Source organism: Telopea speciosissima, chromosome 3 (assembly GCF_018873765.1).
Source record: "Telopea speciosissima isolate NSW1024214 ecotype Mountain lineage chromosome 3, Tspe_v1, whole genome shotgun sequence".
In the NCBI taxonomy this organism is placed as follows: Eukaryota; Viridiplantae; Streptophyta; class Magnoliopsida; order Proteales; family Proteaceae; genus Telopea; species Telopea speciosissima.
This window is the reverse complement of record NC_057918.1, coordinates 65,728,667-65,781,617: the sequence shown is the minus strand read 5'-3', so window position 1 is coordinate 65,781,617 and position 52,951 is coordinate 65,728,667. Positions and strand designations below refer to the sequence as shown.

The window sequence follows — 52,951 nt, the reverse complement described above, 5'->3', positions numbered from 1 at the left end:
TGCAGTCAGTATTTGAGGACTAAGTGTTTGTCAAAATGCCCCAACGAAGGTAGATTTCCAATTCGCACTATTGGTGGGGTTTATATGAGTTCAGCAACCTTGCTAACATGGCAGTTGATTGGCTAGAGTTGTGGAGAGGTGGCAAGGCACTTGGCCAGCCAGCCTGCATGCAGACCTTGTGGCCGCGCCCGCACACCATGTGCATGTCGCGCGTGCAGCCCGTATGAGCTGGGCCCCTGGGCATAGGGTGGCCAGTCGTATCCGATAAGTTAAAAAAAAAAAGTATTTGAATGCCTGCATTATGTTTGACCTTTTATTTGAATGTAGACCAAAATCACAATGCTCTTGATAGGTCATTGTGTGTCTCAGGGGTTTTAATTCAGAAGTTGTGAAAATGTCGAGATCCACATGCAAGGTGATGTCATGTCCCATTTATTCAAATGGGACAGTCAAGATTAAAGTACGTGAAAGGCACGAATGTCAGTCAAAGGGATTTCATCAAGAGGCTGTGTATTGGTCAGATGCAGAGGGCAAAGTGCGCCGAGGAGTACCGTATCTATCCCAGTGCCTAAACACACATGCATTTAAATGTGTTTTATGATTCTCTCTTCTCTCATCTTGACTGTCCATCATCAATTTAAATCTGACGGTGCCAATTGAAGATTCGTCTATTGTCCAATCACAGGCCGAAACATCATCAGCTATTTTCATGGTGATGTGTTGCCATTCACGTTGGATGCTGATCAAATGGCATCTAGCAATCGTGTGATCAGCTATATAAGATGACAAGCATGACTTCGATTGTATGGCTCTGATTTTACCCACAATTTAGTGATTCGCATCAGATGGCCACATCCCAAGCCACCTATTCCATGTATCAAATGTGCAAGAATCAAGCTCGAGAAAATCCATTTCCTATCTCCTGGTTGGCCCAACTTCCAAGGGGCATATCTCAGTCATTTTGGCTCCAAATGAGCTAGTTCAAAGTGCAACTTGCTTCTCTTTGCATCTTTGTGATAAAAAACTTGATGAAGGCTTGAGTTGCATTAATCACCTTCAAACTCCATTCTTATGTTGTTTAATGGCCATTAAAGAAGATAGAAGAATGGTTGAGCATCATTGATAGTTTTAGTGTACCAGAGAAGAGAGAGAAGCTATAAAAGGGTCCCATTTGCCAAATCACTTGAAGATTCAAGTTCCCCCATTCCCAAGGGCCAATTAAAGATTCCAATGATCATTTGGAGACCACAGGAGAGCATCAATACCCAAGGGAAGTTTATCACTCAGTTACAAGTTCATTTTTGTTTGACTTAGGTTGTACATTTGTTGGAAACTTAAGGCATTGTACTAAAAGGGTGGGATTTGTATTTATCTTGATATACATATTGTAACCTGTTAAGTAGGGACTTGGCAGAAGTTAGGGTAATAACCCGGTCTAAGTTGTATTTTGGACTGAAGCAGGTGTTGTAGCACTTGGACTGTTGTAGTAGTCAAAACTGAGTTGATTATTGGGTAATATACGAGACCCTAAGTAGGACATTGCTCCGAGGATATAGGCAAGCTATCGAACCATGTATATTGTGTATAATGTATATGTGATTGTAAGCTGTGGACATAGAAGTGTTGTGGATGTGTGCAAGATGGGTATGCCTTGTCCGATAGACTTGCCACTCGATGGTAGTAAGGTAGACAAGCATATGATTGTGTATGGGTACTGGTAAAATTGGGATTGCCCCAACCAATCTGAGTGAAACAATAGGGAGTACAAGCAAAGACAGGGTCATTGATTAGAAAAATTTATTTGGAGACACTATTCATCCCCCCCCCCTCTCAATGTCTACATGAGAACTTCAAGTCGTATTAGAGCCTAGTGCCCTAAGGAGGAAGACTAATAGCTTCAGGTTAGAACTGATATTGAGGACGATTTTGGATGGCATCCAATGAAGGCAGTCACATGCAGAGTAAGGTTTCTTCATATCTTTTGTATTCTTATTGTTCTTCTTATCATTATCTTTTTCAGAATTTACGACCACAATGAAGGTAACAGAGAAATGTGATGTATACAGTTTTTGAGTGGTTGTGTTAGAAGTAGTAATGAGAAAGCACCCTGGTGAACTCCTTACATCCTTACAATAGTCTGAAGTTGATGATTACTATATGTAAGTACAATATTAGACCAGCGGCTACCACCACCTCCTGCTAGTATAATAGCACAAGAACTAGTTTTGGCAGTGATCCTTGCGTTGGCATGCACACGCTCAGATCCCAGTTCTCGACCCATCATGCATTAAGTATTAGATCTGGACTACGTGCATAACAATATAAAAGAATAAGCAACAGTGCGAAAATATAAATGTAAATATCCAAATAAATATATGTACTTGTAACTCACAGAATATAGCCAACGAACATAGAAGGTTGGATCGAGTCGTATCTAGATGACACTCTCCTTAAGGTCTTTAATCACCCCTTATGAGTGCAGACCGGGTACAGTGCGCTTATACCTCCAAGATGAAACGATCCACTGATCACTAAAGGCAGCACTTCCAAAAAATGATTACAGAAGGGGTCCGAAAGTTATACTCAACACTCCTCTTTCCAGAGACAGAAAAAACAAAGACAGACAGAAGCAGAGAAGGAACTCTCTCCGATAGAAACAGAGAAGCAAACACTCTCCATAAGTTGCAGTAAACGGGTACAGAAGAAGTGAACAATACCCCTGCCAATACCCTTGTATTTATACATTACCCACACCCACACCCGGACCCAGACTCGGACTCAGCCACGACCATGGCCGGGCCTGGCCTAGTTCGGTGCGCGTGATTTAAAAGCACCGCGGACCAACCCCCACACAAGTGAGAGGACACACTTCTCTCTAAAGAATGTCCCTTAAGGACTCATGAATACTTATAAGCAAACTCACATTCTTGAAGCTAACCAATGTGGGACTAAACATCATTGGTTCTTTTACAAATCCAACTCAAAAAATGGAGGAAAATGAAAACTCAAATTTGAATAAAAGTGGACAATGAAAATGACCTTTTAGACAAGTGATAAAGACCTTTTGAATCTTCTTTTAGAATATATTGAATTTTTTAAAATACAAATACAATCCAACATTAAGTCTCTGAGAATTTGTCATCGAGCTCATGTCTTACTATCTCTGAGCCTTACCACATGCTTCCAATACAATACTTGATGGGATTTTCATAACATCCCTCGAGATGTAAGTAATTTGTCTCCCCCCCTTTTTTTTCTCTTATAACACCCCTCTCTATTTAGTGAGGATAAAATACTATCCTTTATGTCAACAAAAATGGAATTTCTTATTGACATCCCTTAAAGTGTCAAATAATTTGTAATCTAATTTTTTTTGTTCTCTTAGTTTAACATGATTTCTTTTCTTTCCGTGAGAGTAAAATATGTCATTTGACATGTGCACTCAAAAAATGTGTGACTATTGGGGTCCGAATCTGGAGGAACCAGTTTTCGCTTGGTCCTTTGGTGACAAGGAGTTTGTTGATGTGGGAGTTAAAGATGTCAATTTGGGACCAAAACCGACCGTATAAAATCGTACCAAACTATACCGATTTAATATTATACCCAAACAGTAAAAACGTAAAACAAACTATAAACTAAAAAGTGAAAACCTTAAGACCTAATCTCCCTTTCTAGTTTCGGCCTTTCTTAAAACTCGACTTCTAAGTTCGCTCAAGTTCTCTGCGGCTGACGGTGTGCTTTTGGTTCTGGCCTTCAGTAAATATGGTTAATCCATTCATCGGTTTCATCTGAATCTTCTCCATGTTTCTTCTTCTTCTTCTTCTTCTTCTCTCTCTCTCTCTCTCTCCTCGGTTGAAGTTGCATCTCATAATAGAGACAAAGGCATGTAAATTGGTTAAATAGATACCCATTGCACCATGGATTACCTGATCCAACTAGGGGAAAAGGAAATACATGTTATCAATATGTACTTTCCTCTCACTGTGTTTCTCTCCTCTCTCCCCTTATGGCAGGCCCCTCAAAGCAGCTTCTGTAGATCATTTGCAGTCTGGCTCATCTTCTTCATTTGTCTTGAGAAGTAGTGAAAGAGCAGAAAAACGAAAGGAGGCATCCATCAAACCCAATTCTCTTTCTTATTTAATTCTATCTCAACAAAAGATAATTTTAACTACATTTCTTAATGTTTTTCTTTCATATGTGTTTCAATTCTTTAAGAAGCTAGAGGAGAAGTCTAATGCTAAGGAGGTGGAGAAGAAGCAATACCATTTTTAATGTCGTTTTAAAACCGTTTTCTAATATCAATTCAATACCATTTTTATACCAGATTCATTCCGTTTTTCATACAAAATATATACTGTACCAAAATCGTATTGATTCGGTACAATATCGGTATTAGGAAAGTGCATCTTATTCGGTATGGTACGATATCGGTATCTGATATCTAGTTTATGTACCGTATCGGATTATCGATACCGTACCGATTGACACCCTTAATGGAGGTTGGGATCATACTTCATAATTCATATATCAAAATTAATGGAGTTACCACCTAGGATTTGGGTATAGAACCCAATGGATGTAGCCCCATCCGCAGTGAGCGAAAAGGGCTATGTGATTCCATATAGTATGGTCAAAGATTTTGTGTAAGTGGTCAGGTTACGAGCGTGGAAAGGTATTAGCACCCCATCTCACCTGGTTAAACCGGTCTTTCTTTCTACTAGATTATGATACATCAAACATAAGAAAGAAAAACATAAAAAATTATTTACTATGTATAGTAAAGTAAACTACTTTAATGGTCTATATTGTATTTAAAGTAAAGGAAAAAATAGAAATGTAAATCTGCGAACAAAATTAATCAAAGTAAAGAAAATGCAAACGATATGAAATACGAGGTGTCTCACGGTTTAGGTGGAGATGGACGATAGGCTTGCCTCCCACTGATCAGATGGAGTAATGATTATGTAAAAGGAATTTCACTACTCAAACTTCGGGCAGAATAACGGTTAGAAATTAGGCTTTCGATTTTAAGACTTCGGGCAGAATAACGACTGAAAATGAGACTTTTATTACTTATACTTGGACAGACAACAGTTGTAAACGAGATTTTTGCTACTTGTCCTTGGACATAGTAACGGCTATATATGAGACTAAATGTAGATACGAAATGTGAAAAATGGGGTTTTAGATGATTCAACTATCAGATGGAGTAACTGGAGTCTAATTCATGGATGCGAATAGATGAAACTTGAAAACGAATCCAAGAGGCTGGATAAGGGGCTCAAAAGGATAGAAAATGGAGAAAATGGCGCATGGGGTCATGGTTGGGCTCCTCCCTATATTGATTAGGGCAAATGACATTTGGGGTAACCAAGTTTAGAGATATTTTATGTCGGGTACCCAACGTTTGTTAAATTATATTTAAGGTATTTATTTTTATTTTTCCAATTATACCCTCAATCATAATTTATGTTGTCGCTGCTTCCACCACCACCATTACCACTACCGCCATCATTGGCGCTACAGTCACCGCCATCGCCACCGTCATTGCCACGTACATCACCAGTGTCGGCCAATCCTCACCCCACACCATCTATACAGGAAGGGTTTGCTACCCATCGGCTTTTGCCTCCACCCTCTCACACCCCCTCTTTTGTTGATTCCCTCTCTCTCCCTTGTTAGAATTTTAGTTCTAATAAAATTCTATATGGACATAATTAAATCCCTAAACCAGGCTAATTAGGGTTTTGGTCTAATAAAGTGGGGTCATTAAGTTATATTAGAAGTCTAATGTGGACTGGCTTAGTGTGGGCCAGATAGATTCCTATTGGGACTGTGATGAGTCAGACCCTATAGGGATTACTATATAAGGAGAGCTAGGTCCCCCCCTCTACCCATCACAACTTATTATTCTCAATTACTATTGAGGAGTGCATTCTTGAAAGAGAGGGAGATATTCAGTGTTCGTCGTCCCTGTGCATTCGGTATTCTCATCAGGCCAGTTACTTTGGGAATAGAGGGGAAGCACCTAGATCTTTGTTCTTTATTTTCCGCTGCAATCATCATCACTATGGATGCGAAACAAGGTCAGTGGTTCTATCCCTATTTTCTATTATTTATTTGATTGTGTTCTTGAACGCCCTATGGAGATCCTGGCTTTTGGGATTTTGTCCCTATTCGGATCACTTTAATCTAACATCCCTCTCCCCCTCTTTCTTCCCTCCCCCACCCTCTGCTTCCTCGGCCTTCCCTTCCTCCTCCCAAAAATTGAAGAGAGGGTAGAGATGGGTGTGTGGATCGTTAGTGATGAGCAAAGGGTGCACTTCGAAGATGTGGGATTTTGGTGCTACAAGTGGAAGTGGTGGTGGGCGTGCAGGGAAGAGGAGGGGGGCACGGGGACAGGGAAAAAGATGGTGGGGAAAGGGGCATAATGGGGTCGCAGAATGAGGTGCTGGGTACGACAAGAATGGTGGGGACAGTAGTTGCAGCAGTAGGGACTGGGGTCGAGGTTGGTTGTAAAAGGGGGGAGTCTAGGGCTAGGGATGGCGAGGAAAGAGGATTTCAATGGTGGGGTGGGAAGGGATTGTGAATTTTTGACAGGGTGGGGGTTGGGTGAGGAAGAACAAAGGTAATGTCATCATCATTGCTGCAAACTCACATCCACCTCACGCTACTGCAAGAGCTCCACCTCCCGTCGCTAGAAAGCTTAGTCACCTACTGTTGCAATGCTCTACCTCCCGCTGCTAGAAAACTTAGTCTCTCCGCCTCCAACCGTCTTTGCTCTCCTTCATCGTCCCTGCTTCAACCCTTCATCTTCTTCTTAGATCGATCCAACCCTGCTTCCCTACTTCCTTGTTCTCCCCATCTCCCTCACTGTGGTAAACTTGCAATAGCCCTCCTCTCTAGTCCGTTCTCCCACTCCCTCCCCTGCTTTCTTTCCCTATTCATTTCCATCAGCAAAGCAAACATCAAGGATAAAATTGGAAATATAAAAATAAAGAACCGCAACTGTACCAGCAGGGAAACCTGAGGTACCTCATACTTCATATTATGAAACATGAGTTCCCCCAAATAATAAGATTCCAAAAGTTGGGCACCTTAGGTGTAATTTACACAAAACATTGGGAACCTCACATGCCAATTACCCAAGGTTTTAAAACTCGGAATCGGGATCCGAATAGGTCAAAGAGGATTCCGTTCCTAATTGGATTTGAATCAATCTGAGAATCGACTTATGAATCAATCCAATTCAAGTAGGGGTGTAACTGAATAGCTGAAATCCGTTTTCGTATCCATTTAGCATTATTCGAATCCGTCCGAAAACTAAATAGATGCAGATACGAATAGGCTATAGCTATCCAAAAAGCTATATTTACATGTAAACAGATAAAATATCTGATCCATATCCATTTAGCACTATCCGAATCCGTTCGATAGCTAATCGAATGCGGATGCAGATATAGCACTATCCGAGCCGAGTCCGATCCGTTTACAGCCCTAACTTTCGTTATAATCTTAGGGCTGTAAATGGATCGGATTCGGCTTGGATAGTGCTATAACCGCATCCGCATTTGATTAGCTATCAGACGGATTCGCATAATGCTAAACGGATATGGACACGGATAAGAATCAAATATTTTATCTGTTTACATGTAAATAGAGCTTTTCAAATAGCTATAGCTTATCCATATCCGCATCCGTTTAACTTTCGGATGGATTTGGATAATGCTAAACGGATACGAACACAGATACGAAAACGGATTTTGACTATTCATTTACACCCTTAACGAAAATGACTACGAATCGGATCATCTGATTCAAATTCAAGAAGCAATGATTTGGAGCGGTGGAAATCAGGATTGGTGTCAACCAATTTCGATCCAAATTCGCCGATTCGATTCCCCATTTTTTCCATAGTCCATGGTTGTAAATGTCCCCCCCCCCTCTCGCATAAAACAAAAAAATCTTCTTTCAACTTGTATCATTCTCAAAAAAAAAAAAAAAAAAAAAAAAAAAAAAAAAAAATTCTTCTTTCAACTTCTATCATTCTCAGATAAATGAAACTTCAAACGCAGTTCTGCAGGATTTTACACCGAATTATGAAAGGGTAACACTCCAAGAACTATTATCTGCTATGGATTTTGAATCTCTATTAGGAAGAATTAGATAAGAATTCTTCGTTCTCTTTTCCACCAGCAGCGGAAAAGAAGGAAGCAGAGCAGGAAAATGGGATCATTAGCAACACATTTCTTTGCATTTCTCTTCTTCGTCCCAGTTGGAATTCGTCGCCTCCTCTGCTCATTCTCTTTATATCTCAAGAACCCATGCGCCTACAGATCAAAGATATGGTATATGTCAGAACCCAGATGGAAAAACATTGATTTATACGTCCTCCTTATCGCCCTCCCCATTGCCTCATTCTCCGAGATTTTCTTCTTCTTATCGTTCTCTGGTCATGCAACGTACCGATTCGCTTTCTTTCAGCAAGCAGCAGTGGGAAGTCTCTTCTGGATCCTCGTCATTTTGGTGATTCTCCGAGAAAATATCGACCCTTTTCTCATGCACGAAAGTCTTGTCTTTGTGTTCGCTGGAATTGCGTTTCTCATAGAGTATTCACTGATCGGAAAGGAAATTACAGGGCTCGGTAGCCGTGTTTACGAATTGTTAGGTGGGCTCACGCTTTTATGTGCTGCTGCTTGCTTTTACCTTTCGTTTCTGCCTACCGCTTTTTTCGCAGAAGTGGCACTCTCTTCAAGTCTTATTTTCAAGGGGACTTGGGTGTTGCAGGCTGGGTTGTCCTTGTATTCTGACACCTTCTCTTTGAAGGGTTGTCGTAAGATCTCATTTTCTCCGGCTCAATCGACCACTGACGTTCAGTGCGATCTGGAAGAGGATAGGTTGAGAGGTGTAGCTCTGATAAATCTGTTGTTTGTGTTACATTTGATTGGAATCTTGCTCATGAGTTTTAGTTTATTTGGGGCTTTGTCTTGCAATCGCAACTTGAGATGTGGGGAGGGTGCTGGTCCCTCATTGGCAGAGTTTGAGTCGGAAAGTATGTTGATGCGCCCACTTCCTGAATTTGAGTTGGAGTGAGACTTGTTGGGTCTTCTTTTTCTTGTATTTGGATACAGAAAAGTAAGTTTTGAATAGAATTTATTAGTTTTAGTGAAATATTTCCTCATTTTCTACAAATATGCAGTTTCAATTTCTGTTCCATTTCTTGTAGTTTTACACAGAATTTTACTCCTGTAGATCATAATCTAGTCCTAAATTCGTCCCCTTCACCTTTCAGAATTATGGAGTTAAATGGTCACTCAAATCAAGAATCTTGTAGAGCCTGTTCAAGTGCAGGAACTAATATTGCAATTCTTGTATACTAATTGATGGACTTTACTAGTAGTGTGAGATGTTTACAAACATGCTGCAAAAGCCATTAATTACATGCCCGACCTTTTTCTATTGAGACTCTTCAGTGATTAAACTTTGTTTCTCTTGCTGTTTTTTGCTCCACTAGTTCCATTAACATCTAAAAAGCTGCTTCAGGAAACAGATATGACATAGTTTTATTGTATAAATAGCCAAAGGATGAATGATCTAGATGTCTGGTTCATAATAAACTCAAAAGCATTGTCTTTATTACATAGGTGTCTACAAACTTTGGTGTGACCACATCCTCCATCAAAGGGGACGTGCATCTTTCCTGAGACTGGATACTTTTTGTGGGCCTATTGCTTTTTTCGGCTTTTCAAAGTTCAAAGATGAAAATGGTCAGATGATCAATGAAAAATTTGTCATAATATAACTCAGCTAGACATAATTCTATAGTCTGAATTTAACACTCATCGTGCTTAGTTCATTGCTGTTACAATAAGCAAATTAGTTACATGCATCCCTTACTGTTACAATAAGCAAATTAGTTACATACATAATTTGGAACTTCACTTGAATTAATCCAACTTGCTCTATCTCTTCAAGGAATAAAACTTTGGAATTTTTAACCATTGCCGACGGAGTCGATTGAATGCATGAATTTTAAGCAGGGAATTGATTCTCTTGATCTTCTTGCTAAAAGGGCAACACTTCCCTCTGAAGATTTTTTATTTTGAGGAGATTACCACTTTTGTCATGTACTTGCAACCTGCATCAAACCACACAGTTTTTTATAGCAGTAAAATCAACTACCATAACAAAATTAATGTCACCAGTTAATTGTTGGCAGTTCTGCTAAGATTACCCCATTGCAGCAGAACTTTGGTCTGGAGGAAGAGAGAAGAACCATAGAACCTGATCCTTCTTCTGAGTAAAAGCTTAAAGTTGAAGCAATTCTGTATTACTGGACTGGGTTAGTGATGTCACCAGCTGTGTGCTATGTTACCCACATATGGCAAGGGCATTGTCATTTTCAAGTATCTGACGAAGTTTATAAAAATATACCTATCCACACAATATGGCATACCGTTTGAGGTATCTGAGTAACATAGGTTGTTTACGGTCTTGGGATATTTTAAATGGAAACATTCAAATAAATATAATTTAGTTGTATATATTCACCTTGGACTTCCTTGTTCTGTTCGTCTTCTCTTATCCCTGATTTCTGCAGGACCTGCAAGTTGAGTTGTGAGAGAGGGTTGAAAATTTAGTAAGACATACATAGAAAGAGAGGTCATTTCAGTTTGAGGCCCATCACCTGTGCCAGACTTTCCAAATGCCTCCTCATCCTTCTTTGTATAAAGCCTCTAGAACACTGTTGAATCATATATTGTCAGCCTAAATATCAACAGAGGTAGTTCACAGAGACTTAAAAAAACCCAAGAGTTGAAGGGGAGAGGTGGGGGGGTTAGGTTTCTACCTATACATGATACTGCACATAAGCGTAGAAGTTCAATAGACTCCATACCGTCCTGTCAAGGTTTCCCCTTCAACATGACATGAAAAAAAAATCTGTAAACATGTGATATGGAAATGTTTTGGAGTCATTCTATCCAGCAGTACACCATTACAAAATGAAAAAATCTACTGTAAATACACTCTAGGAAAAAGCATTTTGCATGTATGAAATTTTATTTTGTTTCCATATATGAAGGAAAATCATTTTCTAAATATTTAATGGCATCACTTATTTCAGGTACTAGTGAATCTAAGTTGTATTGCATGGTGGTATTACATGCATACATTTGTGAGATCCCTTTCATTTCATAACTGAAGTACTCCTGATGATTGGGTACCACTGTCCTTAAGGGATTTGTTCAGTGGCCAAAATCGCCATTGTCTATTATCCGCTCTTTTTACACCAGAAGGTTGAATTGGTTTCTGCCCAGAACTAGGAATTGAAAATGTTTACCAAGGGAGACATATCCTCCATTTGCGTGCAGATCTTCAAAAATCTCTCCTCTTAACTCTGGCAGAGGAATGGGTGACCAGTTGCAAGGAGGTGCTTTAGCCCATTCTTCTGAACATCCCACATCCATGAGTTCTTGTTTTTTTATGGTAAGTAGGTTGATGATGACAGCTTTACTTGAATGTTATTGATACTCAGAAAAAATATGACATACTTGTAAATTATATTAGCCAACAATCTGAAAGAAGGATGTCACAATAATCACATCTGAGTTGTCTTTAAAATACATGGGAAATACTGCTGTGATCTTCATTGGCTGTGAAACGCATGGAAGGACTTTCATAGTCAATGTGTAGTTGCATAACCAAGCACATAGTGTTACTATGTATGTCAGAATCCGAATTGAGCAGAACTCTCCTGCTTTGTTTTTGCTAACAGGAGAGTGATTCTGTGGCATTAACTTCCACTTCAATTTTAGTAATTGAAAAGGAATTGACAGTCATAGACAAACTCAATTTAGATGTACCTCACAGAAATTTATTTCTAAACTGGGAAAAATGCCCATGCATTGGTCGGGAACGGGTGCATGCTGTTTCTCAAAAAAACAGCGGACACTCCCAATTCAGTATCCATTGGAGAAAGGAAAAAACAGAAAAGAACAGGACAGCATAAATATGGTTGAAACTTTGGAGGGACCTATTGAATGGTCCATACAACACACTCTTCTATAAACACAATTACTTCATATGAAAAAATCTCATTTGATGTATTCTTTAGAATACAATGGTTCTCATTAATCAGATGGATCTAAGGACTGTTAGTACAAGCTTACGCAGTAGGTCAGTGTACTTTTGTTAGGTTTTAATGGTTTGATACCTTTTATGTTTAAAATGGAAATTCAGGTTATCCTGAAAATTGGTTGTTCCTCCTAGCTTTGAATAAGTATGATGTCCTGTTTATTCAGTAGATGGAAATTTTGGATGCAAGAAAGACAAAGAGCCTACCCTTCTGATAATAAAGAAAGGTTCTCTTGGATGATAAACAAGTTTAGTGGGCTTGTACGTCACTAGAGAGATATCCTGGGAACCAAGATTGCACGACATTTCTTTCAGCTGTGAACTCAATATCATTGGTTGCACCGAGGAGATGTGTGTGATCACCTTTACACTCTCTGAGGGGAAAACAAGAGGGGGGAAATGATGAAAAAGTCAAATCCTTATTGAGATAGTTATAATTTATATTCTTTGAACAGTAATAAACTGAGAGATAATTTCATCATATAATGAGCTATTTATCTTCGTAATTCCAAGACACTGCATCTGGGAGATTTGTGAGTATGTAAACCAACGGAATTGTATGAGTAAAATTGTTACTGTTACTGTTCTACCATTAAGAAAAACAGAAAAAACAAGACAGAATCAAATAAGGGAATGGAAAGGGTTTGAGCATATCTTGACTGGTGTAGCATAATAGGGGAGATATCAAGACCATGATGATCAGAGAAGTGGCAAGGATAGCTTCATTGGTATGAAGCATAGTTGCTATAGTTGCAAGACAATCGGAGATGAAGCCAAGCTGCCATATTGTATAGGCAACGCCTGGCAGAGTCCAAGGCGCTCAAGGCGACAGCCATATTCCAGGTATAATTTCCATATTGCATGTATCTTTGCTATATCCAAGTATGTTCTTCTGGGCATCAAGGCTTTCTGATACAATGCAACTAATTAGCTTGCATTGATTTTAGTGTGTTCAAGCATTGGCTTAGTGAACTTCTCGGCAGCAGCTTCCTGAACATGTGCCTCCAATCACTCTATGTAAGGCAATGAGCACTTGTCTTTCCTCATGACTCAAATCAAAGTTATTTCCTGCCTCTCCCCCCCACCCCCCATCCTCTTAATGTTTCTAATTTTGCAAAAAGATAGTTCTTCTCGCTAGTGCATTTGTTGGACTTACATGCATGGTTGGATCGTCTGAAATGCACTCATTATGGATTCATAGTTAAGTGGTTGTGCATTTGACTGCAGATCAACAGGTCATCGGTTCATACCTGTCTGGGTGCTCAGTTGGAACATCTCTAAGATTAGCTTTTGGCTCCCTATTGATAAGCTCCTTAGTTAGGTACATATCCATTTTTATTGGTAATGATTTAGTTGCCATGGTCCTAACTCCTTAGGTATACATTGTCGAGTATCATAGCAAAAAGGTTTGAGCAATGTAGAAAGTGCTTTCTCAGTCTCAAGGAAAAAAAAAAAGAATAGAATACTTTTCATTTACTTTTAGACCCTGTTGCTGGCTGCTATTCTTATGGATTTCTTGTAAAATAATGGACTGACCCTAAGTGAATTCCGTAGAAAGCAGAAAAGTAAAAAAAAAATTTAATTATTATGTTATTAAATTGATGTTCATTGGTGCTGCTAATTTTCTCCTACCAAACAGACAGTGTTCTGCTTAATGCATCACAATTGTTTTGGAGACATAATAGATTCTTTAAGATTCTAGTTCTTTAAGGTGGTGAAATGATTCTAGATCCACAGTTGAGTTTCCAAGATGGAAGTGATATAATCTGCTTCTAGCATTCCTAATTCTGTTGGTCTTATCAAAACTATGCTCTTCATAAATTGGCGTGTCAATCTAAAGAATAAAAAGGGGGGAGGGAGAACTACAAGAAAAAGGATGAGATGACAATAATGCAGTACAAGTCCATAGATTTGACTCCTAGGCAGGCCCATATTTGTGCTCAGGTGTTGGGTATATTTCAGCCCATTGGACCAGCTTTGTTCTGCCCCAAAATGGCCATCGACCAGCAATATTTGAAAGATATTTTGAAATTTATGGTGGGCCCCATGGACAGCTTGCACGGAGAAGAATATTTTTAATATTTACCAGATTGTATGGCACCCATACTGCCCATAGCGGGGGAGATATTTCAGTAAATAATTGCAGCCTTGTGTGGGGATAATTTTACGAAGATCTTGTGGGGCCCATTGGATATATCAAGTGGAGAAAGATTCTATCCTAATGCTTCCATAATCTAGTTTCTTTTTGATAAGTTTCTAATTCCTTGTAACTGTTAGTTATTAGCAAGTTTCTAATTTCCTTCTCCCTATTTCATGTAATAGCAATAGGGAGATTTAGTTTCTATTTTCCACCAAGAGGCCTCCATGCATGGAGAGTTTTACTTTGTAATTGTTTACTTTATTTTATAAATAGAAAAAAGGGAGGACACCACTATCAGTTTTGTATGTTGAAAGAATGGGCTTTGCCTTGTGTGCTGAGTGAGTCAGTTGCTGTGTGAGACTGTATGGGTGAGAGGCCCTTCCCTATCCCTCCTTTGTATCTTTTCATTTCCTTTCTTTCTTTTTTTTTTTTTTGTCTGTTTGTTATTCAACTGCTACTCTGTCCAGTAAACTCCAGCAACCATCCCTCACTTTCGTGGGCTGCTAATCTGGTAATATCAATATCTCCTAAATGTTTGATTGATTCACTGATGCTGTTCAAGTTCTGATAATTTCCAGTCCAGTTTTGGTGCCTGCGATTGGATATTTAACAACATATTAGTCTAATTTTTTACCATAGATTTCTGTGAATCAAACCATCACGTCAGGAGAATCTCAGCTAAATGGGGTCGACTCCATGGATCATGCCCTCCAATAGGCTCTATTCGAAGTCATACTTGGGACAAGACGTAGACTATGCATGTCCTTCCTCACTACTTCTTCTATAGTCAGTTTAGGCCTGCCCCTAGTTCGTTTAGTTCCTTAAATCAGGATCAGATCGCTCCTCCTTACTGGGGCATCCCTAGGCCTCCGCTGAACATGGCCATACCCCCTTGGACGACTTTCTCAGAGCTTGTCATTCGGGGCAACTCTCAAATCAGCTCTAATACGTTCATTCCTCACTTTATCCTTCTGAGTTTTGCCACACATCCATCTCAACATCCTCATCTCAACCACACATAGCTTCTCTATATGACACTTCTTAACTGCCCAATATTCTGCCCCATACATCATAGCCGGTCAGACAATAGTCCTATAGAACTTTCCTTTAAGCTTTAAAGGGATACGTCGGTCACACAACACTCTGGTCGCACCTCTGCACTTCATCCATCCCGCTTTAATTCTCTGTGAAACATCATTCTCTATGTCACCTTCGTTGTTTATAATTGACCCCAAATATCTAAAACAGTCACTTTGCAGTATCTCTCTCTTCTCAATTTTCACCACTTCATTATTTGTCATTGTGTGACTAAAGTTACACATCAAATACTCTAATTTGATCTACTAATCTTAAAGCCTCTTGTTTCCAAGGTAGACCTCCAAAGCTCTAGCTTATCGTTAATCCATGTTTTTGTCTCATCCACCAAAACAATATCATCGGCGAAGAGCATACACCACAAGATCTCATCTTGGATGCTCTTGGTTAAATAATCCATGATGAGCGCAAGCAAATAAGGGCTTAAGGCTGATCCCTGATGTAACTCAATCGTAATTGAGAATTCCTTGCCTTGACCTTCCACAGATCTCACACTAGTTACCACGCCTGTGTACATACCTTTAATTATCTCCACATATCTACTCGACATCCCTCTCTTCACAAGAACATGCTAGATTAAATCTCTAGAGACTCTGTCATAGGCTTGTTCCAGGTCGATAAAGACCATATGGAGATCTTTCTTGCTAGCTCTATAACCTTCCATGAGCCTCCTCAGTAGGTAGATAGCTTCTGCCGTGGATCTACCCGGCATAAAGCCAAATTGGTTCTCCGAGATATGAGTCTCCCTTCTCAAATGGGCTTCAATAATCTTCTCCCATAGTTTCATTGTATGACTCATTAGTTTTATGCATCTATAGTTATCACATCTCTTGATATCCCCTTTATTCTTGTAGATCGGAACTACAATGCTTTTCCTCCATTCATCTGGCATTTTCTTTGTGGTCATAATCATGTTAAACAGTATGGTTAACCAATATACCCCACAATCTCCTAAGGTTTTCCACACTTCTATTGGGATCTCATCTGGTCTTGGTGTCTTACCTGCTTTCATCTTTCTTAAGGCTTCTTTAACTTTCGCCACACCAACCTTACGTATATATTGATGGTGTATGGTGTCTCGGTGTATACTGCAATCCTCCAGGTCAATCCTACTCGAGCTATCTCCATTAAGTAGTTCACAAGTATAGTCGTCCCATCTCTTCGCAATGTTCTCATCCCTTACCAACACTCGTCCATCATCCCCTTTGATACATCTCACTTGATCGAACTCTCTACTCTTCCTTTATCTCATTTTAGCTATCTTATAAATAGTTTTTTCCCCTTATTTTGTGTTTAGATTAATATAGAGGTCCTCATTTCTTTGCCCTAGCCATCCCCACCATCTTTTTAGCCTCTTTTTGGGCCTTGATATACCTTTTTTTTATCATCTAATTCTTCAGTCCGTTGCCATGTCTTAACTCTCCTTCTTGGTCTTAAGGGCTGTTTGGGCCTCCACGTCCCACCACCAATTCTCCCTAGGGGCCTGGTGACTACCCTTCTTCCCCTAGAACATCTTTGGCAACCCTCTTAATACAAGTCTTCATCTCAGTCCATGTCACATTTGTGTCTCCCTCAAAGTCTCACTTGTCTTGTTTGACCACATTATCAGTAAATGTACTTGGGGACTCCCCTTTTAATTAGAAGGTAATCTTATCATGCTTTCTAATTTAGTTTATGAGTTATGACTTATGAACTTATGCACTTATGACTTTATGAGTTTAAACTTTAAAGTTTAAACTAAAGGCTACATTTGACTTTATTTTTGTTTCATTACTTTGTTTAAATTTCTTATTATGTCTTTGAGTATTTAAACAATGTGTATTTAACTATTTATACATCAGGGTCGGCGACCGTATACTATCAATCAATGGTGCATACCCAAAACACCACTTTGAGTTCATTTTTTGGTAATATGAAGGTTTAAATGTGTTTATTTAGCTTAAATAAGGGTGTACATGAAGTATCAGGCCTTAATATGGCCAAAAACCCATCGAGATGGACTGCCGAAATATGGCAGAGAAAATACCATATTTTGGCGATATTTCGGTATATTTTGGCCATCTCGACAAGCCCGAGATACCGATATATCGCGAGATCTTAAACTATGGTCTGGAGTACTGCATCTATAATTATCGTGAGCTGCCGGAGTATTTGTTTGGACAGAAGCTTGATATCCATCATACTCTATTGATTTCTCGACTCACTAAAACTCGAGTTCGAGTTTTTCCAAGTGGGGGAGAGCTGATGCAGTACAAGTTCATTGATTTGACTCCTAGGCAGGCCCATATTTGAGCCCAACTGTTGGGTATATTTCAGCCCACTGGACCAGCTTTGTTCTGCCCCAAAATGGACATCAACCAAAAATATTTGAAGGATATTTTGAAAGTTATGGTGGACCCTATGGACAGCTTGCATGGAGAGGAATCTGTTGAATATTTACCAGATTGTGTGGGACCCATACTAGCCATACCAGGGGAGATATTTCAGTAGATAATTGCAGCCTTGCGTGGGAATAATTTTCAGATGATCTTGTGGACCCCATTGGATATATCAAGTGGAGAAAGTTTCTATCATAATGCTGCCATTATCTGGTTTCTTATTCCTTGTAACTGTTAGTTATTAGCAAGTTTCTAATTTCCTTCTTTCTATTTCATGTAATAGCAACAGGGAGACTTAGTTTCTATTTTCTATCAAGAGGCCTCCATGCATGGAGAGCTTTACTTTGTAGTTGTTTACTTTATTCTATAAATAGAAGAAAAGGAGGACACCTCTATCGGTTTTGGATGTTGAAAGAATGGGCTTTGCCTTGTGTGCTGAGTGAGTCAGTTGCTGTGGGAGACTGTTTATGGTGAGAGGCTCTTTTTTTTTTGTCCTGTTTAGTATTCAATTGCTACTCTGTCCAGTGAAGTCCAGCAGCCATCGCTCACTTTCGTGGGCTTCTAATCTGGTAATATCAGTCTCTCTTTAATGTTTGATTGATTCACTGCTGCTGTTGTTCAAGTTCTGATAATTTCCAGTTCAGTTTTGGTGCCTGCAATTGGACATTTAACAGCATAGTAGTCTAATTTTCCACCCTAGATTTCTATGAATCAAACCATCAGAATAATCCGAGTTTTGAGTATGTAATCCAACCACCCTATTATTGCCTTCGATCTGAGTCTGACATCCCTCAGACTGAGGGGTTATAAGCTAGAGTAGCTTTCCCTTGGTTGCTATTTTCTGCTTATCATACGTTATAATTTCAGTCTCTGTCTGTTTCTCCCAATTACTCCATTAGATGAATGTGGAATTTTAGGCATTCAATCAGCCATATAGGACCTCTCCTCTACCTGACTTTGGACCGGATCTGAATTCTGGATCTGGAAATATTTGAGTTCCCCTATTACAATTCTAATTTCTGTGTACTTTCTATTTCTGTTTATAGAGTTTTCTGCAGATTAGTCCATCGGATCAGTCCCACCTTTGGAGCACTCATTCAACTGGACATAAAGCCTACTCGACTTGATTTCCAGTCCCATCCTATTGCTGGAAATTAAGTAATTTGCTTCTTTTGTACGCTGTCCTGTTTATTCTATTATTCTGTTCACTGCGATTCTGGATTTCAGTAGGTTAGTTAGTGTTGTAAACTTGCAGCCTATCATATCTACATCAGAGAATGCCAGCTTGAGGGAAGAATACTCTTCCATTTTATGTTCCATTATAGATTTGTGTTTGTCTTTCTTCAAGCCTGTAACAGAATTAAACAAGAGAGAACCAGAACTGAGAGAAGAAGAGAGGAGAGCTGTTAAGAGGGATCGAACTTAACTGTCTCCCTCACCATGTCTTTATTTATAGGGAAATTTACGTCTACCACCCTTGGGGTTTCAAACAATTACGTCTACCACCCCTGAAATTTCAAAAATTACTTCTGTTAGTTTTGTAAGAAAATGACAATATTGCCCTTGTACTCATCTTCTTCTTCTTCCCTTATTTCTACTCTTGAACCCTAACGGTAGAGGGATTCATCATTGAATAAAAAAAAGGGAAAGATAGAATAATAATTCAGTGATAGAAGACCTCAAAACTCAGGGTCTTATTCTAAAACGTTTGATGATTTAGAAGCTGAGTTTATCGATGCCATCAAATCCAAATTTCCCAAGCTTTACACCATAGGTCCACTATCTATGCTCTTAAGGCAAGTCTCATCAGAATCAAAAGAGGCAGAAGCTGAATTGAACTGTATTGAATCAAATCTGTGGAGAGAAGACAGGGGATGCTTGGAGTGGTTAAATGAATGAAAACCCAAATCAGTTGTGTATGTGAACTTCAGAAGCCTAGCGATTATAATGCCACAACAGCTGAACGAGTTTGCTTGGGGACTAGCCGATAGCAGATACCACTTCTTATGGGTCATTAGACCCAATATTGTGAATGGTGGTTCAGAGATCATTTCAGGAGAATTCATGGAAGAGATTAAAGATAGAGGTTTGCTTTCAGGTTGGTGCCTACAAAAACAAGTTATTCGTCATCCTTCGATTGGTGGTTTCTTGACACATTGTGGATGGAATTCTACTCTGGAGAGTATACGCGAAGGGGTGCCCATGATTAGCTGGCCTTTCTTTGCAGAGCAACAGACGAATTGCCTGTATGCGTGCACCAAGTGGGGGATAGGCATGGAGATCGATAGTGATGTAAAGAGAGAGGAAGTGGAGGGGCTTGTGAGGGAGTTGATGGGAGGGGAGAAGCGTAAGAGGGAGCAGCAGCGGAAGGGATCTCCGAGGGCTACTCTGGCAATAGTAGGGGACTCCGGCAGCAAGAGGAAGGAGAGAGAGGATAGAGAAATTAACCAGCAGGTTAGGGCTACAAACAAATGGGGGTAAATGTGTAAAAGCACCTTCATTAAGGGTATTATGGGCATTTAGTTAATATTTGGGTGATTACATCATCATTTAACTCTTCTCATCTAACGGTATAGGTACATTTGTAAGAATCTTTCAAAATATAGGGGAAGTTAATGAAATAGATGAAATTCCAGGGGTGGTAGATGTAATCGTTTGAAATCCCAGGGGTGGTAAACGTAAATTTCCCTTATTTATATAGTTTAGATTACAGCCAAAAGAGGGGATTCCTAATTAAATTAGGAATCCTAGTTACAATATGAAAAATAGAAACTAAAATATAAATTATTCCTAGTTACAATAGGAACTAACATAGACAGAAACTAGGACTAGACAATCCTAACTAAACTCCACAAATAGAAGAGACACATAGGAGGAGGGAATCTCGATCAGAATTCTCTATGTGCTCGATATACTTCAACACTCCCCCTTAAGCTGGAGCGTATAAGTCACCTAGACCCAACTTGGAACAACTCCTCCGAAAGGCAGGTCCAAACAACGGCTTAGTAACCATATCACCAAGTTGATTGGTAGTAGAGACCAAGGGAGTAGAAATTAACTTCTTCGTAACTGCATCCCGAACAAAGTGACAATCAACCTTAATGTGCTTAGTCCTCTCATGAAACACTGGATAACTTGCAATATAAATAGCGGCTTGATTATCACAAAACATCTTCATAGGTTGAGCAATAGGAAATCCCAACTCTTGGAACAATGCTTTTAACCACATCAACTCAGCTGTAGTATGAGCCATTGCCCGATATTCAGCCTCAACACTTGATTGAGTAATAATAGTTTGTTTCTTGTTTTTCAGGTGACCAGATTACCACCCACAAATGTACAATAACCAGTAGTGGAACGGCTATCATCATCAGCACCAGCCCAATCAGCATCAAAAAACCAAACCAGATTAGCATGTCGGTTAGGCCGATAAATAAGACCCTTACCAGGAGCACCTTTTAGATATCGCAACACACGACAGGCAGCATCCCAGTGAAATTTCTTTGGATATTGCATGAACTGACTAATAACTCCAACGGCAAAGGATATATCTAGGCAAGTGACAATAAGATAAATGAGTTTCCCAACTAATCTTTTATACCGATGAATATCAGAAAAATCCTTACTCTCAACGGACCCAAGCTTTTGATGAGGATCCATGGGAGTACCTGCAGGTTTGGAAGCAAGCATTCCGGTGTCAGTTAAAAGGTCAAGAACATATTTCCTTTGAGATAAGCTAACACCTTTCTTGCTTCGCAACACTTCAATACCAAGGAGATACTTGAGAACACCCAAGTATTTCATCTGAAAATGCTGATGAAGATATGATTTAACTTAAGCAATACCAGAAGCATCATTATCAAATATAATAATATCATCCACATAGACCACCATCACCACCATTTTTTAGCCTTAACGACGAACAAAAATGGAACGATCAAAATAACGACACTGTGAGAACCCAACCTTAGTGACAATGGAGCTGAACTTATCAAACCATGCCTGTGGGGATTGTTTCAACTTTCAACCCATAAATTTCCTTACGAAGCTTGCAAACTTTAGTAGAATTCTCCTCCTGAGCAGCATACCCTGGAGGTTGCTCCATATAAACCTCCTCTTGAAGATCCCCATAGAGAAAAGCATTTTTGATATCCATCTTATATAAGGGCCAGTCAAAATTAACAGCCAGAGAAATAAGAATACGAACTGAATTCAGGCACGCAACGGGTGAGAAAGTCTCAAAGTAATCGACACATACGTTTGAGTATAGCCTTTAGCAACAAAGCGGGGCTTGAGCCGCTCGACAAACCATCTGGATTGTATTTGATAGTATAAATCCACCGTCCTTCCCAGTGAGCAAGGAAACCAGAGTCCAAGTATTTTGAGATAATAAAGCATCCACTTTGGTAACGGCAGCCTTCCAACCAAGGTGAGAAAACGCCTCAGGGTGAGTCTTAGGCACAAAGTTAGTAGAGAAATTAGAAGCAAGCGGGTGATAGTGGGATGGAAGATGAGAAATGGAAACATACTGCTCAATAGGATAAACAATCAAAGATTGGCGGGATTTGTGAGTACAAGTGCGAGTACCTTTACGAACAACAATTGGTAAGTCGATGGAGCCCTCAACATCAGAATCAGATTATGTGTGAGGAGGAGCAGTGTCCGCTGTAGTAGATGGCAGATCCGGCATATGGGAAGTAGAGTGTGATGGACCAGGTGTAGTGGTTGGGTCAGTGGGAGCCGGTATGGTAGTGGTGGTGGATGGTAAGACCGGTGGTCGAAGTCGGCAATGGTTATAGACCTGAACCGCTGGTGGTGAGGGAATGGGTATGGGCACAGGTAATGGAGGACCTAAAAAGATCTTCATTATGCACTGTGGGCAGTATAGAAGAACGAGAAAAATAAGGAGTATTTTCAAAAAAAGTGACATCAGCACTGGTAAATTGTGTATTAGAAACTGGATCAAAACATTTATACCCTTTTTGAGTGCAAGAGTAACCAAGGAACATACACTTAATAGACCGAGGAGATACATTAGAGGAACATACACTTAACATACCCTTTCTGGGTGCTTTGTTGAATCCACTTTATTGTTGTTTAAATTGTTTGCATATGAAAGAAGAAACATAAAAGGATAATAATAATAAGAAGAAGAAGGGGATATAGAAGGGGGGATAGGATCAGCTCTCTCAGCCAGGCTCTCATCCATAGTCTCTCACCGTTGCCGCGTATCACAGCTTCAACCATAACTGTTTTCTCTTCAATCTCTGTCCTCTTTTGCTCAGCTTCATACTCTTATTTATAATAACCCAATTACAAAGCAACCCAGTCCCAATCTATTACTAATTCATAAAATTGCTTCATTGTGACCAAGTAGTCACAGGTTCAAGTCTCTGGAAACAGCCTCTCCGCGAACGAGGGTAAGGCTGCGTACATTATGACCCTCCCCAGACCCCACAGTAGCGGTAGCCTCGTGCACTGGGTATGCCCTTGTACTAATTCATAAAACCCATAAATAGAAACTTCAGAAAATATAAACTTCTAAATAAAAGCTAAGCAACAAGAATTGAAACTAGATCCTCGTCAAAAAAGGAAGCTAACTTGGTCTTCAATCTCTTAAAAGCTGTCCCATCGATCCTGGAGTGTCTTGCTGTCCAAAGCTTCTAGAATAAAAGCATACATGATCTAAGATGGGAGTCACAACACTATTCATGTGAACAGTAACTTTGTTTTTTAAATCTGTTTTTGTCCTGCGCTTCATGCTTTGATCTGCATCAAAGAGGAGTGATTTTCTTATTCTCCCATCAACTATGATGACAAAAATGAAATATTGTTTCAATCCATTTTACCTGTAGGAACATATTATGAGGCAGTTGAAATTCAGCATATTAAATTAAAGAAATATTTTGAATCTTTGTATTCCTCAACCTTGTCACACTAATCTCATATGTTATTATGGTCTTACCTGGATATGTTATTGGACAGATCCAGTATGTATATGGTGATCAATCTCCATGGGAATTTTCAGACTCTGACAAAAATAAAAACATCAGTCAGTGATGGATTTTGATCAGATTGAAATCTTATGAAATTGACTTTGGCATTTAATAAATCAACCAAAATAATGGGAAAAAGTTTCTTCCCCAAATGGGATCTCTGGATCTTTGATGATGTCTCAGCTTGAAACCTTTGTGTTCAAATAAAGCCTCAGGTGGTCTTTGAGTGTTAAATCTAACTAGATGTTACATCATCTTGTCACTTATATGGCAGTCTTCGACTGAGGGACATAGCATTATTATCCGGTATCAAAGAACTTGTATTTTCCTGTTGTCATACTGTCATGAACTTAATGTCAATGTTATTTTGAAGAAGAGTAATCAACTAATGTCTCACATGATATTCTCCATGATTTGTCATTATATTATCTATAGAACTGAACTGTACTGTATGTATCTTCAACTGTGTTTAGTTGAGCATGTTTAAAGCATTAGCTAGTAACTGATTAGAGTATTCTAGATGAGCAATACTGGTTTATAAACAAGATATCTAGTCAGATGGTTCTATCCATCCATCATGAAAAGCTCTTTTTTTTTTTTATGGCATTTATCAGTATTCTTTTCCAGCCTTGCAAATGAATGCAATATTCATTTGGTTATGATCTTCTATATAGTAGTAGATCAAAATGTTGATCTCATAAGCTATAGACACTGCTCTCAACATCAAAACAGGTAATTATAACTCTGATGCAATGGATAAAGCAGTGAAACAAGTTTTGCTATCTATAGATTCTGCAGGTAATAGGCTAAGTTATGGGGCACAAGATTACCAATGCAACTTGAGCAAGACCTTCAATGATGGTGACACCCTTTTGAGACAAGCCATCTTCAGCTTTTGTATTAGAACTGGTTGGACTCTCTAGCTTCACATTGCAGCATATATACTCTGTAAGTTAGGAATGAGGATGCTTGCACTGTGAGAGTCAGTAAATGAGTGAAAGAGAAGACTGCATTGAAATAATTGGGAGCTAATCCATCTGCCTCTACCATTGAATCTTTAGTTTTTACTATGCAGACATTATTTGTTTAGTGCCATAGGCCCATGATGCCAAAAAAATAACTACTTCACTACTAAGGCCTGATTTGGTATGATTTCTATTTCAATTTCATGGGTTGATTTCTATTTCTGAAATTGTTTGGTTTGATTGTTACACCTTATTTCAATGAAATAGCAATCAAATGACTGAGGAGTTGTTTCATTTTTTAAATTAAAATTGATTTCATTCTTGCTCTTTAAGGAGCACATGGTTAATTTGATGGGAAAAGTAGTCATTTCATGTTAAAAATATAACATCACCCTTCTTCTCTTGATGGTCTCACCAGCTCCATGCCACCACTTCCACCACAACCACCGCCACCATCACTACCATCACCACCACCGCCACCACTACCACTACCATGCCACCGCCACTACTTGATCACCTCCGCCACCGCCACTGCTGCCATCACCACCACCCCCTTCACAGCCTTACACCTGCCACTAGCCCCCACCACACTCTCTCAAAGAAATATAGAGAATCTATTCTCAGAAATTGAACTATCCAATGGATTTCTGAATCTTGAAATATTTCAGGTTGATGTAACCAAAACAATTTTAATTTCTTGATCAAAAATCTATTTGTTGACTATTTCATGAATTCAATCCGAAATCAAAATAGAAATCATACCAAATCTGATCTAAGGATAGTAGTGAAGTGGGTCCTATATGAATGACATTGTTTTCCACACTACCATTGGTGTGGCATATGGCGTCATGAGAAATCCTCTCTTTTATCTCAAAGAGTCGATCACTTCAGATGTCTAAGGTTGTGTTTGGTATGATTTCTTGGAATGCATTATTGAGCTAGAATGCATACCCATCGTAGCCTAAGTTGGTTAGTCCCAAAGCATTAAATTTCCATCAAAATTTAATGTCATTGTTTAAGTGAAGATTCTTGTTGAGAGTAGTTGAGAGACCTGTAGAGCAAAGGGCTTGTAAGGTACAAATTTAGACTAGGCTTGCTAGTGAATGGAGACTCATCCATCATTGTTGGATCTTTGTGGCCATATGACCATCATTGTTGGAATGGGAATGACTCCAGGCTTATCTGTAATCATACCATTTGGAACATCTCACTCATTCCCATTGGAGACCCAACAGATCATTTTGTCTCCCAACTACATATTCGGTTAATGATGGAGTTGGCCAAAAAAAGAATTGTGGCTTGTGAGGTTTTGAATTGTGAATTGTGGCTTGTGACTTGGTCAGCATAACAAAATAGAGGAATGGACTCTTTTACACACTCTCCCACAAAAAATGAGGGTCCACATGTATTTTTTTCTTGTTATGAGAATGATTTATATAAAGAGAGGCGAAATGACCACCCCCTTCTAATGAAATGTGAAATGACTGTATTGCTTGATGCTTCTGCATGCATTCATTCTTATTGGTCCCCACTCGTGTGTGCAGGGCCACCTTCTCCCATAGGAAAAATTTTCCCTTATTTTATTTATGGTAAGAGACTGTTGTTTGGTAATACAGCCCTTGCAGTAGTGCGGGAGCTAATGAGAGTACTTACAGGGGTACCAATGTGGATGAGATTTTTTTTGTCAAGAGGGTTGGGCAGTAATTTCACGCGTTCCTATATCTTGGCGCACGAGCCACACGTCCTAGCAGTGTTCTTTCTCCCTTTTTTTTATCATGAATATATCGGTTTCACATGGATGATATCTTTTTGTGAACACCAATGGATGGAGTGTGCAGATTCTTTCCCACACTGAAGCGTGGGAAACCTCCCCAACGAAATAAAAACAAGATTGTTGCATCATCATCAATTGCACATATTTTATACTCCATGGAATAATCATGTCAACAAGGGGGTCATTGGTAACAGGTGCCTTATGTAATTTATTATTCAATAAACAGTGGATTAGAGAAAAATAAAGTTAAAAAACCCAAATTTAAGCACGGAGATCGTCGAGATGGTGGTGGCTCCTAATGTAGTAGAGCCTTGACTTAAGTCCAGGAGAGGTTGCATGTTCGACTCCTAGTTGCCTATGAGTCCTCTCATTGGAAATGACCCAAAAGAAAAGGTAATCGATGAGATCAGCCTCTATAGATTATATAGTAAAATTTTTAAATAATTTATACAATCATGTTGGCATCAATAGGGTGACCATTACTGCTTTTCATGGGAGGTGGGGCAGTCATTTTGGTCCCCCCTCCCCTCCTCCCCCCCAATGTATCTAGGCGTAGGGGTGTCACTTTTGAACCGGAACCGACCCACCCAATAGCTTATTGGTCCAAATCTAGTTCTAGTGATAGGTTATTGGTCCTGGTCTAGTCCCAGGAACCGTTAAGGAACTGGAAGAATTGTACAACTCCTACCCTAAATCATATCATATATATAATCCTTAATGAAAAAAGGAGAATTGCCGAACAGGGGGAAGTTGAATACTCGAGGGAAGGGGAAGGGGAAGAGGAAGAGCAGAAGGACCCTAAAAATTTCTTCCCCAATTAGGATCTGGAACTGGCTTACCCATTAGTTAATGGTCCCAGATCTTAGATTTTGAATCGTATAGTTTATTGGTCTAGTTCTAATCTTGACTATTTAGAACTAGAACCATTAAACAATCAGACTAATAATCCAAATCTGGACCGATTGCTACCCCTTCCAAGTCCCCCCCCCCCTAATCATTATCCCCTCCAATTCCTCACACGGGGGCAGAAATACCCACCCTCCCCCCTGCCTGAAAACACTGTCCAAGATGGAATCCACTCTCCCTATTAGAGGAATTGAAAGAATTGGCCACCCCACCCGCACCCCCACCCCCACTCCATCCAAAATCCCCAACCCCCAGAGAAAACATTTCTCCTTTTAATAATTTGACAAACGGCTTGACCCTACACATTCAAGCTCAGCGGCAGCCCCAAGCTCCAGAGAAGTGCGGAACATGAACGAGGATTCGAGGAATCCAACGAGATAAACTAACCTACGCACCGCCATGGGTACGGGTCAACTGGCGCATCTTAGCAAATTTTTTTTTTGGTGGTAAATATCTAAAGCACTTATTCGATTAACTAACGTACGCACTACCGTGGGCGGACGGTCAACTTGCGCATCTTAGCACATACTCCCATTACTTTTTTGGACAAAAAGTTTTATTTTATTTTTCATTATTTATTTTTTTATTTTCATTAATTAAATCGGTCTAAAATTGGATATTCGGTTTCGTTCCGATTGGATTCTAAGAAGTATTAGTGTGATTCAGATTCAGACCAAGTCTTACCTCGATTCTGAAATTTGGAACTCATACCAAATCTATGCGGTTCGGTTTCCAGTTCCAAAAATTTCGATTTGAATCTGGTTCATATACTTGATTTATACTATATATAGTATAATATATTATATTATAATATAATAATATTATAAAATCTAATACTTGTAAAATATCTATTATAACATACTGAATCACTGATATCCAAATTCGGCCAGTTTTGGTTATAATTGCCGTTCCTATGTTGGATCCGGAAAATAAAACCAAATCCCTCTTCGATTCTATTCCTTAGTTCCAGATTGTAATCAAATTTTAATCGATTCGATTCTGATTATTTGGTCTGGATCTGATTTCGATTCCAATTTGACACCATCTTAGGCCACGTACTCAGATTATAGAGTAAATGAGAATAGAAGAAGAAGTAATAACTTCTTAAAGCCTTCAGAGCTTTTCCATCATTCATCAATCATCGTCCATTCTAACAAAAAACAAAATCAATCATCGTCCATACTCCAAACGAAGCGTTATTTTCTGGTTCCAGTCTCTGTTTCTCGTTTTGTTTTCTCTCTCCCTCTCCAATAGGTGATCCAACCCTTTCATCTCCAATTCATTTTCTCTCTTTTCCTCCTTCCTACTTCCTTTCTTTTGGGGGGTAAACTCTGCTACAGAAGCATCAGGTCTCTTTAAGAAATATCTTGATTTGTTTCTGATTGATCTCCATTTGGAATTCTTTCCTTACTTTCAAAATTGGCTCTAAGAGGGGAGACTCCAATTCAGTGGACCAAGTCAACGAAATTTGCATTATTTAATTCTAGGATCTGTTTTCAATCCCATAAAGAGAGCCAGGGTTCTCAATTTTGAATTTCCCATATCAAAACGAATGGATTTATCCATTTGTTGTCGAAAGGTGGTGGCTTTTCTATTGATCGCTCACTGCGGGATCTTGTTTTTACTTGAATTAAGGATCCACTGAGCTGTGTGATTCGTGTAACTGATCCATGGATACTGACGTTTCTCAACCTAATGGCTGCAAAATCAAGCCATCCGCGACAGTAGAGCCTCAGAGAGGTGAAGTTGCTCCTGATAGAAAAGAGGATGATGAATTAAACCCTTTGTTATCGCCTCGAAAGGGTTGTATGTCGAAGAAACCCAAAAAGTCGCGGCGGAAAGTGCAGTGGAATGACAGAAACGGTAATAAGCTTGTGGAAGTTTTGGAATTCCAACCAAGGTAATCCATGGATTCAGCTTCGCTCTTCTCATTTCTTCACTCCCTATCCATTTATGATCATCTGTATAATTTTGAGAAGGGTTAGCTCATTTAGGCACTAAATTTAATATGCTTGCTTGGGCAGGCTGTAAAATCTAGCATAGGAATATTAAATGGTGCATCTTTAATGGCTGATAATTTTTATGTGCAGCATAGCAAGGTTTGCTTGAATTATTAAGTGTTAAAATGCCTAAAGTTTGTGTAAAGAAGGATGTGATGGTGCTCCGAATTTAGGGTTAAATTGTTATGCCGGTTCCTCCTGTTGTCACTGTTACTTCAGTATGACCAAACCTTAATGCCTTATTATCATATCTTTCATTCAACATCAACTACTGTTTCAGCAGTTCTCCCAATCTTTAGAAATTTCCTCCTTAATATCCTCTATTTGATTGGCAGTTTGAGGCATTGCGAAGTGCGGTACATTTAAAAATAATGACAGAAAATGCTGCACAGACAGAACATATAAGATGGTTGCCCAGTGGAGTTATTCATTCTTTTGAATTGTATTTTGAACTTGTTATTATCATATTCCAATTGGAGGCGTTGTATTAATGACATTTATTTAATCCTTCCAAACTTATGAATGCCATCATTATCCTCTTCAGTCTGTTGGTTCTGGCACTACAACCCTGAGAGAGCCTCAAATGATATATCCCTTATGGTGGTGTGTGATAACTTTGCACAAACTAAAAGACAAGATATCTTCTGGTGACCCCTTAATGGAATTGCATAAGTTTTTCCCTAATTTCAGTATACTCTGTTTTCTACTAATCACCTCTTCCATTTAATCACAAGTTCTAAAACTTCAGTGTGCAAATTTATCGTGCAGTAATATGTCATTATTTCCAGAGTTTGAAATTTCTAAGTGACAGAATCCATGTAGCATAATTTCCATATTACCTCTGGAGGTATTAGCTGTGGCACCTAGCCTCAATTATGTGTGCTAATATGTTGCTGTAGTACGAAGCCTTAATTGCTATTATTTTATTCAAGCCTATGCTCTAGTGAAGAGTTATCTGGCTAGGTTGATCTATAATTATAGGATACTCTAGCTCCACATTCTCTGTCCTATCTGTTGCTCATGAGCTATTACTCTAATATGGTCTGCGATGGAAAAACTTTGGTACCTTATAGCCTTTCCTTTTCCTTTTCCTCAATGATATTTCGACTAATCTACTTCAAGACAAAACTTTATTGGAAACTCCAGCTTCTCATAGACTTCTCTTTCTACCAATGTAGTCCTCTCCACATTACAAAGGTATGCATTCAGGGAAACCATTATATGATAATGTGCTCAGATAGTGGTATGGTCAGTAATTGTTTGCAAGTCATTGAACCAGTTGTCTTGAGCTCAGTGCTGTTTCCCAGATGGTTAGAACAATTGGAAGCAACAATATTTGTTTCTTTTCTGTGGTTGAGGGTGACTGAAATTGCTGCACTAATGAACCCAAGCTTTGAGAAGGCACCATATGGGTGAATGCTTTTGTCATTTTACAGAAAGTTGCAGATTATCTCTATCATTTTTTATTATGAAAAAGAGAGATTAGGCTCTTTAAGTTAGGAGCTTTGAGGCTTATTTTGGAGCTTTACTATAAAGAACTGGTCATAACCTCTGCTTTCAGCTCGCTCTTTCCCTCTTGAATTCCTGCTGATAGTCTGGCATATGTGTTATTGCACTGATTTTCTATCAAGTGGGCACTTCATTTAGTGCAGCAATTATTTAACTTTGGTGAGAAGTTAAAGCTTTTGAGAAGTAAGAATCTTCATGTTTCATATAGTTCTATAGGCCTTACTTTTAAGCTAGAACAAGGGGTATCATCTGTCCTGCAAATCTTTTCTACTTGCTGTTTTTGCTTCCATGAGAATAGTATAGTAGATCCAATGGTCTACAGTGATCCATGCTTGCAATACTAATTTACTTTGTAAAAGGGTTCTAAAGGAAATCATTGAGAATATTACCTTGCATATCTGACAAGAAGTTTGCTGCCACGAGTTGGTTCAATTTTGTTCCCCAATCCCTCCTCCCCCTTTTTTTCTTTTCATTATATTACTTTAAGCCTTCATTTCTCGTCTTCTATTTTATCATTGTTTCACCCATAACCTCCTGTCTCTGCTTGCAGCGATGCAAGTGACTCTGATGATGAGGATGCGGACTCTTGTATCTGTAGCATAATGTAGATCAAGTCAAAAATGCAAATTTGTCAGTTGAATATCAAGGGTCCGCCACCTCGTACTCTAACTTGATTATGTTCTGGGATTTTATTGTTCTTCAACTTGTGGACATAAACATGGACCATCCAACAAGAAAATAGAGACATTATATCGTGCTCTGGCTTCATTTTGTTTCTTTCATCAGAAAGGAAGTCAGACTAAATTGAAGTTGCCAGTTGGGTATTCTGATATAGATTTCATTGATGTGGATCAACCCCTTGGAATGCAAGTAGATTACGATAGTGAGAATTCCCGAATATGTAATATATTTTAATAGACATGGAACCTTTGTAATTTTTCCACGTTTCTGATAGTTTCATTGTAAGTAGTGAAATGTTCATCCACCAAATACAATCATGTTGCACGAGTAGCCAAATAATCCATGGCTTCTGTTCCATAATTCTCTTGTGGTGTGTAGGGTTTTTTTGGGATTAAATTGTTGTGTTTCTGATGTTGGCTTGTGTATTTCCTTAAATTGTTTACTGAGACAAATGAGCATCCCATCCCTATATGTATGAAAATTTGAGCTTCTCTACTTGCATTATGAAAATCTGGTACAATGGAGCCAAGCTCTGTATCTCAAAGAGTAATTTCCAAGAACTGATCACCAAAAATGCCCAGACAAACAATTTAAAAGGAAAATATATCTTGAATCTAGAGATGAAAGCACTTCTATTCTGTACCAAAACATCTAAAAATTGTCTCATATTTTTTACTCAATTTTATTTTATGTATAAAAATTATTTTGCACATCCGAGGATCTTTCATCTGACTTTTGACCTCTTAAAAGTGAAAAATATTTCATACTTCAGTACTATAAATGAAAAAGGACCGAGTTTCCCTTCACCCATGGTGAAAGGGATCCCATTCACCGAGGGGTGGGAGAGGGCGGGAATGGGAATCAGAAGGGTATTTGGAACATACTAAAACCCTAGTAGGGGTTTGTGATTGTGAACCCTAGGATGGTGGGTGAACCGTCCTCTATGGGTGGAGGAAAACTGTCCAAAGAAAAATTATCAACTTTTCTGATCAAATCCTAGAACGTACTAAGCAGTAGACAGCCAATAGCATGTTGGACATCACTGGCCCATAATACTAGCTTGACCTGTGGAAGCAATGGAGCAAATTCTGCAACCCACTGCTACCCTGTTTCTTAATACATGCTTCAATACCTTCTGGAATTAAAAGTTGTGTTAAGTCCACCAAACTCGGACATCACTGGCCCATAATACTAGCTTGACCTATGGAAGCAATGGAGCAAATTCTGCAACCCAGTGCTACCCTGTTTCTTAATACATGCTTCAATACCTTCTTGAATTAAAAGTTGTGTTAAGTCCACCAAACTCGGACATCATTGGCCCATAATACTAGCTTGACCTGTGGAAGCAATGGAGCAAATTCTGCAACCCAGTGCTACCCTGTTTCTTAATGCATGCTTCAATACCTTCTTGAATTAAAAGTTGTGTTAAGTCCACCAAACTCGGACATCATTGGCCCATAATACTAGCTTGACCTGTGGAAGCAATGGAGCAAATTCTGCAACCCAGTGCTACCCTGTTTCTTAATGCATGCTTCAATACCTTCTTGAATTAAAAGTTGTGTTAAGTCCACCAAACTCCAACCCCCTCCCCCCTCCCCCCTCCCAACAAAAAAACACCCAGTGGAACACTGTAATTACAATGCAAAGATATTTGCATGCAATAGCAAGTAGGGGTAAGAAGCTTCAAAACCTCCCTGTCTCCAAGGTTGAGCCCATCCAGGTTCCACCAGTAACTGGAACAGATAGTGACCACATCACTAGTGTGACCTACTAGCTCACCCAAAAGACATGGTAGCAAAAGGCATTCCAGGGGAATTTCTGTAATTAAATGCAGTGCGAAAGCTAATGAAAGACCCCTTCATACTTTTTATGTTCATGAAATGGATCTGGTGAATCTCCTGCAAGTAAGGTGATTTGTTTGTAAAGTGAATGATGATTCACAGTTTAAGTTGCTAACATTTTGTGACCAGTATATGCAGCTCCTAGGACATTAATCAGAAGATAATTCAAGGGTTCTCTCTTCTAGAAATGAATTTGAGATACTAAAATTTGAATACACTACAAGTATGTGTAATCTTTCACTTTCAATCTCTTAAATCCAACAGACAACCGTATGTTGCAAAAAAATAAATGAATAAACAAATAAAATAAAATACAATAAAAAACCAGACAACCGCATGGCACTACTTTGGCAATAATACAAACAATAGCTTGAGTATCTCACACACACATACAGAAGAGTATCAGTAACCTTAAAATCACAAAAAAAAGGGGAATCAATGACTTGAAACCACAACAACAATTTGAAACTGCTTGCTGGCCTCTCTTCAGCAGAGCCTCTGTTTATAGCTTTCTCTAATCGTCTCAAATGGAGAGGATTGCCAATTCACTCTCTTATCCTGCATAGCAGCCAAACACCTTTTAGAAGAGCCCACCATTGACCAATGATAACCAAACCAGAAATATTACTTCACTGATACCTCTCTGTATTTGCTGGTAGCAGTATTAGGTATTCCTTTGCACGAAGAACTAGAGTTCAAATCCATGGCAGGTGTTGTTTCAGCATTCACCAACCAGTTTGAAAGGCTGGCATCAACGGCGGTTTCTTGCTTTTTAGGCCTAAACTGATTGAAGCTTTGGCTGGATTGCAAAAGTGATAGCTTGAAAGTTAGCTCTGGGTTGAAGGGTATCTGTGTTTCCTGCTCAAAGTTGCCATTTTCCTTCTGATTCTGTAATTGGGCTGTTGCTGCTCTTGGTTTCGCCTTGACAGCTTTCCACTGTGACAGATTCTCAACTGGGTTCAATACCGAGTGAACATATTTGCTCCTATCTCGAGCATTCTGGTTCAACGGTAGTGTTTTCAGTTCCCCTTCAGGTGAACCACAGATCGGCATGGACCTGTCAACTTCCTTATCGTTGAGTGGAGTAGCACGACCCTGTGTCTGTGACTCAATTGGTGAAGAGAGAGACGATTCGGAAGAATCTGCTTTGTATTCTCTTGGTTCATCATCTTCCTCATCATAGTATCCATCGTCTTCATCGTCGTCATCATCATCGTCCAGATCGCTTTCACTAAAGTCTATATTTTCCTCCTCATCGTTGCTGTCCCAGCAATTTTGGTATCTGTGGTTTGGGGGGTAAGATCCCAAGCTCGATGTAACAGAATCATCCTCAGAGGCTGGTAGTAGGCTTAGTTTTGCCCTTTTTTCTTCTTGCTTACACCTTTCTATCTCTTCATCGTTCTCCCATGAATAATTTGTGGTTTCAGGTGCTGATATGTTCTCGTAGGTTTTCACATTCAAATCGAAGGTGACTTTCTTTCTTGTGCTGAAGCTCAATTGTTCTTCAGGCTTAATATTCCTTCAAAGAAAGCGAAAAAAAACAAAAAAGAAGGATAAGCCATCTATAGAGCAAAGAACCAAGAAAACCCAAGAAACCAAATCAAAATCCAGAACCAACCTCTGTTCCAAGACGGAGCTAATGAGTGTTTCCTTGCTTTCTTGGTTCAAAGAGAGAGCTGGTTTCAGAGGTTCATAGCTTCCATGTCTCTGCAACAGAACTCAAAAATAGTAAGTAATTAACTACTCCGAGTTCACCTCGTTAATGTAAACCAAATCGATAAAACCCAAAATAGCAAACTTACCGGATCTCCAGGGAGGATTTTGTGTCTATGGCGGCGCTTTCGATTCCTGTCCTTGGAGGAACCAAAACAAGCAAGAAAGCACCCCATTAGAAGAGGTTTCGATCTGCTAGGTTTCAGAACCTAATCTGTCTCCTTGAAAGGAAGATCAGTCAGAGGATTCTCATGGCTTAAGACACAGAAGGGACTGTGAAGTCTGAAGTTAAAGCTTCTAAAACGGACAAGAGGGTTATACGTTTTGTAGTCCAACAAAGGATCAAGAAAAGGAAAGTTAACCTATCAAAAAAAAAAAAGGGAAAGTTAAGAAACGTAGAGGACAAAACGGTAAAGTGAATCTGAAACTATATCAAAACTTGCCACCTGAGGGTTTTAAAAATATGACCGTTAGAATTGATAGTGGATGGACTTTGTGGTGGTGGGTTCCTACAGTACAGTTCCATTTCAATGAAGAAAGCAGATTTTTTTTTTCTGAAAAATTTTTGGTAACAATTTAAAGAAAGAAAGCAGATTTGTCTTTGGCCACTTCGGTGAGGGAGTGGAGCTGTACGATGGGTATTGACTGTTGAGTGCTTCATAACCTACCACCTGTCTCATTTTTGTAGGATTGGAATCGACAATTGATTGGATCCATATATAGATAAGATGACTTTTCAACCGTCTGATTAAAATGTAAAGAATGTCGTGGACATCTGATTCTGGATATTTTTGGGCCACAACTGTTGGGGCCAAATTTCATTACATAAGTAGCCCCAATGAGTTGTAACAAAAAAACCTACATTATCTCATTAAATTCCTCATAACATTTTTTCCTTAATAAATAGGCCAAATATTCTCTGTGCCGGGGGCACGGGCTGTCCCCAGACACATGGGGGTGCCACCCTACCCCCCTAAATGGCAGAAATACCTACCCCATTGTGTTTGGGTGTAGTCTGTGTTGCAGCACAGAGAACATCAGCCTTAATAAATATTAGGGGAAGAATTCTCTGGGATCCAGCTCCTCTCCAGGGAGCCCAACTCCCATCCAGGGAGCTCAGCTCCCAGGGAGTGCCCAAGGGGGTATCCAAGGACTATGCTGTGTCGTTCACTTCCCAATGCACGCACAGTCAGTCATCGGGATGTGTGCAACACAGCCCAACCGCTGGACACCCCCTGGGTACTCCCTGCGTGCTGGGCTCCCTGGAGAGGAGCTCAATCTAGCTGTCTGGGGGGGAGGATGGCCCAGCACATGTGGGGGACCAATGGCAGTATGTATGTAGAAGCATTAACAGGGTGGGTCATTTCGCCCCTCTCTATGTCTGGATGCAGTTCGCAACATAGAGGAATGCACCATTGAGAGGCTACAAAATGTTATCTAATTTTTTTTCAGTAAATGCTACAAAACGTTATCATACATTAGAGGGCAGCAAAGTTATTTCATGTGAGGAGTGAGACAAACACAAAAGTGCTAGCATACCTATTTGGGTGGGTCAGAGAACCTTTTCCCAAATATTAAAGGACAAAATTTTCCTCTACCGCACAGTGAACGTTCAGCCACCATCTTAGGATTCATAAACCCTAACAAGGGTTTAGTTATTCTCAAAAATACCCTCTCGATACCCCCACACGCATCTGAAGCCACTGTGGCGAATGGATTCTCTCATTAACCATAGCCGAAGGAAAACTCGGTCCAATATTAAGTACTTTGAAATGTTCTATTAAATTTTCATTCTCATATTAAACCACCCAACTATTGGAATGATAGTGACTTTAGGTTTACCTAACAAAAATGATAGTGACTCTTGCAAGCGAGGGTCTGTTTTTTTTTAAATTAGATTCTCATCTATGTTGACCTTGTTAATGCTCCAAATGGAAGGTACATTGGATTATACCAATTGGTGGACTTATTGAAAACTTTGCATGATAGTAAGGATCATGGCCCATTAACGCAAGGACTTGGGATCAAAACCTGTCTTCACTTTTAGGGTTTGACTTGAGTTTGTTTTTATTTATTTATTTATTTTTTTGAGTGGGGGTGGGTGGTTAAGGGGATTGGGAGTAATGTTGTAAGCATCAAAGATAAAAAAGAAACTTTCTCCTATTGTAGTTTTATGTCTGTAATGTTTCATGCTTCTAGCCGTCTTAAGTGCTTTCTACTAATGTATATTCTCAGTTTTTTATTTTTTCTCATTTGCCTATTTTCAAATTTCCCGTCTTAATTTGTTCAAGATATCACAAGTAAGTGCAACTGGCAAAGTCGTTTAGTATTCGTACGAGGTTTGAGCATGCCACCAACTTAGGGTTGAAGAGGAAAGAAGTGTGGTGCTCGAATCGAAAATCTCCGATCTTCTTCCATCTCCAACTACTAATCCTTGGTCATGACCTTTTTTATAGAATTTTTTGCACATCGGCTTTATAGCCCAGGACTTGGACTTGAACTTTAGTTCAAAAAGGCATCCTCTTTTTTTTTTTTGATAGGTAAGGTGGGATGTAGGATGTGAACTAGGAAACTTGAACTCAAGACCTCCTGGTAGCAATGGGCCTTTACGCACCACTAACTACCAAGTGCCTAGCACTAGCTACCAAGTGCACTAGGCACTTGACCACAAAGGGGATCCTTTTTGTTTTGCAGTAGTATCTAATATGACCAAAAAGGCTCTGGACTGAAACAATACCTTTGTATATTCCTCTTTTTAGTTATCTTTTTTTTTTCATAAATTTTTTTTTTCTACCAATGAAATCACTTCAAACCCAAGCCAGAAGAGAGAGAAAAGAAAACAATATTTAATGGATTAAGTTTCACTATTGGTGATTTTGACCTTGTGGTTGGACTCTATGAAGATTAATGTCACCATATAACTCCTACCCCTCATTATTGTTTGAGCCTGGAAACATCCTTTCCCAATCCAATATCTTATGGTTGAAGAGATACTCTCTTCACCATGGATGAAGAGAAATTGAGTTTCTATTTAGGAAAGCAGTTTTCTGTATGGGAGTGTGGCCTACGCCAGCACTCCCATGTGTCTATCTCTCTCCTCCTTAAAACAAGGGGACAGAGGTGTCTTTTCAAATGGGGAGGAGAGAGATAGACTCATGGGAATGCTGGCGTAGGCCACATTCCCGGACTGAGAACTTTTTCCCTTCTATTTATCACAAATGTTTTATATGAGATAAAAAATTTAGCTAAATGTATTAGCAATACGACAAGACAAAAGCAAATGCCAAGTCGATTCATTCCCTAATTATCAACAGAGAAAAATTGAGCAAGTTTATCTTTTGTTGTAAGCCCATTATGTAAACTTTCCAAAAAATTTCCTTTAATCGAGGGTTCACCTTATGTTTCCAAACAATAGTCCAAATTCTTTTTTTTATAGCGCATGAATGAACAACCCAAGCTATGCTTAATAAGGAACTTTACAACCAACCAATCGAGTAGTCACCACTAAGGGTGTCAATTGGTCGGTCCAAGCCGATTTTGGTTGGGCCTAATCGGTCCCCCTACTTTAGGATCCTATACTGTGGCTGACCTGTTTAAGTAATCGGTCCTCATAGGCTTGGCATGGTCTGATTAATAAACTTTCGATCGAGTACCGACCTATAATCGGGCTTTTACTAAACATGCTATAAACGGGCTCATACTAAATGGACTACAATTAGACTACGTAAGTTTGGTCCATATAGATTCTAATGAGATTCAAGTTTTTGGGATGAAACAATAACTTACTTTAGAGAGTTCCTCACTGGGCTAATGACTAAATAAGTAAATCCCAAATTTATTTGGAAGTCTATGGTGTCTCAATCTCAATGGACAAACATATAATGACATTTCAAACGATATAAATGACCTTGATTATGTGTCTTATTAATTTTTGGCCCATCAACTTCATAGTGCATTAATATTCAATCATCAATACTATGTTTTAACTTGGCCCATAGTCCTTTAATATTACTTATGTAATGCAAGATGATCAATTAATCAAGGAGATTAAAAAATGATATATTTGGGATAAAATAGAAAATTTATGGGATAATTGAGATAAAATAAACGGTCCATAAATTGGCTTAAATGTGTTGATCCTTAAACATGTTGGGCTCGATCGGGTGCCCGTTAGTCTATCCCCTTGAATTGTGAACGACATGTTTATCTAATGTGTTGGGCCGGTTTCGGGCTTTCACCGGCCGGAGCAAGTCCATCCTATTGGTGTGGACTTAGAATTGACACCCCTAATCACCACATAACTTTGAGACTAATTGTAAAACCAAGAATCCAAATTCTATGTAAGGTCAATTGGTCTCATAGAGATTGCTTTTACAATTTTATAAGGGAAAAGAGAAAAAATGAGTCTCACATTCCAACAGTCCCTGCTCATAAGCTCATGAACATAATGTAATAATCTATTTGAGAAATGACAGATATTAGGGATGTGAAAGTTCTCTAAAGAGGGTACTCAAGGTTCATCCAAATAGAAATTGAGGTTTGGTGATTAATTTTTTGACACACCAAGCATTTAAGGATAGGAACCACATGACATATCCTATCCCATATAAGAGAACCTTTCTTAATTTTTTGCGTGTTTGGTTTCTCGGAATCCGGTTCCATGTTGGATTCCGAGAATCCATGAAAATCCATTTTTCTATGTAAATTTGGGAATCCACAAGAATTTGCCCCTTGGGGTGAATTCCAAATCAAGTCCAGGATTCCAAGCCCTCATATACATAGGATGGAATCTTGTGGACTCCAAAAATCGGGATTGAAACGAAGGAAGTCGATTGCTAGGGTTTCTCTCTTCAGCCTTCTCGTTTCTTCTCCAAGGAGCCGAAGACAAAGATAGTCTCTGCAACTCTCGTCTTCAGCCATCTCGTCTTCACAACTCTCTTTCTCTCTCTGGTCTTCAGCCATCTCGTCTTCTTCTCCAAGGAACCGAAGACGAATCTGCAACTCCAGGATTCAGCCATCTCGTTTTCGTCTACAAGGTTCTTCACTACTCTCTTTATCTCTCTCTCTCTCTCTCTCTTTGTTTCTCTGTCTCTCGCTCTCTATCTCTATCGTTGTTTCTGTCTCTCTCTCTATGTCTATGTATCTCCCTGTCTCTCCCTTTATCATTCTTGTTCGATTGTAGTTAGGGTTTTTTTTTTAAAAAAAAATTGGAATTAATTGATTGCTAACCAATTTTTCTCTCCATTTCAGGTTCTAGGAAGTTCAATAGGGTCGTTTTGAAAATCTCCAGTGGAAGGAACATCTTGGATTAACGCAGGTATATATGGCACATTTCTTCACTGTCTCCCTTCTCTGAGACAACTGCATTATAGTTATGGTTTTTTAATAATACATAAGTTAAGTATGTAAAATTGCTGCTACTATAGGGTATTTATGCTCCAAACTCATTCATAACTTAATTTCATGTTCTTTTTATCAGTCATTATACATCAAACAACCAATAAAATTTGATTTGGACTATTTCTGTAAAGGTTGGATGCATTGCAATAGGGGTAGAGACGGTTTTGTTATGTTAAGTAATGAAGAGCATACAAGAGGATAGTGTTCTTCCACTTGGAATTTATTCTGTGTGGTTGAAAAATGTTCCGAGCCAGGGAATACAAATGGGTTGATGTTGGAAACTAAGTACAAAAAGGTCACAATTTTTTTACAAAAAAAAAAAAACCCATTAATTTCCATTTGAAAAGGGTGAAACCTATGCTTTTAATTGAGCCTAAGCTGCTCTGTCCCTTTTCAGTGGCAGATGAGATAGAAACAATTGGGAATGAGTACCTGGAATTATGGGTTTGGATAGCTGGAATTTGTCCTTACATAATAAGGTGGTCAATCCACTCAATGGTTATTAGTAATCTGGTAGGCAACATTCCATTCCAAGTAGATTAATGGAGTGAGATAAGGTAATTAAATAAATTTAGATTAGTCAAACTCAAACATCAAGTGGCTAATTCTAGGATGTAGATGTATTAGACTATTAACTCAGTTTGATATTTCTTGTAAACATGGAAAGATGCTGATGAGAGGCATCAGGAAGTTGGACTTATGGCGATAAGATGAACAGATCAGGAAGTTGGACTGGTCTGTTTTTGTAAAACTTGGAACAAATAGATCTTCTAGGGGATATAATCTGTTAAGCTTCTCCTCATGGCAAAGATCCTTGTCATTTATTATGAGTCCTATAATGCTCACACTAATTGGTAAACTGATTAATTTGTGGTTTATGCTGTTTTGCTTGTTTATTTCTGTAATTTTCTTTCCTAAATGTTTTACTAGTTTTCTGAAGTGAAGTATATCCCTGCCTAGTGTAGATTGCAATCATGTGATGGAGGAGGATGAATTACATTCGTTCTGTTCTTATTTGTTTGGGAATACTAATCAAATTATCCGATCATTAGTGAAATGTGGAAGAAAGTTACATCTTCTCCAGTATATCATTTTCTCTTCAAAGACCTCCTGTAACATTGGAATGAGAAAGAGAGATTTGACCTGTAGAAGAACAGATATTTAATAAAGGCACTCAAACAAACATATGTATGCTTAAAAACCATACATGCTTCACAAGTTAGGTGGTAAGCCCACATCAATGATTTTGAGTTCCCAGGTCATGCCCTAGTCAAGTCTTCAGGACTTTCTCAAAACATAATTCAAATGAAATTCATAGAGCTTTCTTAAAACTACTGCTGATAAGCTGCAAAGAGTTCTAATGTGCTGAGAGGATTGAGGACTTCATTTGATGATAAAGCATTCTGCTTTGAGTTAAATAATGATGTGAGCCTCTATATTTGGAGATATTGATGTTCTTTTGATGATCACAAGGCTGTTTGGAAAAGGTGGTTAATCTAAGGATCAAAGGAGAATTACTATTTTTTGAGTTAGGGACAGGGAATCAGGGATGTTAGTGGAAATGTCATGATTATAAATCTTAAGAAGTCAGAATCTTCAGTCATTACATATGGTTCTTGTGAGGTAGGAATTTGTCTGCTTTTAGAAATCAAGTATAAAAGCTTATTCTTATACATCATGTTAAGAAGATACTCAGCTTACTGAGCCACAGATGCACATACTTTTTTTGGTATACCATGCTCTCTATGGACAATGAGATATGATTTCTGCCCCGAGGATGGGGATTAGGCTACATACCCTTGCGGCCTTATGTGCATATTATGTAGTATGACTTGGATATTATGTGCATATATATTATGTGCTTAATGATTAGGCTACATACCCTGAGATCAACTGAGGTTCCAAACTACTGCTGAGATTCATTCATTCAATAGAAGATTTCATGCTACCATAGTTGCTGATTGAAGAAAGAATCAAAACGCCCTGTGGATGCTTTTCTTCATTGAAGAGTTTAGGATCCTCCTGTAGAATTGGTTGCAGCTTGGCTATTCTACATTACTGTGAGTCCTTTCACCTTGGCTATGTTTACATTTCCTTTTCAATACTTAAATAGATCCATGGTTTATTCTACGTACCTAATAATAGCAGTTTTCCCCCTTTTCTTTTTTCTCTTTTAATGTAAGTGGCTGCTCTCTCTTCATTTCTGGACTTACTGGACCAATGGTTCTTGTGATCTGTGGGCTTCAATTCAGAATTGGAGAATTAACTTGGAAAGGCTTTGAATGAGTATGGTGGAAGCATAGGATTTGTTTTTTGTTAGTCTTTTCTTTTATTTTAGTTATTTGTAAATTCCAAGCTCCACTTGATGGGTCTTTAGCTTAAATTGGTAGAGCACTTGGAACATGCGCATGTTCCAGGGATGGTGGTTCGAATCCACCAAGGCCTTTTTTATTCAACTGTTCATAGTATAGTCAGTTATGACACTAATCCACTCAAGAACCCAACTTTAATGACATCTTTGAAATTTCACAAAAAATTTATATGTATGTACTTAAATTAAATGGATATGGATTTTTTATCATATATAGAGATCTCTGTTGTTTGAAAATGCTCGTACTATGAGTTTTGCTTTGTTGAAGTAACATAACACCAATTAGTGCTAATTTTGTAATTTTTATGGATACGTGAAAAATTGGGAAAGACTTTCTTTTGAGAATTTTAATCCAATTTTTTTATTATCTTATTTTTTATAAAGTCATATTAAATGTATGCATATGTTGTATAACAAAACAAGGTTAAAATATTTTTTCAGACAAAATTCAAGTAGAATCCAACTGACAGACTCAGGGTAACCAAACAGTCTTACATATGGATTCAGCCAGATTCCACCTGACAGAACCAGGGCAACCAAACAATTTTTTAGCTGGATTCCTCCTGACAGACTCAGGGTAACCAAACAGGTTTTTTATCAGAATCCAAATCCACATGAACCAGATTCTTAAGAACCCGATCCAATTTAAGAATCCGACTCCTACGACACCTTCAACCAAACGTGCCCTAATAGACCTAATGGTCTAGGCAAATACAAAGTATTCCAAGACACGAGAGACCAACGTTTACCATAATCTGATCAGCTCTGCCAAAATCTCACCCTGATAGAATCCAAATGAAAACTTTTTTTTTTTTGGGGGTGAATGTCTAAATGAGAACACACTACAATAGGGAAATGGAAAATAGACATCCAAAAAATAGGAACAAAATTTAGAACATATTTTATTAGCACAGACCTTCAAGAATGAGACAATAAAGGGGCCTTCCATAAGCTCAACTTAGATTTAACATGATCAATAACACTATTCCATAGCACCTTTCCCCTCTCTTTGACACCAAGAGAGTCCCAAGATAGGGAGATTTCTCCTCCATAAGAGGCACACTAAGAATACTATTTATTTTTTCCTTGTTAGCTGAGGAAATATCCTAATTGAAAAAAAAAAAACACTATTTTTTGAAAAATTGATCCGTTGACCAACAAATCTTAAAAAGATATTTAACAGTGCTAATAAAAATGGTATCATACTCAATTGCTTGACAAAAGATCAAAGTGTCTCTACAAACGATAGATGAGTGATTTTAGCTCCACCCTTCATGTCCTTGAACAAATTAAGATCATGATGAACGTGCAAGAGTCTAGAAAGATCCTCCATAGTTAAGATAAACAAATGGACTAAGAGGATAGTTTTGATTGATCCCTCTAGAGGGTTAAAAAAAAATCGAAAGTACCTCCTTGGAGTTTCTATAGTAGGAATAGGTAAATATCAAATAACTGATTATATCACACCAGTGTTGGTTAAATTCTAAAAATTTAAAATTACTCCCAAATATCCGCACTCGAGCCTATCGTATGTCTTGGACATGTCTAATTTGAGAGTCATCCAACCATGTTTGCCTTTATGTTTTCTAAGATGGTCAAAAGTTTCGTGGGCTATAATAATGTTATGTTCTGTTCATACGGCCTCTCGATCTTGTTTATACAGCTCCTGAGAAGCGTTGATAAGAAGAGGATCCTACGAATCAATTCTTCTCCATCAGCCACTAAAGAAGGCGCGTCGGGGGGAAGAAGATAGGGGGCTAGGGAAGGGGGAAGATGTGGAATCTAGGGATTGATCCATGGGTTAATGCTGCGGCCGTGGCCCAACTCGGATAAAGAGACCCATGAAGAGGAGATCCCGAGCTTTGAAAACAGATTTCCATCCCCAAGAGGCATTGCGAGGACAAGTGGCATGGAGGAAGTCACATGAGGGGAAGCTCGCTACGCCCCTATACCAAAAAAAAAAAAAAAAAGGATCACAATTATGCTTAAATCCCTACTTCCATTGAATCTCGTGCAGCAGGAGTCATCCGACTTGTTTTTTATAGTGCACATTTAAAAGAGTGCCAATTGACTGGAATTATACGTACCCATATTTTTCCATCATGACGGGCATATCGTGTCATTGCTCGTCGCCCTGCTTCTATTTGTCTAGATGTTTTGATTTAGGAATTCCTCATATCCAAGGCAGCTTACCACAAGCACCCCACCCCATACGACTAGTTGGGGGGGGGGGGGGGTTGTTCGCCTTTTGAATCAAACAAAGTAGTAGATCCGGGATTGCCTTTCTCTTATGCCTCCGAATCTGCGCATTCTTCACACATTTTGACAGGGAAACTCTCTAGTTGATCAACTTGCCAAAGAAGGTCATGATATTGAGGACTCCACCACATTTTGGAATAGTTCTGCTCTCTCTCTCTCACCTTTGTAAGATGAAGCTAACGCTTAGGAGAGGGGACCATAGGAGTGCATCCGTGTAAGATTTCCCTTGCCACTCTCTTTCTCTTGTTTCAAAATTGGCATAATCGATTTGCGCAGTTGAGCAAGTGGTAAGGGCTTCCCTTTTGACGACTGGATATTTGGCCTGGGCATCCAAGCGGGTTCAAGTGCTTGAAGAGCGTATCTGCCGAAACAAATACGATTGCCTCGATAAGATATTCCTTTCATTTTTTGTCACATTTTAACAAAAACAACTTGGAATAGAGAAATAATTTTGTCCAGAAAAGATCTGAACTCCACAAGCTAGGAGTTTAGTAACTATCTTAGAAATCACATGTACACAAACTAATGGGTTAGAAATCTTCTACTCGTTTAGCCTTCTCTTTCTTATGAATTAGAGAAATCTCTTTCTTATGAATTAGAGAAAGGAGAGTGTGATTACATCCAAAAGGGATAAGGCTAAATCCTGGAATGATGTTGAATTGAATAATGTCCTTCTATACGTCAATATGAAGAGTGAGGTGAAATGATTCACTAGTCTTATTTTAACCTTGTTCTTTTAGTCAGATGCTCCTGCATGCACTCGTAATGGCTCCTGCACAACCAGACAACAATTTCTTGCCCTATAATATTAATTGGGAATGATCCTAATTGGCTTGCCTATCCCCCCTTGTTAACTTGATTGTAAGTGAGTGTATTTTTACCTCCATTTGGATCGACTCAATCGATTTATGAGTTATGACCGAGTTGACTTGGAATCACATCCGAATCGGCCTCATGAGCCCTAAATCCTTGAATGAAACCCCAAAGAAATATCTTTTTGTTATTGGGACAAAGTAATTAGGCACTTGTTAATCTAATCTCCTTTTTTAAACAAAAAAAAAATCAGTCTGAAAGATAGGAAGACATGTATTCTATTCCAAATTCGCAATAATTAAAATTCAAAACCCTACATTGAATCAGGACCGTCAATTCAAGTAGTAATATAGAAGAAAACCTGACCATCCAAAACAACCCATCTCATCTCATCCGTTAAAAATGTAAAAGTTTCTAATGTTAGCTTTTCCTCCTTACTCTCTCGAGGGCATACGATAGTTGTAGATATTTGGATTCCAAGGCCAAACGGCGTTCCCTTTTTGGCAGAAACCCTTTTGCCCCTTTCTCCATCGTCTCCTCTTCTTCAGCTTTTAAGTGTGAAGAACAGGGGGAAGAAGATAAGAGTGTTTATAGAACTGAAACTGAGGTAGGGTCAAAAAATCAAATAGTCAGATAGAGAGAGGTCAATGGATTCAGATCAAGGGAAGCTCTTCATTGGTGGGATTTCTTGGGATACTTCAGAAGATAAACTGAAGGACTATTTTGGTAACTATGGGGAGGTATCGCAGACTGTGATAATGCGTGATAAGATTACTGGGAGGCCGAGAGGGTTTGGTTTTGTTGTGTTTTCAGATCCCTCAATCCTCGATAGGGTTCTTCAGGAAAAGCACACCATTGATGGGAGAACGGTACGACTTTGATTTTTTTATTTTTTTTTTAATGTGCTTCGTGGGTTTAATCCTCGTTTATGTCCTCTTGTTTTTTGATGCTTGGAGATGTTATCTTTGATGGGTATTGGTGGATCTTCCTTTTTTTTTTTTTTTTTTTTTTTGGTCTCATTGTTTTCGTTCGTAGTTTTTTGTTATTTGTTGGTTATTTTCAATATGAGACACCGATTCTCATTTCATTGTTTTATTTTCTATTGATTTATGTGTTTTGAGAACATTAGGGTAAAAATTCTTGCTCGGATCCGGTTTGAGGGTTTCTGTTTTAACGATATATATATTTTCTGCTGCGATTAAGTTATCTTACATTTTGGTCCGGTGGCTGGAATGTGGGAAGGGGGGTAGGTGTTGTGCGAGATAATGGTTATATGGAATTTTCTTATTGATATCTACAGTTTCGGTTCTTGATAATTACTAGGGTACTACTTGGATTTGAGTTGTTTATTTAAGTAACTTAATGGTTATGGTTATTTATTTATAGAAATATGTATGTCAGATTTTATTTGAGCATAATGATTATATGATTCAGTTGAAAATGGTTTAACTTCTGGTTCAAATGATCATCTATATGTTTATTAGTGGATTGAACGGATGGCTTAATGATTCAGTGGTGATGGTGTAGGAATAGTAGTCGCGTGTTATACCTTTTTTTTATTTAAGGACTTTCTGAATTGGCTCATAAATTTGGCTTGTGATTCTCCTGGTACTTGCAATGAGCCATCACTTTCTTCCCAGCAGGGGGTGATGCTGGTATTCATGCTAATAGAGAAAGTTAATGAAGTATTTTTAATTATGGGTAAACAGAAAATCATTTCGTACTTGCACTGCAATATTCCTTCTTTAGGTATTATAGTAATAGTGGTCTGTTTCTTTTATTTTATGATGATATCCCTTTTCTTCTATGTTAGTTTCAATAGTATCATGCTATTCCCTTTGCATCTGTATGATATCCTGTGGTTGTTTTGGGCTGTGGGCCAGATACGGGTCAATTGGCTGTCATATACCACCCAACTTTTTTTTTTTTTTTTTGGAGGTTTACAATTTGAACATTTGTGAGCTAGTGTCAATATTTAGTTATATTGTATCAATCTTGTTATAACCTTGTTCCTGGAAGGTTTTGTCATTTTCTGCATGTTTCGAATCTTTTTGCATACATAGTTATATAGTGTCATTGGCGTCATTGCTACCAATATGTTTGTCCTTCTGCAGTATAACCCCTGCTTTGATTATTCAGGTTGAAGCTAAAAGAGCTTTGTCAAGAGAGGAACAACACACTTCCTCTAGGTCTGGAAACCCTAATGCAGGCAGAAATCTTGGAAGTGGTGGTGGTGGGGGCAATGTTAGGACCAAGAAAATATTTGTTGGAGGGTTGCCTCCTACTCTATCAGAAGATGGATTCCGCCAGTATTTTGAGACATATGGCCATGTAACTGATGTAGTAGTTATGTATGATCAGACTACCCAACGTCCTCGTGGATTTGGTTTCATCTCCTTCGATTCGGAGGAAGCCGTTGATAGAGTCTTGCACAAGACTTTCCATGAATTGAATGGTAAACTAGTTGAAGTCAAGCGTGCTCTTCCAAAAGATGCAAACCCTGGAGGTGGTGGCCGTGCAATGGGTGGTGGGAATTATCAGGGATATGGTTCTTCTGGTGGTAACACAAGTACTTATGATGGTCGGGCGGATGCCACTAGATACATGCAACCTCAAACAGCCGGAGGTGGTTACCCGGCATATGGTTCTTCAGGCTATGGTGCACCTGGCTATGGATATGGTGCAGCAAACAATGGTGTTGGTTATGGTGGTTATGGTGTTGGTGGCTATGGTGGTGCTAGTGCTGGGTATGGTGGCCCTGCTGGGGCTTATGGAAATCCTAATGCTCCGAGTGCTGGTTATCTGAGTGGCCCACCTGGTGGCCCAAGAAGCCCATGGAGTAATCAAACACCTTCTGGATATGGTTCCACGGGCTATGGTGCTAATGCAGGTTATGGAGCTGCTGCTCCATGGAATGTTACTGGTTCTGGTGGTGCTGCTGGTAGTGGGGGTTCTGTTTCTGCATCTACAGGTCAGTCTCCAAGTGGAGCTGCCAGCTACGGTAATCAAGGTTATGGTTATGGTGGTTATGGTGGAGGAGATGGATCTTATGCTAACCCAGGTGGATATGGTGCTGTTGGAGGACGTGCTGGTAGTACCCCAAGCAGCAATGCTCCAGCTGGTGCTGGTGGGGGTGAACAAGGGACTGGTGCTGGCTATATGGGAAGTGGTTATGGTGATGCTAATGGGAGTTCAGGGTATCCAAATGCTGTTTGGAGGTCTGATGCCTCACAAGCAGGAGGCTATGGAACTGCCCAAGCCAACCAAGCAAACGGATCTTCAGGTGGGCAGGTTGGTTATGGTGGTGGCTATGGTGGTGCTCAGGCCAGACAGGCACAACAGCAGTAATCCAGATTACTTGTGTTTGTCTGAGTATTGGCTTAGTTTTTCAAACAGAGCTTCTCTTCCTGTGGGACTGTGCTTCTCATCTGACATGAAGCGGTGGTACATGTGGATGGCAGCAGATTTTGGGACTGGTTGGATTGCTTAAATCCCAGTAGTTTGCAGTAGTGGCTATTTTTATTATTATATGATGAGTATTAGTTCTGAGGAATAGTTGATACTCTTAGTATTTGCTTTCAAGTTGTAGTGTTATATTTGACGTGCTTAGTCTTGTGTCTCATAGCTGATTTGCTTTCTCTCTCTCTGGTGCTAAAGCTAGAGTTTCTGTTAGACTTCTTACTTTGTTCATCTTGATGACACATAGCTAAGAGTATTTCTTTTAATGTGTGGAATTAGTGTTGTTTTACTGGCAGTTGAGTAGGAATTTGCTGGTGCAAGTATGAAGCTTTATAATTGGAAACTCATGCTTGATAGTAATAGTATCCTTGGTAGTTTCTTTTGGTATTGTAGATAGAGAATACAGACGTAGAGATGTAGAGAGGCTTCTTGGTAGTCAATGTGGAGCTCTAGGCCACTTGGGCTGATCACTCTGCGTAATGCCTAGCGATAATGGTAGTGGTAGTTGAGATATTTGAAAATGGCATAATCATTTTCCTCCTGTATTTGCCCTTGTTGTACAGGAGGAGAGGGAGATGCCCGTCGTCTGAATGGGAACCAGGTGTCTACCCTTGTGGGCGATCTCAAAAGGTTTTTAATGGGGGTTTGTGGCGTGGAATGGCATTTAAAGAGGACTCGTCCAATTTGCCCAACACAATAAAGCAAGGCAGGGAGGGCCCAGATCAGGCCAACAACATTGTCATACTTCCAGGAGTCTTCAGATACATGTCATGAAGATCCTTGGAGAGCCTACAAATCTGATGGACCTGTGGTATGTCTACTAATCGGGCTATGATGGTTCCATGTTTTACAATTTGTCCTTACACTTTCCGTCTCTGAAGATGCTCCTTACAGCAAACACCTCAATATCTTCTCTGATTAAAAAATTTTGAGGTGATTTATGTGGTGTGACCCTATGAACTTTCATTCCTTTGTTTCTTTCATTTAGTGAATTTATAACTAGTTAGTTCGTTCTTATGTGACTATCACTCCTTTTTGTCTTTCTTATAGTGAATTTAAATCAAGTTAGATCTTTATTTTGGTTTCGGATGAAGGTACTTGGTAAAGTAGGAAAACCTGTCCCTTTTTGTCCTCCCCATCTTTTGTTTTACCTGGTCTTGCCATTCATCCCTTACCTTCCTCTCTTTCTGCTTTGCTTTTCAAAATATAGCCGTATTCATCTTGCTAGTTAGAAGGATTTTGATTGGGGTTATCATTAAAGATATTGCAATTTCTTTGTTTAAGCTTGATGGTTGTACAAAAAATTTTGTGCATCATTTTCATTCATAAGATTTAAGAAGCAGGCTTTTGTGTTTGCATGGCACTTCAGCAGGTCTCTTGGTTTTCCTGTCTAACAGTTTTGCAAGAAAATGTTTTCTGTTTATGTATTTTGTGTTTTTTGGTCTGTTCAATGGGATGATCTGAGCCCTCTCTTTTTGGGATCCGGATCCTCTCCAATGAGGGTAATGCCCAATGAGTGCCTAATGAGGCACCCAATGGCTGGGCAGCTGCACACACATCCCGGTGTGCCACGCATACTGACTTGGCATGTGCCGGGATGTATGCGTGGCAGCTCAGCCTTTGGATGCCTCATTGGGTGGGATGCTCATTGGAGAGGATCCAAATTCCTCTTTTTGACTTATTGTGTTTGTTTGAAATATAGAAGGGGGAGGAGAAGAACACAACCCCCAGTAGGATGCCCACCGAGGTGGTGCCATGGCAGGAAAACTAACAAATGCAAGCTTCCTGAAAGCAGCAACAAAGCACAAACTGAAATTTGATCTATTCCATTCCCATTGAGAAGCATCTCTTCCTTGTGACTAAAAAATATGAAAGGTAGAAATCCCGTTCCTCATGATGTTTCTGTGTGCCCTTCTCTCATTTCTCCCTCCCAATCCCCAAATTTTTTTCCTGTGCTGTTCCCTGCCCGGTACAGTGGTCCAGTTCCACTCATCGGGTTTTGCTCGTACGATCTGGATTAGCTTGGATTGGTCGGTTACTCCCAAATTCCAGTAAAAATCAACCTTTTTTTTTAGTCTTTTACCCTTGATGTGATATCGATTCCTGATCCAGGATGAGTCAGAGATTGGGATCGGCCTTGGTCTATACCGCTGATCTGATCTCAATCCATGCTTCTGTCATCTATAAATTAAGTGCCAAAAGATGTTACCTTAGAAATGTGATGCCTCCAATTAAGGCTGCGTTTCTAAATTAGGATGCAAAATAATTTTGCAAATTGGGATAAATAATTGTGCAAAATAATTAGGGTAAATTGGGGTTCTTTGTGGCAGGTGTTATTCTAAATTAGAATTATTTTCAATTTTAACCTTGTGAGCCAGTGCTTGATTACCTCAAACACCCCCAGATCACCACAACCTCGTAACCCCTTTGTTGTCCCTTTGCTGCAATCCATCTGCAATTGCAGCCACACCTTGGTTCCGGTTGCCTACGACATTCCATGATTTTGCCTCCAAACCATCCTCTTCAAGGCGCCTTGATATCTGCTACATCACCCGCCCCTAGTGAATCCGTACCACATGCAACACCCACACCTTCATCCTCCTTGCGTGACCAAACTCACCCAACCCTCTCTTTCCCTGCATCATCACCCCTTCGTCTTCCGCTCGTCTTCCTTGCGTGCCTGAGTCCACCCCTGGCTCCAACCCACCCGCAACACCCTCCCCGCATGCAATCCTGCCCTGTTCATGTCAATGATATCATGACTCACAGCCCTGCTGAAACCAGCACCTGCGTATTATTATCCTTGGCCTTGCAATACCACTGCACTCACCCCCAGGACTCCCATCACCCTCTCTCACTCTACCTCCCCCCTACCCCTGCCTTCAATACCCTACAACACCAATTCATCACCCCTGCCATCAATCACCTGCACACACATGGGTTCTTCTTTTACACTTGATTCTTCTCAGCCACCTTCTCTGCAAGTATGAAGACAAAAATGTTGAATATGAACACAAAAACACTACTGAAACCCATTATTTTTATTTATTTATTTACAATCTTAATGTTTTTTATTCTGTTAAACCTTTCCAGGGGTGAGTTGCAGGCAAAGAAGAAGAAGAGTGATGGGAGCAAGCGGTGGGCGATGGAGAAGGTTGCAGGGAAAGAAGTGAGGAGGGAGTGAGCGAGGAACATGGACGTTGGGGTTGGGAGGATTCAAGTTGTAGAGAAAGGAGGAATAAAAAAAATAAAAAATGGGTTTGTATTTCGAATGAAAAAAACTAAACCAGGGAGAGAGAAGTTGGGGATAGGAAGAAGAGGGAGGGGTTTTTCGTCTTCTTCTCAGAGGGGTGGAGGAAGTTCCAGTGTGGCTTCGTTCCACTCCTACTGCTTCTCCTCTCTCAGCCCCCTGCCATGTTTCGGCTTCTGACTTCAGACATGCACATGAAGCGCCCAACTAGTGGTTGCCTCCATCGTGGCTCGTGAGTCGCAAAATAGAGTTGATTCTTATTCGTA

At 39.3% G+C, this 52,951-nt stretch overlaps 6 protein-coding genes and 1 pseudogene across 7 annotated transcripts; 4 read left to right on the top strand and 3 right to left on the bottom strand.

Moving 5' to 3' along the window:
- Positions 1 to 8,226: 8,226 nt before the first annotated feature.
- On the top strand, positions 8,227 to 9,093 carry LOC122655425. The gene has a single exon (XM_043849617.1). It carries the CDS (start codon positions 8,227 to 8,229, stop codon positions 9,091 to 9,093), a length of 867 nt encoding a protein of 288 aa, XP_043705552.1.
- Positions 9,094 to 10,097: 1,004 nt separating this feature from the next.
- Positions 10,098 to 13,468, bottom strand: LOC122655424 (annotated as a pseudogene).
- Positions 13,469 to 19,695: 6,227 nt separating this feature from the next.
- On the top strand, positions 19,696 to 20,229 carry LOC122655422 (7-deoxyloganetin glucosyltransferase-like). The gene has a single exon (XM_043849616.1). The coding sequence runs from the start codon at positions 19,696 to 19,698 to the stop codon at positions 20,227 to 20,229; it is 534 nt and encodes a 177-aa protein (XP_043705551.1).
- An 828-nt stretch (positions 20,230 to 21,057) lies between these two features.
- On the bottom strand, positions 21,058 to 21,853 carry LOC122655421 (uncharacterized mitochondrial protein AtMg00240-like). The gene is made up of 2 exons (XM_043849615.1): positions 21,751 to 21,853; positions 21,058 to 21,416 (listed from the first exon to the last, which is right to left on the bottom strand). Exons 1-2 carry the CDS (start codon positions 21,851 to 21,853, stop codon positions 21,058 to 21,060), a joined length of 462 nt encoding a protein of 153 aa, XP_043705550.1.
- A 7,058-nt stretch (positions 21,854 to 28,911) lies between these two features.
- Positions 28,912 to 31,937, top strand: LOC122653882. The gene is made up of 2 exons (XM_043847840.1): positions 28,912 to 29,289; positions 31,449 to 31,937. Exons 1-2 carry the CDS (start codon positions 29,060 to 29,062, stop codon positions 31,504 to 31,506), a joined length of 288 nt encoding a protein of 95 aa, XP_043703775.1. The 5' UTR covers positions 28,912 to 29,059; the 3' UTR covers positions 31,507 to 31,937.
- Positions 31,938 to 34,044: 2,107 nt separating this feature from the next.
- LOC122655420 (probable serine/threonine-protein kinase fhkB) lies at positions 34,045 to 43,833 on the bottom strand. The gene is made up of 4 exons (XM_043849614.1): positions 43,821 to 43,833; positions 35,223 to 35,388; positions 35,039 to 35,127; positions 34,045 to 34,939 (listed from the first exon to the last, which is right to left on the bottom strand). The coding sequence occupies exons 2-4, from the start codon at positions 35,307 to 35,309 to the stop codon at positions 34,045 to 34,047; spliced, it is 1,071 nt and encodes a 356-aa protein (XP_043705549.1). The 5' UTR covers positions 35,310 to 35,388; positions 43,821 to 43,833.
- A 2,708-nt stretch (positions 43,834 to 46,541) lies between these two features.
- Positions 46,542 to 50,515, top strand: LOC122655544 (heterogeneous nuclear ribonucleoprotein 1-like). Of its 2 annotated transcripts, XR_006331978.1 has the most exons (3): positions 46,542 to 46,845; positions 48,116 to 49,452; positions 49,999 to 50,515. XR_006331978.1 is itself a non-coding variant. In XM_043849740.1 (2 exons), the coding sequence occupies exons 1-2, from the start codon at positions 46,624 to 46,626 to the stop codon at positions 49,322 to 49,324; spliced, it is 1,431 nt and encodes a 476-aa protein (XP_043705675.1). In that variant the 5' UTR covers positions 46,542 to 46,623; the 3' UTR covers positions 49,325 to 49,702. The 2 variants fall into 2 exon arrangements, 1 of the variants encoding a protein (XP_043705675.1); XM_043849740.1 differs by lacking the exon at positions 49,999 to 50,515 and having other exon boundaries at positions 48,116 to 49,702.
- The last annotated feature ends 2,436 nt before the right edge of the window (positions 50,516 to 52,951 follow it).

Coding starts and splice junctions, on each gene's coding strand:
- LOC122655425 (XM_043849617.1), top strand. CDS start 8,227: ATGGGATCATTAGCAACACATTTCTTTGCATTTCTCTTCTTCGTCCCA.
- LOC122655422 (XM_043849616.1), top strand. CDS start 19,696: ATGCCACAACAGCTGAACGAGTTTGCTTGGGGACTAGCCGATAGCAGA.
- LOC122655421 (XM_043849615.1), bottom strand. CDS start 21,853: ATGGAGCAACCTCCAGGGTATGCTGCTCAGGAGGAGAATTCTACTAAA. Junction 21,417..21,750: donor AGTTGAAACAATCCCCACAG/GCATGGTTTGAT, acceptor CCAAACCTGCAG/GTACTCCCATGGATCCTCAT.
- LOC122653882 (XM_043847840.1), top strand. CDS start 29,060: ATGGATACTGACGTTTCTCAACCTAATGGCTGCAAAATCAAGCCATCC. Junction 29,290..31,448: donor GTTTTGGAATTCCAACCAAG/GTAATCCATGGA, acceptor CTCTGCTTGCAG/CGATGCAAGTGACTCTGATG.
- LOC122655420 (XM_043849614.1), bottom strand. CDS start 35,309: ATGGGGTGCTTTCTTGCTTGTTTTGGTTCCTCCAAGGACAGGAATCGA. Junction 35,128..35,222: donor AAATCCTCCCTGGAGATCCG/GTAAGTTTGCTA, acceptor GTTCTGTTGCAG/AGACATGGAAGCTATGAACC. Junction 34,940..35,038: donor AGCTCCGTCTTGGAACAGAG/GTTGGTTCTGGA, acceptor CTTTCTTTGAAG/GAATATTAAGCCTGAAGAAC.
- LOC122655544 (XM_043849740.1), top strand. CDS start 46,624: ATGGATTCAGATCAAGGGAAGCTCTTCATTGGTGGGATTTCTTGGGAT. Junction 46,846..48,115: donor ACACCATTGATGGGAGAACG/GTACGACTTTGA, acceptor TTGATTATTCAG/GTTGAAGCTAAAAGAGCTTT.